We start from the raw sequence: 72,089 nt of genomic DNA on the forward strand, positions 1-72,089 counted from the left end.
GGCAGACAGGATTCAGAGAGAGCTGGGCCAGAGCCAAACATGGACATTATTTTCAAACCCCTACCCCTGCTGATCTTTCTCCCATCAGGCCCCACTTCTGTAAGGTTCAAAATAGTACTACCCACTAATGACTGCAGGCATTCAGAACTTGAGCCTGGGCAGGGAGCATTTCAGATTCACACCAAAAAAGTGGTCACTCTAATCAACACACCCATCACCTCACATAGTCACTTAGTTACCCTTGGTAGTGGGAAGATGATTTAAGATCTGCTATTTGTAAATGTCAAGTCGTCATTAATTGAATGCACCATGTGGTCCATCCTTGCTCTAGAATGTAGGCATCCAGCAGGGCTGGACTCAGTACCTCTCAACCATCACTGTTCCTGCCTTTTTATCTCCTGTCCCCGTAGCCATCACTCTCAACTCTGCTTCATTGAGTTTGATTTTTCCAGACTCCACAAAGAGTAAGATCAAACACCAATGTCTAGTTTACTTCACTGAGCAGAAAGTTGAGCTCTGTTCTTGCTCGACTGATGGCTTCCTGTACAACACAGAGTTTCTTCAGCTTGGTGCAGTCTCATTTATGTTTCCTTTGTTGCCTGTGCTTTCGAGGTGAGTCCAAAATATCATTGCCAAGGTTGAGAATTATGTTTTTAATCTGGGAGTAGTTTTACAATGTCTGGTGTTTCACCCAAATCTTAAATGGATTTGGAGTATGATATAAGGTAGGGGTAACGTCATTCTTCTCCAGGCAGAGTCCAGTTTTCCTAACACCATTTAGTGAAGAGACTGTCCTTTTCTCTTTACTTACTCTTAACATATTTGTCCAAGATCATATGACTCTAAACACATGCATTTACTTCTGGTCTCTCTGTTATGCCCCACTGTTCTCTGTCTGCTGTTGACTAATTATTTTCTATGGTTCTGAAGTGTATTGATTTGAGGCCTTCAAATTTGTGATGTCTTGAGGTCCTTCATGGCTGTGTATAAATGCTGTTTTGTATTTCTACAAAAAAAATAGAAATTTAGATTTTGATAGGAATTGTCTTGAATGTGCAGATAACTTCAGGTAGCTAGGACTATTAAAATACTAACTCTGTTCTATGAGCATGGGTGTCTGGCAACTTGTTTTTCTTCTTTCACTAATGTTTTATATTTTTCAATGAAAATATTTTTCACCTCATTGATTATGTTGATTTAAAATAATGCTTTTATTGTTGACATCCTTGTAGACAGGAATTCTCTCTTTAATCCTTTTTCTGATTTTTAGTGCAGAAGCACAACCGATCGCATTACATAAAAAGGCAACTTTGATTTTGTATCTTGCAGATCACTGAACTTATGCTTAACTGTTTTCTGGTGGAATCATTAGGATTTTAAACAGATAAGATCTGCAAATAGGAAATTTGGTATCTTTATCCCAAACAGGACACCTTTTCTTTCTTTCTTTCTTTCTTTCTTTCTTTCTTTCTTTCTTTCTTTCTTTCTTTCTTTCTTTCTTTCTTTTTTTGCCTAATTGCTAAGACAGGGACATCTAGTACTTCATTTAACAGAGGTCTAGTACTTCATTTAATAGAACATTCATCCTCATCTTGTTACTAACCTGAAAGATAACTTTCTTCCATTGACTATGGGGGTCTGTTATGCTCCAGTATCAATAAAGGCCTGTCAAGAGAAAACATTGGTCAAGAGAATAGAATCTCTGGCCTAGGTGGAAAGCTAATATTTCAGTTGGGACAGGTCAATCACCTGATCAGGGAACCACTTCAGGAAGGTGAGTTCACCTCAAGCCTTGCTAAAGAGATAGATAAATAATCCTTTAATGAGATAATCTCCTTTTCCTTCCAGAGTCTCCCCCTAGTCCTGAAGCTCACCAGACAGCAGCCATGCAGTGTTGTAAATTGGCCTACTTTACCGGATTACTCAGAAAAGAGTTAGCATTCCTTTTCTTCTTTCTCACCCTTTCTAAGCATACTTTCCCTAACGCTTTGGGCTTCCCAACCCTTTAGGTTTCCTTACTCTTTCTGTAAGGCTTCCATCCCCACCATAGAGCTGCTAGTCTGCCTTGTAACTGACCTTCCTGCCGGCTTAAACAGCATTTCTTTTTCTTTCTCTCTACCGTTATTCTATTCTGGGCAAGCTGCTGAGATTTACACTCTGCCTACATCCAGGGTTTTTCTTTTGAACTAAAAGAATTGTCATTAAGCTTCCATTTGAGTTCATTCATAAATACTTCTTTTTGAGACAGGATCTCCTTGTAAATCCCAGACTGGTCTGGAACTCACTGGGTAGACCAGTCTGGGCTGGACCTCACAAAGATCTGCCTGCCTCTGCCTCCTGAACACTGAGATTAAAGGCATGTACCACCACGCCTGCCATTCTTAAATTCTTTCATTAATGAGAATAATACCCTGAGACGGGACCTCAGTTCCCACTGTAGCAACAAGCTTATCATATGCGGCCTTAGCATGTTGAGTTACATTCATTCTATATCTAATTCACTGAAAGTTTCATTGGTAAAGCATTTTGAATTTTGTCAAATGCTTTTTTACTTAAAAATATTATTTGTTATTTTCATGTTATGTGTATGAATGTATTACCTGCATGTATGTAAGTGTACTGGTGTCCTGCAGTGCCCACAGAGGTCAGAAGAGAGTGTTGGATACCCCTCAGCTGGAGTTACAAATGGTTGTTAGCCACCATATGGGTGTTGGGAATCAAATCTGGGTTCTTCTACCAGAGCAGCCAGTGCTCTTAACCACTGAACCATCATCTCTCCAGCCCCTCAAATGCCTTTTTGAAGTTTGCACACAGGTGGAACTTGGTGCCTTGGTTTATGGAGCAAGTCTAGAGCTTGGGTCTGCATGGGAAATTTGAGTGCCTGGGTTTAAAGAGTTTGGCCTGGAGTTCAGGTCATAGTGGTCCAGTCTGACACTATAGTTCTGTGTGTCAAGTCTTGACCCTGAGTCCTCAGGAGCTGACCTGAAGCCTTGGTGTTAAACAGCCTACAAAGCCTTGATTGGCATTAGGCAGGCCTGGTCTATGGGTTTACTAGGTTGGGCCTAAAGTCTGAATGTGCAATACTGAGCCTGGATTGAGAGGCCTCAGACACCATTCCAAATCAAGGTCATAGGTGTCAGCCTGGCATTGTGGTGGGCCTAGACTTAGTTCCACAAATGCTAACCAGGAGCCTGAGATGTCAGGATGGTTCTGATGCCAGGTGTCCCTAGAGTTTGTGTCAGAAGAGCCCGTCCTCTTTCTGGGTTTTATTAGAATGGATCTGATTCTGGAAGCAAACGTAGATTTGTACCCTCTTCATTCTTTCTCTCAGTGAAGGCATCTCTAAGATGCCCTGCATTCCTCCTGCCCTCTCCAATGTATTTATCTTTCTGTGTTCCACCAAGGTTCTGTGATGGCTCACTTGACTTCCTTAGCTCCCTTGGAAGGTGTTTTCATGCCTGAAAGGTTATTTGGATCAGAATTTCTGTGAGGGATGACTGCTGGAAACTCCTGCTCTGCTTTCTTCTAAGGTCGCCCCAGGACACCCTCCTTCAATCTTAAGTCTCCCTGACCTTCATAGCGATTACTAGCGCATGTGTTCAGCAAGGGGTCATCCTTTCACAGCAATTAGGTAGAATAAACATTTCAAGGGAGACAAATGCACTTTGTTTTCAGTCTCCCCTAAGTGCAAAGCTTCCCTCTGCTATTCAAAGATAAGGCTGTGCCCTCATCATGCTGACATCCAGTGAAGAAGCTGACCCACATGCTGAGCCTGCTGCAGCACGGCCATGGGATTATAGAGGAATGGCCTTCAACTCACAGGAAGAGGCAGTGGGAAACAGACCACAGAAGCCCCTGAATGGCTATGCATCTCTCACTTTGTTACTTTGGTATCTTTGTCTTCAAGGTGTCCACTATAAAACAGTTTTAGTTGATATTTATTTGCACTTTTCCAGGGACACCTATAGGAAGCTGCCTGGTACGTAAGACAGCTGCTTTCACAAGTGTGACTAGTCACAAGGACAACAATAATGTATGTCTAAATAGATCTTAGTTTATTGCCCACTTGGGGTAGATTTAGGTGAACAAAAGCAGTTTGGCAAGATGGCAGATCTTTTACCTATAAACGTCTCTCACATTAGAAACTAGAATGTCAATAGTTAAGTGTTTCCTTATTGACCAAGGAATGGAATGCTTAGTTCTGTCTGTTTTGAATTTTGTAGCTCACTAGTCCATGACATTACAGCTCAGGCACGAGACGCCAGTGCTCAGAGCTTCTCTTCAGCTTGGTCAGATTCTATGTTCTCATAACACTTCTAGTGAATAGTAAAAACAGACCCTCTTAGATGCCCAACGAGACATTGACCTAAGTATGGAACAAACGATTTCATCACTACCTTTGTGTAAGCAACAGAAAAGCTTATGAAACATAGCTGATGGATGTTCCTTAGAGGGTACTAACTCTACCTGGCACACCAAATAATTGATGAAAAGTATATATATGGGGAGCGGAGAGGTGGCTCAGTAGATTAAGTGCTTGCAAACATGAGGGCCTGAGTTCATATCACATGGAGAAAGAACTTCTGGAAAAGGCAAATACGGCAGCATGTGCCTGTAACCTGAACATTGGAAAGGCAGAGACAGGAGGGTCCCGGGTCTTGCTGAATCAGTGAACCCCAGTTTCAATGAGAGACCCTGTCTCAAAAGATAAGGTGAGGAGCAAAGAAGGAAGCCATCCAGCATTGATCTCTGGCCTCCACTTTCATGCACATACCCATGCACAGACAAACATGTACACAGACAAAAAGTTTTAAGGAAAACTGTGTCTAGGCAGATCTCCCGGGAATAGGGACGAATTCTTCCCATTCTCTGCATTTACATTTTTTTAAGGTTTCACAAAGTATTGCTGAACAATTCACACTTAAGAAGTCATTCGAAGTCGTTGCCAGGTTCAGCAGCCACTTTTGACCTCCCATCTATATTTTGAAACCATTTCCTCTAAGTGAATATGAGGGGATTCAAATGTCCATGTACAATGTGAATCAATGAAGAAGAGGAACAATGTCAGGATTCTGCTTATGTCTTTTGAAAAGCCCACCATTAAGAGAAAGCAAACATAAAGCTTAAATTGGCTCTTTAGGTAAATATTAAATGAGGGATTACCGTGCAGCTCTTTTTGCCGTGGCACTAAATATTTGGAATCCTGTGGTGATCACTGTGGATAAAGAACAAGATCACCCTGATACTTATATGTCTTAACAGAAAATTCTGTACTTTCTTGAACCCTTTAATTTCAAAAGAAGGTAATCATCTATGACTCAATGAAGAAAGCATTCTCAGTGTCAAACCATAACCAGGATGTCTAGAACCAAGGAATAGATACTAGAGTTTCCCTTTATTTTTCTTTAAAATATTTATTTTTATTTCTCTCTCTCTCTTTCTTTCTCTCTCTCTCTCTCTCTCTCTCTCTCTCTCTCTCTCTCTCTGTGTATGCCAAGAGTGTTCTCTCTCTCTCTCTCTCTCTCTCTCTCTCTCTCTCTCTCTGTGTATGCCAAGTGTGTGGTTGTCTTCAAAGGCCAGAAGAGGGCATCAGACCCCCTGGGGCTGGAGTTACAGGCAGTTGTGACCTGTCCAACATCGGTGCTGGGTGGCAAATTTAGGTAAGTGCTCCTAACTACTGAGCCATCTCTCAGCCAGTTCTAAGATTTGCTTTCATTTAAAAAAAAAAAGTCATTGTAGTGTTTATGACAACACTGTTTTTAATGGCCTGTCACATGAATCCCATGGATCAATCACTGAATTTAAGGATGTAACTGGAAGAGGAAAAACAAACCAATGAAGACTGGCTATGTCAACCCATTGGCATAGCCAATTCTTTCTGTCTAATTTACTTCATTACTTGAATTGATCTGAGTTGAAGAACTTCACAAAGATAAGACTCTGACACTGAAGTATCCAACAATCTCAATTACCAAACCCTTATAAGAAATATACCTGGCTGTCGTGGCTCATATCTGTAAGCCTGAATTCTTCCCAAGGGCGCAGGAAGCAGAAGTAAGGGGATCCGGTGTTCAAGGCTTGCCCTGGCTACATATTATGTTTGAGACCAGCTTGGGCTCTGTGAGATCCTGTTTCAAAAAGGCAAAACAGAAAAAGTTTAAATTTAGCTGTATCTCCATTATCTCACAGGCCGCCAATCCCATAGTGGTGTAGGTGTAGTGGCCGTGCCAATCTTCCTGTCTGTCTTGCTGCCTACAGCCTTCAGGCGCATTATGTAAGTCCTTGAACCCTACAATATTAGTTCCCAATAGAATAATAAGAAAGCTGAAAATAGCACCTCCTTTGAAACTCTAAGATTCAAGTTGACTTACCTTTTGAAATTTTTCTGAACGCTTTGTCCTGCCAAACACCTGATGGACTCTGTCAGCGAGGATCAAATTAGTAACTTGTAAGACATCCTTTAAAGAGAGAACCACGAGACACTTATTCCTTCGCATTACCCTTAAAAACAGTTTGTTCAAATCGACTATGTTTGCAGTGTTTCCTCTTCACTAAGCACACACTGAAATGTATTCCAGACTGTGTTGGAACCCTTCTTACTACTACTTCCTTATGCTCTGTCAATGGTCAGTTCCTTCTTTCCTGTCCACACCACATTGTCTAAAGTTGTCACCAAAGAATCTTCACTCTTTGTACAATTAAGCAGCATCTAGGAAACACATGGTGTTGTCTTCTAAAATCAGTAGTTAATATTGCTATATTCCACAATGCTAACACTAATCAATGTTATGAATCATGAACTTAAACAGAGGTTTCTTGAAAGAAGAAGAAGAGAACAGGCTTGAATAGTTCAGTATTGAAAGGATTTCCCATGCTGGGTTTCAGGTAAAGGTAGAGAACTAGTTCTGCGTATCCCTAATACACTGGGAGACTACCAAAACCCTGAGTAAACGGGAAGAGAAAATAGCCCAGGCTTAGTTTTATCAAACTCTAGCTTACGCTAGACAAATCCCCATCTGGATTAAACTTTTTCTGTGCTCTCTGTGGTGTTAAGAATGTGGAATATCTTCTTCACGGGGACAGCAGTTTATAAGCCCCATTATCCAAAGAGAGAAAATGAGGCATGAAATTCATAATAGACTTGTTGCAGGCCCCTCATTGATTTTACTGACTGTAGAACTTCAGTCATTAAATGCCATCTGATACTCATTCACAACTTGCTTGCTTTCATTTAGAACAAAATCCTGGAATGGCCAAGACTCAACGCCAACCTGGCTATTTAGCAAACTACGACGCCTGCCAGACTCCACCTGTGTAACCTGTTTTCCGGTTGCCTTCTTTTCATTTGTGGTAGCACACCCATCACTGAAGACGGGAAATGAGCCCTTAATGAAGCCCTTGAACCTCAGTGAGCATCAGCTGTCTCCAGGGAAGATTTGAAAGAAGACTATGCATGCTTTAAATTGTTCCTCCAAATTTAATTATTGAAAAACACTTGACAATGGTGGTTTGGGATGCTATGCACTCATCAACACATTTTTATGCCTTCTCAGAAGTTATGCTCAAGAACTGAGTGAAGACATCAAGATAGGCCTATACAGAAAAATCCTGTGATGTTTTATTTGATAAGCATTTATTATAACCCAATAAGTCAAGGAACAGGAGAATGGGGGTTTAAGGTATATTAAACTTTTCATGTCCTTGAAAAATTTTACAGTCAAAGACAAGCACAAAGTCACCATGCCACAATGGGGCACATGTTTTATTAGTTGTTGAAAGGCTCAGTTAAGAACACTCCTATTTTGCCTTCGCCTACAAGAAGTCATTATATTCTTAAGTCAGGTACTAGGGGACTGTATTGTCTGAGGTTAAGTCGCAAAAGTTTTAAGTTGAGGACATTTGAAATGGTCAGATATGAAATGTGAACTTTAAGGAAGTATGAGGACTTGAGTTTGAATCCTCACAGCCTCCACACTAAAAGCTGGGTACTAGCATAAACATCTGTAATTCCAGCACTTCCATGGGGAGATGGGGTAGAAACAGGAGAATTCCAGTGAACCTGAGGGCCATCTAGCCTGGTGCACACAGCTGGAAAACAGCAGAGAGATGCCGTCTCCCGAAAGGCAGAAGGCAAGGACCAACACATGTTTTCTTCTGACCTCCACACATGTACCATACCATGTACATATACCCATTCACACAGGAATGTGTGTGCACTCACACGCACACATGCACACACACATCACTCACACACGTTTAAAAAAAGATTAAATACAATTAGAAGAAATAAAAACAAGACAGTTCTTGCACTTGATATTTGGAGCTGTAAATATATTATGCTCATAGATAACTTGTGGGTAACAACAAAAAAGCAATCACAAGGAATATGGAGATCTCAGAGAGAAGGCAGGATGGTTACACAATGGCCCCATGCATGTAACCTCTGCATTATGTCCTAAAGCAGTCAGTTGTTCTCTGACTCCAAGGGCATTAGCAACAACATCCTTTTCAATCTTGAATCATAGCTCATACAAGGTTGGCTAGTTATTTAACTAGTACCTTCATGCGAGAAAAATTCACACTTTTCTCTGGATAAAAATAAAAAGAGTATCTTGTGCTGGATGGAAAAATTCAATTTCTTGTCATGGGAGATTGGAACAGATGATCATATAGATCCTGCTGAGCTCAAAGGTAGAGGACAGTTTTGTGGAAATTACATTGGATGAGCAATTTCTCCAGCAACGCTTACGACATTGCACAGTCCACGCTAGCAAACTTATATTTAGTTTCCACACCTGCTTATGGAAATTCCCCAACAACAGGCATGTAGGAGAAGGACTTAAGACAACCTCTTATTTATCAGCAACCTATTTGTGCCTCTTCACAGATATGTTGGCCATGTTCTCATTCTATGACTTGTTCCTGTCTGCTTTGACTTCTTTATTTTCCACTGTCTTGCTTCATCAGATATGTTGAGGTCTGAATGTGAAATCTCTCCCATAAGCTCATGTGATTGAACACTTGGTCCTTAACTGGTGGCAGTTTGGAATGTTGTGGAACCTTGAGAAGCTGTTGTCTTTCTTGAGGAAGTGAGTCACTGGAGTTGGCTTTGAGCTTTTATAACCTTCTGCTCTCTCTCTCCTTCCTGCATGCAGATGAAATATGATGTTCCCACCACCGTGCCACCCCACCATGATAGACTGCATGCCTCCTGGAATCATCTCTCTGTGGGGACTGGAGAGATGGCTCAGTGGTTAAGAACACTGGTGCTCTTGCAGATGATCTGGGCTGTCCCTAACTCCAATTCAAGGGGCTCTGAAACTGTCTTCTGGCTTCTGTTGGCATTGCACACACATAGTGCATGTATAGCTGTGCAAGCAAAGCACTCATACAGATAAAATACAAATAAATAAAAATTTAAGAAAGAATAGCCCCTTTCTCCCCATGGTGTTTTTTGTCAGGATATTTTTATCACAGCAACAGAAAAGTAACTAATACAAGGAATATGTCTTTATATTTTCTTTCTAACTTTTCTTATCTGTCTTCTTATGGAAAGTCTTCTCTGAAACAGCCAGAGATCTTTTTTTTTCCAGCAATATAAACAAACTCAGTTTTGATACATTTAAATAAAATAAAGACCTTGGGAGGACATCAGGAGTTTACTGAAGTAATGAAAGATTAGTCAGGCAATGCAGAATCCAAGGTGCCTGAGGAGTAAGAAGCAGAATTGAGGTCTCAAGGGGTGAGATGCACATGGGGACCGTGTAGACTCCAGACAGTTCAATCTTTTTGTTCTTCTGAATTTCAAATCCCAGGGAGAAAATCCCCAGTTGACCTAATGTGGGTCACCCTTTTGCTAGAGCAAAGTCTCTGCAGTGATTGACTTTCAATCGGTTCTAATGGAGTTATTTCTTCAAAATGAAGTCAGAGTGCTGTTTGGAAAGAGGAATTATGATGGCTCTGGAAGAGAGAGAGTTATGAGTAGCTCATATCTTCCTGGTCCTAATCTTTGCCAACTGCCAGCCCTCCCACGCTGTGCATTCATCCCTAGTCCTACGGTCCACATGCCTGCTCAGCTGACTCTCTTCCCATTCCTCAGACATGTCACCTTCTCTGAACTCAGATTACTCATATCACTCTCTACACTATGTATCACAACATTGTTGTATCAACAATCTGAGAAAATCCAGAAAGGACATAACAAAATGTGTCTTGAGCTCTGAAAATGCAAAATCAACAATATATACCATTTGAAGCCAATCAACTCAAATATAATATTTTCTTAGGTGCCTTTAGGATCTAATTTGTGAAAAGTGATCCCTGAGGGCTCATGAACAAGAAGTTCATAGGGTTGGTGCACTTTTCCTTTTAGAAGTCTTGGGGTTAGGTCCACCTTTAGGTTCTGCTTTGCCAGACACCAGCACAAGAATCTGTCCTTGGGATAAAAGACTTGTCACTGAGTCACATCAAGGAGAAACTTCCCTTGGGATCTAGAAAGCTGCAAAGGAGTGGGATTATTCAGAAACGAAGAAGAGTAGGGTTTTCAAAGTTTGATGCATGAGGTAGGTCTTGAGAGGAATGGTAACTACCTGGAACTGGTCACACCACTTAGTTACTCTCACATCCTCTCACCATCTCCATTCAGGGGGAGCACAATGTTCAGCTTTGGCTTCATTGTGGGTTAGGGTGAACCATGAGCTCCTCCACTATCTATTCCTAAGCAGTAAGTAGCTAAGTAAGGCACCCCTGCCAGGTTACCTCAGCACCATCCTTAGTCTTGGTCACAAATGAAATAGTGTCCTGTGTTCCACAGTAACATCTGGAAGCCACCATGGATGAGATATCTGCATCAGCACCAAAGAAGCTGACGTCATGGGAAGGCTCTCAAGGGTGGTCCAGGGTCTACCATTGCTCATTCTTGTCAATGAAAAAACTTTGTCAGTATGAAGAGGAGGTACAGACACCAAGCAATAAGCAGAAAACACCAGAAAATACTCAGGAACTTTTAATACATTCAATATGACCATGCTCCTTCTCTCTTCTCCTGCCACTTCTCTTTAAGACAAAGATAGCTTACTGAAAGCTGGTACAGTCACTACGGAAATCAGCGAGGAAAGAGATTCCTCAAAAAGCCTGAAATTGATCTACCATATGACCAGCCATACCACCCTTGGACATAAACCCAAGATAGTCTACACCATACTGCAGAAAGACCTATTCATTCATGCTCATTGTTTCCCTTTTTATAATGGTCAGAAATTGGGAACAACTGGGGCTGGAGAGATGGTTCAGCAGTTAAGAGCACTGACTGCTCTTGCAGAAGATCCAGGTTCAATTCCCAGCACCCACATGGTGGCTAACAACTATCTGTAAGTCAAGTTCCAGGACACCCGGCACCTTCTTCTGACATCCTTGGGCATTGCATAACACAGGTGCACTTACACACATGCAGGCAATACACTCATACGTGTAAAATAAAAATTAAAAAAGGAAATTGGAAACAAGGCAGATGGCTATCAGCTGATGAATCAGTAATGAAGGTGCAGGACACACACACAATGGAATATTATTTTAAAAAACCCAAATTATGAAATTGGCGGGGGAATGGATGGAATTGAAACAAGCAATCATGCTGAGTGAGGCAACCCAGACCCAGAAGAACAAGTGTCACGTGTTCTCCTTCATAGCTGCATGCTAGCTAGCTTTGAAGTCTTAGACATGCGTGTTTCAATTTAAAAATCCAGAAAGGTCAAGAAACTAATAAATAGCCATGGGTGGGGGCAGGCTTCCTGGGAAGGATGGTGGATTGCAGTGATATGAAGGGAAAGGGGAACATTCGAGTAGGAAAGGTAGAGGGAACGGGAGGGCAGTGTAGAGGAGAAAGTATGGGGAGGGCCATGGAACGCGAAAGGCCTTTAGAAAAAGCCATATGGGACCCTACCACCAGAGGAGCTTCCTAAACGAACTCTGGACTCTGAGTTCCCCAGTGAGTAAGTGTGTTCCACCAACAGACATCACCTAAGCTTTTACTCACCGCAGTCCAAGAGTCCCAGACTTTCTCTGGAGTTTGCCTTTGCTGGGATTTGTGGATTATGGCCATGAAGTCATGCTGTAGTAGAATCACAAACAAATCAAACTGGTTAGTATTAGGCAGCAGGTTACTTCGGAAGAACTTTTGGATTAGAGCCTTCCCTTGCCCAAGGCCCTTACGGACTGTATTTTGCTCACCCTTCAGCATTTCTCCACTCCTGGGAACTAGTACAATCTTATTTGTTATACTGTAATTAAATCTTTACTTCACCAGCTCTGTTTCTTACCATGCCTTGAAACCAATATTGTCACTGCCAAATGTCACACCTTTGATTTTGCTCTAGGGAGAAATGACAACACTCTCTTGGGGACAGGACAATGAAATAACATTCCCTGTCCCCCTCCAAGTCATCATCTGCTACTCCTAGGATGTCTTCAATATATAATTCTTTAGTCCTATGTCAGCAGAAGGAGATGAAGTTTAGGCAAAATAATGGACTGGTCCCTGTCAACCCCTTAGACCATGAAAAAAAACAATAAAGAGATCTGACATCAGGAGTCCTCTCATTTAATGGAAACTAATTTTTCCTCTGGATTATCCACCAGCAAGCAGTTTTAGATAACCATTTCTGTGAGTCCTGACATGTACCTGTTCTCACACGCTCTCTGTGTCCTACATCTTCCCCTTGTGAGTGAGAATTCCTGGAAAGCTGTGCCTGCAAAGGCTGACTGATTAGAATTTGAGTGATATGGAGATGTTGGAATGTTTCTTGTCCAGAGTCTAATTACAGTTTATCTTGAGCCATCTTTAGCCCCCTAAGTAGCCATTCCTTGCCCATCTCTGTATCTGGCCTAACATCCTGTGACTAACAGATGAGGATATTTTGGGATATATTAACTTAGCAGACCACTAGCTGTCACCAACCAAAGCTACAAGCTCATCAGATAACATCTGAGAGAGACCTGTAGCAGAAATCTCTAGGCTTTGCTGTAACCACCTCTGTGATGTCTCTGCCAATGTATTTGAAAAGCATCTTGATTTATAACCTTCTTTTTTCTATGACTCTAAAAAATCTCATTAAACTGATACCATGTTGGAACATGAAGTTTGAGGGGACCTAAATTTGTGTTCCTGAGCCACGGTCACTCATATTTGGCTCCAGAATAAACTATGTCTTATCTCTTTGAAGTGTGTTTTTGCCTCAACACCTGGAAATGTATGGCTAGCATTTCCCAAATTGACTTTGTCCAAAAAAAATCATTCAAAAGTAAAATTTTAAATTCAGCATGATGCTATTTGGTTTCTGCCTTTGGAAACACTGATTCTCTAAAATATTTATCTTTTCTAAGGTTTTAGTTGTAGCATACCTTTACAATTTTTAAAACACCTCTCCCAGGGCTCTATTCAGTGTTATAATTCTTACAATCCATATTTAAGGCAGGCAGTAAAAAAACTAAGGCATTATTGTTACAAAAAATAAACTGAAGAGGCTTGCCCCCACCCACAGCCAAACCCACTCTGTTCTCTGAGTTATTTCTCATGTGCTTGGCATGCTGCCTCCACGTCCCTCCTGGGGGCCTTTTAAATAGGCATTCGCACACACACCATACACTGTGTGGTTTAAAAGTCCTAATTTTGCTATTTTTGTATCCCTAGGATCACTCCTTAGAGATGTTCTGCTTTTGGAGGGAGTTGTTTTTGTTTTCCTGGTTTTTTGTCCATTTCATTCTTTGCAGAGCTTTTCCTCCTGCCTCCCAGAAAGAAGCCTGCTAACCCCCACTCCTCCCAGAAAGAAGCCTGCTAACCCCTACTCCTCCTCCCAGAAAGAAGCCTGCTAACCCCCACTCCTCCTCCCAGAAAGAAGCCTGCTAACCCCCACTCCTCCTCCCAAAGAAGCCTGCTAACCCCTACTCCTCCTCCCAAAGAAGCCTGCTAACCCCCACTCCTCCTCCCAGAAAGAAGCCTGCTAACCCCCACTCCTCCTCCCAAAGAAGCCTGCTAACCCCCACTCCTCCTCCCTGCCAATGTGAACTTTAGAACCATAATGATGGCTATGGTTTTGTTGCTTTTATCGTCCCAATCTTTTTCCCAGCTCCTTAGCAGGACTTGCTTCCCCATCCATGCCCCCCTCTCCCAGAATCTCTTCCCCAGCCATTATCCCTCTCTGGCCACCCTGCTCTTAGGCAAGGGTTTCTTCCCCTCCCTGTTCATTATTACTGAAGTTCTTTCCCCCAGGCTCAACGCATTCTGATCAAAGGCTCCCAGCTCTAAACCACTTCCTTGTGGAGCACCCTGCTTCCCCTCCTTCTCCTCCTCTTGTGTGATTTTGTTTCTTGCCAGATGTGGTTGGTTCTACTTTTTGACTTTGCTTTCCTCTTTGTTGTTACTCTTTCCTGTTATAGTGTGAAGCCCTGAGGCAAGTGAATGTTTTTTTTTTTTTTTTTTAGTATTTTATTTATTTTATGTGTATGCGAGTATTGCCTACATGTAGGTAAGGGCATCCGTGTCGTGCAATGCTCGTGGAGGACAGAAGAGGCAGTCAGATCCACTGGTACTGGAGTTATGGACAGTTGTTAGCTGCCATGTGGGTGCTGGGATTTGAACCTGGGTCTTCTGCAAGAACGACCAGTGTTCTTAACCTCTGAGCCATCTCTAGCCCTTGGACATTGTTTGTATTGTCCATTCTCATGTCTCTAAAAGCTGTCACAATGTTTGCATGTTCATGGGTAATGGATGGCCGGAATGATTCAGTCTCTATATTTAAAACTGTTGCATAGTATTCTACTGAATAACTATTTCTTCTTTCTTATTTCCCCTTCTTAGCCTATGGGTTTATTTATTCATTTTTATGCTATTGCAGATAATACTATATGTGAACTTAAAAGAACAGTTACATTTGGAGGGACGTAGGGCAGGATGAGTCTTTTTATTTTATGCGTATGAGTGTTTTGCCTGCATGCATAAAGAATACCTCCTGTGTTATGTAATACCCATAGAGGTCAGCAGAGGGTATTGGATTCTGTGGAGCTGAAGTTATGGACAGTTGTTAGCCACCGTGTGGATGCTGGGAACAGAGCCCAAGTCTGCAAGAGCAGCCAGTGCTCTTAACTGCTGAGTATCTCTCCAGGCCTGACATCTAGCTAATATAGGTAAAAGGCTATTAGGTCACTTAATTGGCTCCAGCGCTAACCTCAGACTGATATCTTGGAAGGATTTAGCCCAGGACTCTCTGGCCTCAGTTTACCTACCTACTAGAGTTAAATTGCTGCCACCATACATTTGTAGGAACCATTTATTGGGGTTGTAACTCTATTGGAATATTTACCTAGAATGCTTGAGGGCCTGTGTTCTGTTGCCAGCAACATATAAGGCAAGCATGATGGTATATACTTGGAATCTAGCGTTTGGGAGATGGAGGCAGGAAGAAGAGGAGCTTGAAGTCATCCTTAGCTACCTAGGGGATTCAAGGTCAGCCTGAACTGTGTAAAAATCTATCTCAAAACAAAGAAAGAAAGAGTCATTTACCAAGTAAATGATTTTTCTGTATGAATAAGTCTGAAAGTCAAGAAACCTGGAAACTCCAGAGTTACTTGTTTATTATGAGCAAGAAAAGCAACTCATAAAATGTAAGGGTTTCAGCTATTCATATTTCTAATAAAACAATTCAAGCAACACCAGCAGGGTGTCCATATTTCTTCTTCCTTGATCAAACTTTCAATAACTTAAAGTTTTCTAGTCACTGATTCAATTCTACCCATATTTATTTATTACAACTCATTCTGCAAAATGCACTGATGGTTTCTTCTTCATTTATTTATTTTCTCTTTACAAGTGTTATGCATGGGACTTAGAATTCTTGCTAGTCTAAAACAGTGCATCCAAGAAAACTAGTGGCAATGTAGACTAGGCTGGTCTCTAACTCACAGAGATCTGCCTGCCTCTGCCTCTCAAGTGTTCAGATTAAAGAAATGCACCACCATACTGGGCTGGAGTCATGAGTGTAATGCTGAACACCAAGCCAGCCAGGGCTACACAGTGAGTCCCTGTCCCAAAACCCAGCAAAACACAGTCAAACCTCATGAACTCATAGCAGCTGTAGCTGCCTACACGAGACCTACACAAGATCAAGCCAGTCAATGCGGTCCCCATTCCAGCACAGATCAGGGAGGGGATCCCAAGATTTCATCTTCAACTGAGGAGTTATCAGCTACTGGGGCAAGGAGAGTCAGTTCTCTTCAGTGGTGTGGTCCCTGGTAGTTTGCATCCATGCTCCAGTGGATGACTCTATACCCATGTGTGTGTGTGGGAAGCACTAATGGAACTCTAGGTGAGAAAAAAAGATAAAAATCATGAAGTTGAAGTTGGGAGGATGATATGAAGGGTCTTGGAGGAGTTGGGGGTGGAGAGTAAGGAGTAACTATGATCAAAATATACTGTACGTTTATACAGAGTTCTTAAAGAGTTAATACAAAAAGAGAAAGAATAAAAAGAAGGAAATGTAGATGAACTAAAAGCACAAATGCATCAGAGACTTTCTATTTGAGCATGTAGGTATATTTAGGTATATGCTTAAAGTTAAACAGCACTGTAGCACCTTTTCCATGACAGTAAATCTCATTATCTTTTAAGTCAAACTAAAAGTTCTAAATCTTAGAGAGAAAAATACCTTTGATGCAGAGGGAAATACTGAACCACAAAAGGACGAATCTGCACTTGGACATACTTCAATAAAACTCATTAGCAGAATGCTTTCTGTTTAGGTCATGAATATGATGTGATAATTTTAAAAGAAAAATGTAGTAATACTTCTGGAGTGAGAAATTTTATGTTCATTCAAAGTGAGTCACTTGTATACTAGGCTTCCAACTATCTTTAGAATTTATAAATGTAGATGTACTCTGTATATGGCATTTAAGACACGATTCTAAAACATGCATTTGTAATTCAATGAAGGTTAAAGGAGAATTAAAAAAAAACCTGTTGACATGGACTAATATTTCTATCTGTTTCCATTTCATTGGAATGTTTCCAGCATAGCAAAAGCACACTAATGCAAAACAGACTAGTACCCTACTTTTAGAGGGGAAGATTTAGTCTGTTGTTAAGGAGAGAACTAAAGCTACTGGAACCAACCACTTCTTTCCAGTGTTTTTAAGTGGTTAGAAAATATAATTGTCCCCCTTGATGTTATTGTTATTTATTGATTTATAGCTTTATCCTTCACAAGATTGAAAGAACTCAGAATCTCTGGGAACTCATTTCCCCTCCTATGAGTTGCTTATTCCTTTGCCTGCAGTAGCTGGTCACAAAGGTTAAGTAGGTATAGCTTTGGGTTGTCTTTGATGTGAGAATCAATCTGCTATCACACATTGAGCTGGGCTTAGAGGAAGAGAAATTCAAAATCCAGGTATATGCTCTCCAAAGTGAAGCACTTCCCCAAGTCTTCATTCCTGTGATGGGTACTCTGCTAGGATTTCAATTAAGACAAGACTGACTGTATGGCTAGCGTCAGTGATGCTTGTAACAGAAAATAGCTTTCCTCTTGAAGCAAATCCATTGTGGTTGCATATTATAGACCTGTTGTATCTTTTCTTAGACTGTGAACCCTCAAGGACAAGGCTGAGGACTTATTCACATCTGAATTTCCTTCTTGGTGTTCACAATATGTGTTATAAAGGCCTTGTGAATTGACTGCTCATGTGTTCATTCTTGATCTGGAATCATGTTCATGATGAGTTCACATACTCGGTTTCATTCATTCATTCATGTTTTCATTCTTTTTTTAAAAAAATCCTGTTCTCCTTCTAGCCTTGGGCACAGGTCTGTTTTTGCTCTTAGTACCCCAGGTCTCTGGACCACCCTCTCAGCCCAGACCTACCCACTACATCCTGAACCCCTGTAGCCAGACCAGCTCAGTCCTTCAGTCTAGTTTCTTAGAGCCTTCACAGGCTGACCCTACCCCCAACTTGCCTTTGCATACCTGAGACCAGCCTTCCACCCTGGCTACCCTTGTCCACAACTTGCCAGGGATTCTGGAGACCAGCCTTCTTCCCTGGTAAGGCACTCCCCCACAACCCAGAGCAAATCCAATCTGCTTGACCCCACATCCTTCTAGGCTTGGGCACAGGCGGATTTTGCTCTTAGCACCCCAGATCTCTGGACTATCTTCTTAGTCCAGACCTGCCCACTACATCCTGATTCCCTGCACTCAGACCAGCTCAGTTTTTCAGGCTAGTTTCTTAGAATTTTCATGGGCTGTCCCCACCCCCAACTAACCTTTGCACTCCTGAGACAAGCCTTCTACCCTCCCTGTTTGTAACCCCAATTTGCCTTGAATTGCCTAGACCAGCCTTCTTCACTGGTAAGTCTGATTCTGCCCATGGTGCCTTGACTACCCTTACAACCTAAGAAACTCCAATCTCCGACCCATACTCGGCTCTCCTTCTAGCCTTGGGCACAGGCCCACTTTTGCTCTTAGCACTCTAGATCGCTGCATAACCTCTTAACTCCACATGCCATGGGGTTGAACTTTTCAAATCCCACTGTGTCAATGCCCTTACAGTCCCTCCCACTGCTGTAGGGTTAGGCTTTCCTGCTGTTTCGTAGGAGCCCAGCTTTTTGCAGACTGCCTGAGATCATCTAAATCCAGCTTCTACCTAGCAGGCTTCCCAAATTGTGCTGTGTTTGCTGACTAGGGTGGCCCAGACCTTTGGAGGAAAACTAAGAGCATCTGATTCTCACCTGACTTGGGCCTCTGAGGGAACTCCTGAGCAGCTGGACTAGAGTCATCTGGTCCCTCCAATATAAAATCAAGAGAGAACCTGAAGCCTAGACCAACCAGCTTTTAATACCCAATAAGAAAACAACCAAGGCACATCAAGTATACATACAGAAACAAACTTCAACTCAACAAAGGAAGACTTGAGTCTCACACCTGAATCACAAACAACAAAAGAAATTAACATGGCAAAATCACAACAAAAAATAATAATATGAAAAACCCAAATAATGGATTGCCACCAAATACCAACAGTCCTATAGAGTAGTTCTACAATGAGAATCCCCTAGAGATGACCCAGGACACACAATTTAAATGGCTCAGTGGTTAAGAACACTGATTGTTCTTGCAGAAGACCTGGGTTCAAATCCTAGTACCCACATGGCTGCTAATAACTGTCCATAACTCCAGTCCCAGGGGATCCTACAGCCTCTTCTGACCTCCTCAGGCATTGCACAACACGGGTGCACTTACCTACATGCAGGCAATACAGGCATACACATAAAATTTAAAAAAAAAAAAGAATTTCTTTAAAAAAAAAAGAACAGTCATAAACATGATCAAAATATAATGGCTCCAAATGGAGTCCCCCAAATTGTAATAGCCAAAGTAACTTCATTTTGTATAAAGCTGCCACTTTAAACTTCGAAGGCTAGGAAAATGACAACCTTCAAGGTTAAACTCCTGAACTTGGTTGCTTCCCCTTAGAAGAGTGCTTTCTTTGGAGTAACTGACCTTGGTCACCTCCCAGACACTGCAGCTGGGCTTCTTGCCTAGCCATGAAGTCTAAATAACAATAGTAATCAGAAAGTGCCTTACTGTCAAGGTCTCTATACCTCTTAAGAGAAGGACTAACAAAAGCTTGTTTTGGCTTCTGTAGTTTGCCTATCTGCTAACTTGGGCTGTCCTGACCCTACTCAGGACCACTGGCATTACTCATGTGTGATGAGATTCCTATGGTATTTATGGTTTTTGCCTTTATAAGTTAGTTTCACCCTCCCCTCTGGACTGTGGGTCCCAAATCTAAGGGACCATGGACAGCTATAACCCTAATAAATTTAACCATTAACCAATTAAAATTTGAATTGGGTTTGGTGGTCTTTTCCCAGTGGTTCCAAACTCTGTAACAAGAGAATTCAATGAATTTAAACAAACAAATCAAAGAAATAAAAGAAGATAGGGATAAACTTCTGACTGAATTTACAAAAGAGAAACATTGAAGAAAAACATTGAAGAAGTGAAACACTCAATAAGCAATTAGAAATGGCAGGAGCAAGTATCACCACTAGACTGAGTGAAATGGGAAACAGAATACCAAGACTGGATGATAAAGCTGACAAATTGGATCACTCAAGAAAAGATTATGAAAAGTTTAAGAAAACACAGAAATTGAATATGCAGGAAATGTGGGACACCATGAAGAGACCAAATTTATGCATCATAGGCATAGAAGAAGGAGAAGAATCTAATTGGAAAAGAAGAGGCCAAATTATCCTTTTTTGCAGATGATATGATATTATACCTGAGATGCCAAAAATTCCACCAGAAAACTCCTAGAAATGATTAACACTTTCAGTAAGGTGGCAGATTATAAAATTAATCTACAAAAATCAGTAGCCTTTGTATATACCAATAACAAGCAACTGGAGAAAGATTACACAGAAACCCCTCCATTCACAATAACTTCAAAAAAATAAAATAAAATGTCTCAGAATAAACCTGACCAAAGGCATTAAAGATTTCTACAATAAAATTTTTTAATTTTTAAAGAAAGAAATTAAGGAAGATACAAGAAGATGACCTAGGTTCATGGACCTAAGTTCATGGATGGGAAGAATTAATATTGTGAAAATGGTCATTCTACCAAAAGCCATTTATATATTCAATGAAATGCCAATCAAAATCCCCATGACATTCTTCACACAATTAGAAAAAAAAATCCTAAAATTCTTATGGAAGTATAAAAGACCCCAGCTACCCAAAGCAACCCTGAGCACAAAGAGGGGGAGGGGATTACAATATCAAATTTCAAACTATATTACATATCCTTAGTCATAAAAGAAGCATGTTACTGGTACAGAAATAGACCTGTAGATCAATGGAGCATAATTGAAGACCCAAACATGAGTACATGTAATTTCAGCCACCTGATATTTGACAAAGAGGCCAAGAACATTCACTGGAGGAAAGACAGCATGTTCAGCAAATGGTGCTGACAAAACCGGATCTCCACCTGTAGAAGAATGAAACTAGACCCCTATCTTTCACCTTGCATAAAAGTCAACTCCAAATAGATGAAAGACTTCAATATGAAACCTGAAATTCTAGAACTGTTAGAAGAAAATATTGGCAGTAACCTACAAGATATAGGTGTAGGAAAGGCCTTTCTAAATCAGACACCTATTGCTCAGGAATTAAGGTCAAGAATCAACAAGTAGGACCTCATTAAACTAAAAGTTTCTGTATGGCAAAAGAAACAACCAAGGAAGTGAACAAAAAACCCACAGAGAGGGAGAAAATCTTCACCAGCGACGTATCTGGAAGAGGTTTAATATCCAGAATATATAAAGAACTCTAAACAAAAAAATCAAGAAAGCAAGTGACCAAATTAAAAGATGGGCTATGGATCTGAACAGAGAGTTCTCAAAAGAAGAAACAAAGATAGCTAAGAAACATCTTAAAAGGTGTTCAACATTGTTAGTAATTAGGGAAATGCAAATTAAAACCACTTTAAGATTTAATCTTAGCCCAGTCAGACTGGCTCAGATCAAGAGAACAAATGATACCAAATGCTGGAGAGGATGTGGGGAAAGGGAAACACTTCTCCTCTGCTGGTGGGATTGCAAACTCATGCAACCCCTATGTAGAGCAGTGTGGAGAACTCTCAAAACACTAAAAATGAACCTAATATATGTGGTGCATTTACACAATGGAGTTCTACTCAGTGGTAAAGAAAAATGAAATCATAAAATTTGCGTATAACTGGATAGAATGAGAAACTTATAGTAAGCAAAGTAACACAGACTCAAGAGAACAAAGGAAGTATGTTCTCTGTCATATGTGGATCCTAGCACCAAATCCTTATAAGTGAGTGTGTATCCAGATATAACTGAGGGAACCAGGATAATGAAAACGAACCCAGGAGGTAAAGGAAAAGAAAGAACCTGAAAGAGAAGACCAGTAGGAGACAGGTGTTACTAGGAGAGAAATGGATAAAATTGGGAGTATTTAAATGGGAAGGGGGAAGGAAGGTTATAAAGGAATCTTGGGGACAGAGGGAAAGAAGGAGCTCAAGAGAGGTGGGGCCATAGGAGACTGGTATTATCAAGGGAGAAATGGGGAAAATAGAGATGTTTTAAGTGGGGAAGTCATGGTGGAAGGGTTAGACACAGGGAGAGGGAGGAGTGATAAATAATGCCTAGTTAGTTAAAAAAAAAACAGAGGAAATCATATTAGTCCAACAACCTAAGCACAAATTATACATACAATATCTCTATATGAGTCCAAGAGCATAAAGTCTACATAACAAGAAACAGTGCCAGACAGGAGAATCCCTCCTTTGAGCCAAGAGTCTCCCCAAATTACACAAGCTATTGCCACAGCCATTGATTGTCTCACAGAACTTGAGGGTAAGACCCTACTGATGAAGACAGAACATACTTTGGACACAGGATTTGGAGCAATGTACCTGGAACTGACCTGGAAGTCACTTCCCCTGAAGGCTAGCTCTCATAGCTTTGGAGAGCACTGTGAAGGTGCCAAGGGAAAACATGAATTGATAGTCCAACACCAGTTTCAAGACCAAATAACCACATCAATGGCTGGCACAATATACAACATTGGTTGTTTTATCTAGGGGGCAATGAACAGCTATCTAATTGGCCTAAAAGCCCGTTCAATGGGAGGAAACTCAAGTGTGGTACTGTAAACATAACCAAATACACATGGCTGGAGAGATCATAGATCTTAGAGAAAACCCCAAGACTGTCATGTCCCTAGACTAAAGTAACTTCTTACTATGTGCAAAATATGTTTCTTATATTTACAGATAAATAACCTAATCACTTGATAATAGTCACCAGATGGAGTCTATTACCAAGTGGATTATTACCAAGTACCACAACTTGTTATACACAGAGGTTAGCTATATCCCACACAGGCCTAAGTGACACATCTACAGTGCAACCTCTACACTTAAGGCTCCCAGAACATAAAACAGGAGTAAGAGGTCACTGATGAATCTCTCAATTCTAATTAACAAAGCTCTCTCATGTAACAGAGGACCAGGAACACAAAAGGTCACAAATAGCCAAAGCATAGAGATTAAGAGTCTTAAAAATACTGATTCTTGGACAGAACTCGTATATTAAACTTCACCCACCCAGGGCTCAGGAAGCATTGTGGAAGATGAGGCGGAAAGATTGTAAGAGCCAGGTAGAGGGTGCATGACCATATGGAAATAGAGTCCTACAAGCTCCTGGGACCCTGCTCATATGAACGTATAGCAATAGTGTCAGGATACACAAATCCTACACAAACTCAAGCAGACAAAGACCTAGCAAAGAACTAGGGAAATGGACAGCAGACCCCAATATTAGCTGAAGAAATATTTGCAACTGATTCCTGCTAGGTGAGTAAGAGCTGATCTTCCTAAAGTGAGGGACTCTAGATAAGCTAACTAGACTTCAGTAGATGAGCTTGCACTGAGAAACAACCAGAGACACCAACTTGACACAATAGACCTTAACAAAATGACAGAATGTATGATTTCTAGTGGGGGGGTATGGGAGGGTGCCAGTGGGGAAAGGGGTCTAAAGATGATTAAGACTGATTGAGATGGTCTGTGTGAAATTCACAAAAATTCAATAAAATTAAAAAAAAAAGAAAAAGAAAAAGTCAGGAACTCAGACAAAAATACTTAGAGAAAAGAAGCAAATTCTTGAGGTCTGATGCTTTTCCACAAGTAAAATTTCATTTTTCTTTAATCCTGTAAAATAAATCATGTACATTTTAGAGGCCTTTTAGGGGCCCTTTGTGTGCACAGTGCTTCCCTCCTGCCCTTTCTCCCATCTCTCTTCATTTCATTTGTTTTTATTTTACAACTGCATTGTGTTATGTAGTCAAAGCTTTCTGAAACCCTGTGTCTCCGTAGGCCCCTCTGGCATTCAATTTTCAGCCCTCGTGTCTCAGCTTTACGAGTGCTGATATTATATGCATGTGCCTCATACCTGGCTAGTGCACATTTTTAACTTATTACTTTACTAATCATCCCAAAAATCAACATAAAACCCTAAGAATCCCATTTCCCTATTTTTCAGTAATATTTGTCTTTCTATCTACCCATAGATTAGATGTAAATCAGCCCATAAAGTAGTAGAATGAATCCATTCAGATATAATAGTCCTGGATAATTGGTTACATATTACGTATTGTCTTACTTATATTTTAGTTTATAATCAGAAATTAAACAACGTCTTTACATTATATGCCATAGTTTTCTTACAACTAAAAGAAATATCTGGTAGGGCTGGAGAGATGGCTCAGTGGGTAGAGTACCTGTTGTATAAGCATGAAGATGTCAGTTCCCATCCTAGCACCCATGTAAAAGCCAGGCACAGTGACCTATGTCTGTAGCGCCAGTGCTAGGGGTTCAGGAAACAGAGAAAGGTGGATCCCTGGAGCTCATTGGCCAGTCAGCCTAGCCAATCAGTGAGTTCCAGGTACACTATCTCAAAAAATAATCTCAACCTCTGACCTCCATATGTACATCACATGTGCAGACACACACACAAACGTGTACAAACCCCCCGCCCCCCGCCACCAGTTATCTTCTATATTGCTGTTGGTCTTGGTTTCTTTTCCTGTTGTGATAAATACTCTGACAAAAGAGAGAAATGGTATATTTTTGTTTATAATTCAAATACAGCCAATCACAGAGGGGAAGTCAAGGCAATAGGAGCTTGAAGCAGCTGGTGACATTAGCCCACAGTTAAAAGAAAAGAGCAATGCATGCATGTGTTCAGCTCCTTTCTCCACTACGTACAACCCAGGGTTCCCTGCTCAGGGAATGGCCCTGTGCACAGTTAAGCTGGGTCTTCCCATAGCAAAGTTGTCTAGATAATCCGTCACAGGCATGCTCAGAAGCTCATCTCTCAGGAGATTAAAAATTCTGTCTTGTTGATAACACTATCACGAAGCTTGACATTTCTTACACAAAATGTAAGATAAAATATTAGCATTCTTCAATAATTGTAATACTTATACCCTGTGTCTGTACCTAGGTCTGTTTCAAAGTTTTCTTAAGATATAATTGCAAATGAAGGTTTGCGTCACTGTGGTAAATACAAAGAATGTGTGTGCCATCATTTCAGTTTCAGAGTTTGCTATTCGCACTCTGAGTTGATCACTGGTGGCAATCTATTTAATCTTGCTGGCTCTCACATTGCTTAGCTGCAAAGTGATTATGCTGTCTGAAGATTTTTGAAGTCCGTTCCAATTTACGATATTGTGTTATAATAAAAGGAGAGAATGGCAAAAATTATTTTATTTATTATTTTTATTTTAAGTGTATGAGTGTATTGCCTGCATATATGTAAGAGCATCTGTGTCATGCAATGCCCCCTGGAGGTAAGAAGAGGGCATCAAATACACTAGAACTAGTTATAGATGTTTGTTAGCCGCCATGTGGGTGCTAGGAACCAAACCTGGGTCCTCTGCAAGGGCAGTCAGTGCTCTTAACTGTTGAGCTGTCTCTCCAGGCCCTGTATTTTTAAAAAATTATTATTTTACTTATTTATTTTGTATGTATATATGTGTGGTCACATACTTTGCATACTTGATATATGTTAAATACTGTATTTAAATTGAAAATATATCCTAGTGCTAAGGTTGAGGGACATAAAGAGATAATCACAAGAAAATAGCTTAAGATAGAAAATACTCAAACTGAAATTGCTGTCATAAATTTGAAGGATATTGTTAGAAAAGGGGAAATATTTTTAACAGCCGTGGCTGTTAAACATCATGGACACATAGCTTGTGGTTCTGCGTGAACTCTCTGTGAAAATGAGCTTCCAGATGGAATGAGGGGTAGAGGAGGGGGCTGGCAATGAGGTCTGGAGGACAGGTGCATGGAGATGCCATGTGAAGGTATGACATCGACAAATGAGAAGAGCAAAGTCCTGGTATAACTGGGGCCCAGCAGAACAGGGACAACTTACAGGGACTGAAGATGGGCAGCCCCAAGAGCCCTGGACCAAGGTACTAAGAAATAGACTCAGCTCCCAGATCTAGAAACTGGGGCCCACAGCTAAATCTTCATTCATTTCCTGGCCTTTGTTTCATCTTTTTCATGAAAGGTGACACATCTATGGGCAGGGTGAAGACAGACTAAGAACTTCTCTTACATAGATGTTGCCTAAATTGTTGAAAAATTCTTTTTTTCCATTTTTGTATATATTATGCCATTTTTATGTCAGTGTTGGCAAGCTTTGAGGGACCAGGGCTTTGACAACATGGACTCCTAAGAGATCAAGAAGATTCAGACAGGGAACTTTAAGGGACAGGTAAGAGTTTAGGACAAGGAGAGCAAAGAGAGAAGGTCCTGCTAAGCCAGGACAGAGTTGCATGAAACCTGGGATGTGTGGAGAGATGTCTGTGGAGCTGGAGGTCAGTGGAAGGTGACTAACCTCAGCATCTGCAGATAGCTGGGGACAAGAACACAGTTCATAAAGCCCTACAGCACATGTCAACCTGGTCTTCCTCTACTTCTTCGAAAGATAAAGCATTAGAATTCTTAGACAATTTTATAGATATTATTTATAAATAATTGACACTTAAGTGATAAAGGGTATTGGGGTGTGATTTGTGTTCTTTAAATTTATTAAGTCAGTTTTCATATTAAAGTGCTCTAGTCAGTTAAAATTTAAGTTTTAAAACTGACTGTTATTGTTGTGTCTGTGTATATGATATTGGATGTGGCTGTGTACATGCCACAGTACATATGTGGAATTCAAAAGGGAACTTTGTGGAACTGGTATGTTCCTTATGTTTCCATGGATTCTGGGGATCGGACTGGGTAGTCACGTTTGCATAGTGAGCACCCACTGAATCATTTTCTCTGCCACCAAATTTACTTTTTAATCTTACAGTTGTTGGTTTCCTTTACTATAGGATAAGTTCTCTGAGGAAAGGAATTAACCATTCATTACTGGAGTATTGTATTGTATTGTATTGTATTGTATTGTATTGTATTGTACTGTACTGTACTGTACTGTACTGCACTGCACTGCACTGCACTGCATTGCATTGCATTGCATTATATTGTATTGAACTGCATTGTTTTGTTTTGCTTTTGAGATAGGTTCTTGTGATATAATTCTGGTATAATGGTTAATCTTGATTGTCAACTTAATGATATTTATACTCTCCATGAAAATAAACCTCTCTGGGCATGTCTGTAAGAGTTAAATGAGTTAGGAAGATACACACTACATGTGGACAAAAGCATTCCGTAGACTTGGGTCCTGGACTAAATAAAAACTTAACAGAAAGCTGAACACCTTTTCCTGACCATGCACACAATGCGATCAGCTCCCCCAAGATGCTGCATCCATGACTTCCCTGCCAGGATGGACTGCATGCTGGAACTATGAGCCAAAATGAAACCTTTTATCCTTAAGGCACTTTGGTCAGGGAATTTTGTTCCAGCAATAAAGAAACTAATACACCTGGCTGGTACTTGCAATGTAGGCCAGGTTGGCCTCAAACCCACAGAGATCTTCCTGCCTCAGTCTCCAGAATGCTGGGATTATAAGTATGAGCCACACCACACCTACCTCCACTTGTGGTTCCTGATGCAGTGTGCCTGCAGGGTCTGCTATGATACTCAACAGAGTGGACAGTGTAACTGATGCATTCTATTTCTGATTGCTATTTTTTTCATTATTTAGAGAATACTTTATTAGTTTCTGTAATCAAACCCATGTAGATAAGAACTTACATAGTTAATACAGTGTGCTACCCCTGTACAAATGAAAAAAATTAAGTTTAACATTTCTAGACCAATATGGCTGTTAATTTCTGTGCAATGCCAACTCAACACAGTAAGCTGGGATACTTTTTTCCAAAGTTGACAGCACAGCTAAAGTTTTCAAAAAATTCAAATTATATATGTATATATCTTCATATTTGTATAAAAGACCAATAACAGCAGTATGTGTTGCATCAATAGCAGCAACAGGTTTTCCAGGTTCTGCAGTCATTTGAACAAAATTGTGGAGACATCCAGCATACTCCATTAAATAAAGTAAAAAACAAAATCCCAGAAAACAGCACAGTTCTGTTACTGTTGTGGTACCTGACACCAATTTTTTTATTAGCTTTTCAATCACCATCTGGAAAGAAAACATCCTGAGTAACATCATTAAAAACAACTCCGATAAAGCACAGTCACTACGACGCATAAAGCAGGTACAAGGTATTTTACATTCACAGAGGTATGATGCAGTATGGTCCTACATGTGTTTTAACCTATGCAAAGTATACCTACTTAAAAGTTATCTACTACAAGGGATGGAGAGATGGCTCAGGGGCTAAGAGCACTGGAGCCAGCATAAGAGCCTGAGTTCAGATCCCAGTGTCTTCCTAAGAGAGCTGGGCTTGCCTGCTTGTGCACCTGTATCCCTGTAGTATGAGGGGTAGAGGCAAGGGGGTCACTGGGGCTTTCTGGATGACAGCCTAGCTGCAGGCTCAGTGAGTGATAGAGACAGACAGTGGACATTCTCCTGTGGCCTTTGCCTGCATATACAGGCATGTGCACCCATGTACACGTGTGCATGCGCCACAAACACACATACACACCCACAAAAAGTTATCTACTAGAAGTCCGTTATTCTTCAATTCTAATTATAATTATTTCATAGATAAATGGATTATGACTTCAAGGAGGTCCAAAAAATGATACCTGTATGCCATATTTTGCAAGTGTCACACATCTAAGGATGACTTTATGCTGCTCTTCCCAGTGCAGGAGCTCTGCAATGGAATCCAAGGAAGCAGTGCATCCTTAGAGTGCAGGCCAAAGGCTGGTGAAGAGGCTCAGTTGGTGGAGTCCTTGCCTAGCAGTCAGGAAGCTCTGGGTTTGTTCCTCAGCCTCATATAAGCTGGGCATAGTAGTATATGTCTGTAATCTTAGTATTAGGAAGTGGGAGCAGGAAGATCAGAAGTTCAAGGTCACCCTCAGCTACATAGGGAGTTTGAGACCAGACAAGTAAACAAAAGATCCTGTTCAGAAAGAAAGAAAGAAAGAAAGAAAGAAAGAAAGAAAGAAAGAAAGAAAGAAAGAAAGAAAGAAAGAGAGAGAGAAAGAAGGGAGGGAGAGAGGGAGGAAGGAAGGAAGGAAGGAAAGAGGAAAGGAGGAAGGAAGAAAGAAGGAAGAAGGAAGAAAGGAAGGAAGGAAGGAAGGGAGGGAGGAAGGAGGGGAGGAAGGAGGAAGGAAGGAGGAAGGAAGGAAAAAGAAAGGACTTGTTACAAGAAGAGAGATCAGTACAGCAATAAAATTTTGTTTTAAAAGTGACATAGAATGTTTTACTAGGTAAAAATAAGAAACCCTAGATAAAGCCTTCTCAGATCAAAGGCTTAATTTAAGTAGTGCTTAAGAAATGTGGACAAGTGGGGTACTAAGGAAGTACCACCCAGTAAACCATCCCAGAGGTAGAAAGCAGGAAGAGGAAGTGCAGGTCTGCAGCAATGGTGCCATCCGAGGCAGAGCGCCATGAACGAGAACAAAGGCTTTTCCATGGGGAAATCCAGTCCTTCTTGATCACGATAGTAAGACCAACCTCCTGAAGTGGACAACTCTCCTGCTGTCACAGGAGCCCTGCTTATCCAGCCAGCAGGTGGTGAGTGCTCTTTACAAAGAACTGGTAGTTCTTGTGAGAGGTTGGAGGAGAAGCTATGTGTGGACAGGAGGCCCATGGCTCCAGATCCTGCACAGACAGGAAGAAAAGAGCTGAACAGTCACACACAGTTTGATTTCAGGCTCCTCCCTCATGCCACTTGTGTAAATCAGTAGTTCATTAACACTTCCCAGTGCAGAGATGACCTAGGCATCATATTGTTAAAAGTGCCTGCTCTAGTTTTCTGGCTAAAAATTGACACTGATGCAGGATGATTGCCATGAGTCCAAGACCAGCCTCAGCCGAGGTGTGAAATATCTCCTACCTCAAACAAAACAAATCACAAATCAAAACCACAAAATGAATACAAATGTACACGTAAAAAATTTTGTGTGTATATGTGTGCACATGTATGTGCTTGTGTGTTTCTATTTCCTGATTAACAGGGCGAAATGAACATACAATATCTGATAGATAAAAAGGTGGCGGAGAATGAGCGAATGGAGGAGGAGGCACCAGGATACAGATAAAACTCCATCAAAATAGGGTTTATTAGCAAAGGAACACCTGGGACAGAGTCCCTTCCGGGCAGGGAAAATGTCTGTCCAGGTCTTGAGCTGGGGTCCTTTTGAAAAGGGAGGCTTCTGCTTCCTGCAGAAGGTGGGAAGATTTACTTTTTTTTAAGTTGAGTAGGGGGAAGTGGGAGAGTAGGACTGTTAAAACCTGTCCCCTTTAGAGATCAAAGAGGAAGCCTGCTGTGTTGGCCAAACAGTGGAGAAAAGTCTGCTTCTCTTGACTTCAAAGACCAAGGTGCTTATCAGCTCAGTTCCCGTTTTCAGGCTTGAGAACTCCAAAATCTGTGGGACCCTGTTGGGGAGGGGGGAGGCTGCTGCTGTTTGAAACCCTAATAATATCCATCTCTATTTCCTCTCTCAAATGAGAAGGAAATAGGGACAATATAACCAAATATAGCAAGAATGGGAGGGAGACCCCATGGGCACCAGGACAGAAGGGAAAGCAAAGGAGGTCAGGTTGCGGGCTAGAGTGGAAGGCACATGGAAGTGATGTGTACATGGAGGGGACGTCAGTCAGGGGAGCAGAGTCAGAACAGTCTGTGGACCCAGGGAAAAGCTGGCCACTCAACAGGAAGACTTTGGGAGGTAGGGCTGAGGCACACACAAAGGGACCACCAGGGAGCTCACCATAGTGGTTCCTCCTTTAAAGTTAACTATTCCTCGCCCATTCACCAGGGGTTGGAGGATTCCTCAGCAGACACAGAGCCATAGAAAATCTCCGGCCACCCAGAATGGAGTCACCTGAGGCTCCTTGTGAAAGGCAGTTGTGCTGGAGGCTGTAAAATGGAGAATCTGCCTTATTACGGAAATCAGAGGTGTGGGTAATGGGTTTTCAGAAATTCAGAGAAGACTTTCTGAACCCTTCTCTAAATAGATAAGCCTGTCTGTGTATGCATAAGCTTGTTGCTCTCATGACTCAAAACAGATAAGCTAGCTCACATTGCTGGCTATTTAGGTTATTCATAGGGTCTCAGGTTACTAACGTGGTAACTGTATTGGGTTATAATACAAGTTCCTTTCCTCGTTTACTGTGGTAGACAGCCTTCATCCTATTGTTACGATAAATTTTTGGATCTAGAATGAACATTTTAAAGGAAATTTACATTATTCTATATTTTAATAAGTCCCCCAAATTGCCCTTTAAAAACACTCAACTTAAATCCTATTATGCAAAGTTGCTTACTGTTTAGATAGATTCATTATTAGAGGCTTTGAATATGATCTATCAAGATGGTACCCATCCTACTGCAGAGATACTTGCACAACCATGTTTGTTGTTGCTCTTTTCACACTAGCTAAGGAATGGCAACAACTTAAGTGCCCCTCAACCGATGGAAGAATAATGAAAATGTGGTACATTTACACAATGGAGTTCTACTTAGAGGTAAAGAAAAATGAAATTTGAAAATAAATGGATGGAACTAGAAACTATAATACTGAGTAAAGTAACACACACTCAGAAAACAAGAGACATATGTTCTCTCTCATTTGTGGATCTTAGCAACAAATCCTTAGATGTGAGTATATATCCTTATGTAACTGCAGGAGCCAGGAAAATGGAAAGGTAGAAGGCACTCCAGAGGGGAATAGTAGGAGACAGCTGTTATCAAGGGAGAAATGAGGAAAAAGGAATTGTTTTACTGGGGAAGGAATAGGGAAGGTAATAGAGGCAGGGAGTAAGAAACGAGGTAAATAATCCTGAGTGTCTGTGAAAAGCTGAGGGAACTATATCAGCTCAAAAGCCCACTGAAAAATACACATACAATATATACAAGTACATATGTGTAAAGGTAGAGCAAAAATCACAGGACCAGACAGGAGAAACCTTCCTTCAGTTTGTTGGTGAAGGTAGTCCAAGAGACTCCCAAAATGACCCAGGCTGTCACCACAGTCCTCTATTGCCTCCTGGAAGTTGAAGGTAAGACTCTGTTGCTGAAGACAGGCCATATTTCAGACATAGGACTGGAATAGTGGAGTTGGAACTGACCTGGAAGTCTTCTCCCTGAAGACTAACTCTCATGTAATCAGAGAATCCTATACAAGCTACCAAGGGAGAAAAAAACAATAAATGTTCCTACCCAGCTGTAAAATGTAATAAACAGTGACTGGCCCAGTAATCTATTGCTATTTGTGCAGTAATGGCATTTTTATCTGTGGAGTAATCGAAAGCTGTCCAAATGGAATTAAGACCAGCTCAGTGGGAGGGAACTTATGTGTAGTATTGTAAACATAGCCAAATACACATGGCTGGATTAGTCATAGAATCTAGAGAAAAACCTACTTTTGCCACATCCATAAACCAATATAATTTCTTACTGTCTTCTAAATATGCATCTTTATATTTATAGACAAGTGTACCTCACTGCTCATCAAAGAAGCTTCTTTTTGCAACAGATTGAGACTAACCCAGGTCTCTACAATCAGTCAAACTCAAGAACAGTTGCCTATGAGATCCTTAGCCTTAAGTGACACATTTTCAATGCAACCTCTACGCATAAGATGAATGCATCTTTCAACACTTACCAGAGAAATTTCCTTTTGCAGCAATTGGTCAATGTGCAGAGAACAAGTTGCTACAGAATGCTCATCCCTGAATAGGACACGTATTTCCAGCTTCTGCCTCTGAAGGCTCAGGGATCACTGTGAAAGACGGGGATGAAAGATTGTAAGAGCCAGAGGTGATGGATGACTACAGGCAAACAGGGTTTTCCAGACATAGGAGCTCACAGCAATGGTGATAGAATGCAAAAGTCCCATGCAAGCTCAAACCAGATGAAAATTCCAGCAAAACATGGGAAAGTGGGTAAGAAGTCCCAACCCAACCTAAGGAATTTTTGGCAACTGATGGCTGCTGGGAGGGGGAAAGGCAGTATCTTACAGTGATGGGACTCTTGGTAAATTGACCAGGCTCCAGTGGTTTAACCTGTGCTGAGGGATATGTTGGGAACAAATCAGACTCTATAGGCCATATTGTATATATAGTGGAGTACACTGAACTTGGCAGGGGGTAATAGGGGGAGATGCAAGTGGGGAGTGGATCTAAATACCTTCAAATGATAGTGTATGAAAATTGCAAGTATTTAATGAAAAAAATTTGCAAAACAAAAATAAAAGGTACCGCCTGTCAACAGTGAAAATGTTATAGTCTCTTGGTTCCTGAGTTCTTGAAGCAAAGAGTTCAGTCTAGAGAGAGGTCATTTTATTTTGGTTGTTTATTTGACCCAATTAATAATCAATATTTGTGTACAGATGTGAGATGTGTGTGTATAATGTGTATATGCAGGCATGCACATGCCAAGACACATATGTGGAGGTCAGAAGGAACTTTGAGAGTCAGTTCTCTCCTTCCAAGTTTCTGTGGGTTCTCACAATCAAACTTAGACCATCATGCTTACACACTAAGTGCTTTTACCTGTTGAGCCATCTCATTAGCCCAAAACAGAAGTTTATTTAGCAAAGCAAAGCAAACACTTCAAAGACAGCTTGGATTGAACCTCCCCTGAGGCAGAGAGCAGTTCTGGGTTTCTGCACTGCCGATTTTAAAGGTTTTATGAGTATTTATGAGGTGGGCAGTATATTCATGGAATAAAGTGACACTTTTTCCTCTCTCAAATCGTGGTGGACCAGATTTCCCCTCTTAGGGTATATTTTCCTATGATCCTTTAGAAAAGCCCAGTGGAGGGGTGGGAGTGTCAAAGTCACAATGCAAATACAGAATCCAGGGTAGTTTGAGGATGCAGACCCTTCCTTAGTGCACATTAGTGTTCTTTTTGGGTTGGTAATTGGGAAAGCACCCTGTACCTTAGTTTCTGATACAGCAAGTACAGTCTGACTTCAGCTTCAAGGATGCTTAGCCACACAAGAGCATTCTGACCAGAGGAGACACAAAAGCTAAGATTCAGCTGCAGTTTTTCCTTCGTTCCCTCATATCTAACACCTTCTCTGCTGGTGTCCAAAACAGAACACTTTCCAGCTTCGTATTTTCACAGTTATTTCTTTGACCTGTTTTGGGTGTTTTATCCAGTTTCTTGCTGTGGGTTCTGGTTTTTTGTTTTGTTTTTTAAGCTCAATGTTTCTATGATTTTAACACCTCTGATTAACACCTGCTTTGTGTACATGTTAAACATTTTTCTTGGCTTGTTATTTATGTTATATTTCATAAAACTATCGTTTGTCATACAGAAAATTAAATTCTATTTATCAAGTTATGTGGTTATATCCTAAAAAGGAAAAACAAAGTACCAGCGTCTGAAACAGAAAAATTACAGTGCTATCTGGCCCTTCTTCCCTCCCATGCTTACAATTTCTTTCAATAGTTTAGCAATTAGTTCAAGGATTTCCATGTTTCTATACAGACTCTTGTGATAATATCTGATGATGATAATTATTACATATGATCTAATGACATTGATGTCAAGACTGATTTTATTATGTCTTCCCGAAATTCTGCCTATATTCTCTCTCTTCTTTCCCATAAAATCAAAGATTTTTATCAAGACAATAATGAGCATTTGTAATATTTTGACTATGAATTGTTTTACTAGTAAGTCACACAATGCAGTAGAATAAAATGTATTTTCTTGTAAACTCATGTTTGCTAAAAGTAAAAATTGCTTTGATTTTCTGTTAGTGGGTCACATGACAGGAGATGTCATTAACTTGGTCCAAATTCTTTCTGAGATGATGGAAACTTTAGTTTCCATTTCCTATTGCTCCTATTTCCACCCAGAGAGATGTTTCTGGTCCTGTGTGTGCATCACTGCAGACTGAGCGTGCTTTGCTGTCCTTGGACAGTTTTGTCTGACAACTCATTGTGTTGGTATTATTTGTATTTGGTTGGCTGTGTTGTTGGTGAAGTCCATTTTCTAGATAATGACAGCTGGGGCTGCAGAGATAGCTCGGTAGTTAAGAGCACTCACTGTTCTTGCAGAGGACAGAGGTTCAATTCCTAGCACCCACATGGCAGCTAGCAACTGTCCCAAATCCAGTTCCAGGGGATTCGATGCCAGAGCATCTGTTTTTCCCTTTGTCAGTTGCTTTCTTAGTTTTAATGTTCATTTATTATTGCCTTATTTAAATAAATTAGCTTGGGAAATTATTTTAAAATTTACCTATTGAGAATTTAAAAATCTGACTTATTGTCTTTTAATCTCTGTTCTTTTATTACAGTGTAATTCAGAGTATGTGCACCATTCTAAACATCCTTTGTATTCTATCACATTCCCCTCATCTCTAACCCCTTCTATACACATTATTTTCCATTTTCCAAACTGTCATGAATTTGGAACTGTACAATATGTAGAGTCTGAAGACTGGATTCTTTCACACAGTAATACACATGTAAGATTTCTCCCTGCCTTTTAATGGCTTTACAGCTCATTTCCTTTTAGACCCGAGTAATACTCCATTGTCTTTATATACTACACCCACTGGAAAATATCTTGTTTGCTTCCAAGTTTGAACAGAGAGGCAACAGGTATCTTTCTGAGAGTTTTGAGTAGACACAGGTCTTTCTATTCTGTGTAAGTGCCCAGGAACACCACTGTCAAAATAGGAGGAAGGAGAAAACTGAAGTGGAGAGGAAAACACCAAGCTGTCTCCCAAAGTGACTAAGCCATTAGCACTTCTGGAGCGATGAACAGATGTGGCCTTCCTTTCCCTGCCTTCTTCCCTCACCACCGTTGGGGTTTTCAGTGGTGTGAATTCTGGCCATTCTAATAAGTTGCTCTATCCTTTTCCTGTTTGAACTTGCATTTCCTAGAGATCATATGGAATGGATTTTTTCATATACTTGTCATTCATATATATATATATATATATATATATATATATATGTAAAATTCCATGAGAATTCTGTTAAAGCCTTTGATCCATTTTTAATGTATTATTTTAAATTTACTCTTGGAGAATTTCATACATGTATACAGTACATGTATTTTGATAATAGCTACTCCACTCCCTCCCTCCAACTCTCTCCCCATGTCCTCTCCTAACTTCATGTGTTTTTCCTTCCCCCTTCCACTTTTAGTTTTGAAACAGGGTCTCACTATGTAATTCTGGTTGGCCTGAAACTGTATGTAGACCAAGCTGGTCTTGAACTCATAAAGATCTACCTGCTTCTGCCTCCCAAGTGTGATGTAATTAAAGGCTTGTGCCACCTTGTCCAGCATATTTTTCTTTTTAAATTTTCATGTCAATAACCCACTGAGTCCAATTAGAGCTGCCCATTTGCTTATTACTGGCCACACCTCCAAAGAAAAATGGCTTCCTGTCTCCTAGCTGCAATCAGCTGCCATTAGCTCCTCATCTAGAGGTGGAGCCTCATGAGTCTTTCTCCATCTATGATGGCATTTTGATTGGTTGGATCTTGGGCAGGTAACCGCAGTTGCTATGAACTCATTAGCACAATGCCATGTCATTTCCAGAAAACAGCATTCCACAGCATGTCTACATCCACTCTGGCTCTTATATTCTTTCCAGCTCCTTTTCCATGATGCTTCCTAAGCCTGGTATGAGGTGACATAGATGGCCCAGTCAGGGTTGAACACTCAGAGTCACTTATCTCAGCTGAGTCTTTGGATTAACTTCTACTCAATGCAAAAAGAAGCTTCAAAGTTGAGAGCAGCACAGATATATGGCTGTAAACATAAATACAAGGCAGTTTGACAACGTAACCATTTAAAAAAACAACAGTAGGTTCTGCCGTAGGATCTATGACCTTCCTAGCCATAGACTTTTGAATAGGTTTATAGTATAAGACACAAGACATGGATTTCTTCCCGTGGAGAAAGCCTCAAAGCCAATCACAAAGCAATTGGCCACCCCATAACAGTCATGCCACTATTATAACATTGGGCATACCTTGCCTGGCTGATCAGTACTGTAGCCTGCAGGATGCAGTGCTAGGTAAGACCACTGATGTCTTTTCTCTCTCAGTGACTTGCATAGCACCTACTGGCATTATGAAAAACATTGTCGTATTTCTAATTGAGTTATTGTCAGAGTCACCTTTAACTGTCAATTGACACAACCCAAAATTACCTGGGAAGAGGGAGCCTCAGCTGAGGAATTTCCTAGGTCAGATTCGCATATGGCCATGTTTATGAAGCATTTTATTAATTGCTAATTGATGTAGGAGGGCCCAGCACACTGTGGGTGGATTAATCTCTTGGACAGCAATGAAAGTTGACTTCTGGCCTCCACATGCACATGCATATACAGGAACATAATACAGACACACAGACACACAGCTACACAAAGAGAGAAAGAAAGAGAGAGAGAGAGAGGACAAAGAGAGGGAGAGAGAGAGAGAGAGGGAGAGAAATACCTAGTATGTCTAATGTATATTTTTCCAAACCTCAGTCTACCTAGGACTGTGGTAAAAAGATGGCTAAAATAACAAGAACTTCTGTGCCACAGCTGTACTTTACATAAGGAGTACGTCATACAGACAGTGAGTAAGCTGGACAGCTTTAGTGTCAACCTGTCACACCTGGGAAGAGGGAACCTCAATTGAGGAATTTCTTCAATTGAACTGGCCTATGGCCATGTCTGTGGGCTATTTTCTTGATTGTTGAGTGATGTGGGAGGGCCCAGCCCACTGTGGGTGGTGCCACCCCTAGGCAGGATGTCCTATATTGTATAAGAAAGCAGGCTGAGCATGGGCCAGGGGAACAAGCCAGTAAGCATCATTCCTCCATGACCTGTGCTCTAGGTACCTGCCCCAAGTTCCTTCTTTGGCTTATCTTGCTGATGGCTGTGAGTTGTAACCAGAATAAACCCCTTCTTTTCCAAGTTGGTTTTGGTCAGTGTTTTTATATCAGCAACAGAAAGTAACTACTACAGATGTTTGTATATATTTTTTACCCAAAGACATTTTACAGATTTGTGTCTAGTTTCTTCCTCCTGATATATTTTCTAGTTGAGTGACTGCTTCAAAGGGTTTTTTGTATTGTGGAAATGGACTTGGGTGGTGTTTATTTGTGCTACAAATAAGTATTTTCTTTCAAGTAGGAAAGAAGTGGGAGCCCATTTACGTGTCCAAAAGCAATCCAATTTCCTTCTTGACTGTCAAACAAGCCAGGGATGAAATTGATCAATTTCAGAAAAGTAATGAAAAGAATTGTCTGGGGGATTCAAACTGGCCATTTTTAGGAGAAAATCACTAAGTAGATATACTTCAAGTTAATAAAATTATGGCCGATCTGAGAAGTTGCAATCTTTTGATACCAACATCATCATCTGCAAAATATTTATTGGGTTTCCTAAAATGTACCAGAATAGGCCTAGGTACCATTCTTTGTGATCTTCCTATTTCAAGGCCTTCTTGTAATGCTTCTTCCATTGCTAAGTTTTATGCTGGGTAAACACAAAGTGAATTTCTTGTGGCTGCATCATAAGGAGAAGAAAGTGCTAGGAACAGAAAGAGAGACAGTCATCTACAAGGGGGTATGGAAAATAGAGAAAAGGCTTTGCTAGGTAGAAATCATGACACTTACTTAAAGGCAAAAAGCTGGTGAATACATTACATACTGGATCTGAGTAGGAGTTTCATTTTCCTAAGAGGTAGTTTGAGATCATGGAAAGTCTTGAAATGCAGTTTAATGAGTTATATTTATTTTGGAAATATTTATGTTATCAATTATTCTTAAACCAGAGATGGAGAATATAATAGCAGCGCATCAGGAACATATTCCCAAAGTTAGAAACAGGACAGATCAGAGCTGTGATCATTGAGAGCTAAAGAATCCAGTTTACCAAGGGCTTTCCCACTTCAGCGTAAAAAGACAGGACACGGTGGTTCAGAGACTGCAAAGAAAAGAGCAAAACAAGGACAAGTCAGATGGAATCATGAATATGCTAGAAGAAAGGCAGGAGAAGGCAGCTCACTCTTGGTGGAGATTTCCTTTGACATCCAGAGGCTGGGTTCCTAAGACTCAGAAAATCTTATTTCCTCTCCAGGAGTAGCATTCACTAGCTGTGTGTTTGAAATCAGTAGTTCAAACGCAAAAAGTTTGGGCCCTCAACTCAATAAGAGGGAGGCAATTTAAACCTGAGTGTGCCATTTCTGGTACTACTGACCTTACTGTAGAGCTCAGGACGAACAAAGCCCACAGCCCTTATCAATTCGGCACTCTACATAATTGATACCAACTGAAGGAATTTTTCATTCTTTGTGGTAACAGTTTCCAATGGAGAAACTAAGAGTTTTGTATCTAGTTGAGCTGTCATCTGATTTCACACTTTTGAGTTCGTGCAAATAGAAGAACAGAATTTTTGATGGAAATACAAGGACTGAGGGAAAAAAGATGCAGGGGACTTAGGACACTGGACATCAACGTCTGTACATTTGTGTTGGAAGGCACAAGACCGAAGCAAACTCCATCAGACAAAAACCAGCACAGAACTGAGGAAATGGGCGAGAGTTCCCAACCTTAGTTGAGGATCTCTTGGCATCTGATCACTCCTGGGTGAGGGAGAGTCCATCTTTTTTAAGGGAGTCATGCTACACAGGCTGGCCAAGCTCTAGTGATGAACACTGAGGGACTTCTGAGTACACAAACTTGACTTGGTAGGTCTTAGAATAAATATATGACAGAATGCATGAAATCCTGTGGGCAGGCTCTGGGAGGGTACAGAGAGGGGAGGAATCTAAACATGATTCAGATGGATGAAATGCACACAAAATGTAAATAGACTTCATTACCTCAGATACTCCAGTTAAGGAGAGGAATGCTGACCAGAGTGAGGATCAGGCAAATATCCAAGAAAGACAATCCACAGGGAAACCCATGGAATGTAATATTGACGCACACAGGACCCTGAGTGAAAATTCTTTTCTCTTGTGAGGAAAAGGGATGCACAGGGTCTTTTACACTCAGAACAGCAACTGTAGAACCATTGGGCACTGCCATTGTGAGGTGTAGGTGTTGCATGAGACCAAGTGGCTAAAAATCAAGGCCATTTAGTCCTAAATACTGGACAGTGGTCTAAACTGTTCCATGATTATGTAAAATATATAAAAATTCTTAATTAGCTGGGGTGATAAAACGCTTGTCACGTAAACATGAGAACCAGAGATCAGGTCCCCAGCATCGATGTAGAAGCTGGGCAGGTGTGACAGCTTCTTGTATTCCTAGGGCTTGGGAGGCAGAGATAAAGGATATTATAGGAAGCTGGCTAGGTATACTAGCTGGAACTGGTGAGCTCTGCATTTCATGGAAGACCCTGTTCCAGTAAATACAGTGGATACCAATCAAGGAAGACGTTCAGCATCACCTTTGGGCTTCCACATGCACATACATGCATGCATACTTGTATGTACAGAATCTTCCACACGCATGTAGACATGCATGCATAATGCATGCATGCCATGCACATATGCAAATATGAAGTAAAATGCATTACATTTTTGATTATGAGTAAAGTAACTATAACAGCATTCTATTAAGCTTATTTTCTAGTCATGATACCAAGGATACTAACTTTTAAATGGTGACATCATCATTTAATGTCTGGTTGTAAAACTTATGGCTTAAGGGGCTAGAGAGATGGTTCAGCAGTTAAGAACACTGGCTGTACGTGCAGAAGACCCGGGTTTGAATCCCAGCACCTACATGGCATCTAACAACTGTCTGTAACTCCAGTTCTAGGGGATCTGATGGCCTCTTCTGTTCTCTGTGGGCATTGCATGACACGGGTGAACTTACCTACATGCAGGCAATACACTCATGAACATAAAAATAAAAATAACAAATAAAATATTTTTTAAAAAACTTATGACTTGAGTTACTTCCTTACAGTGTTTGAATACTTGGTTATTGCATTTCCAGGTATATCCAGCCCCTACGTTCTGCAAGAGCTTAGCATGCAAACACACACACACACACACACACACACACACACATGTGCATGTACATGCACACACCACCATGACCACCACCATTTATTTTTAATTGCCTGAATTTTTTATAGTGAGGAAAACTTGTCAATAAGATTTTAATTTGTAGTATGCAAACTACTGTCTATGATATAGTATATAATTATTGCAATAAGCTATTTCCATGGAGGGCTTTATAAGCTTTCCTGAGTATAAACGAAGGTGATATACAAGTGGAATTAACTGAGTCTTCTGATCTTGGGGAGACAGAGTCTAGGCAAGCAAATCCCATCTCACATTGTCTTCATTAATAAACCCCTTCCCTATTCCATTTTTTAATAAAGGAAGAACTTCAATAAAAGTTTTATTAACTTCTATGTAAATGCTCATTGAACAGAGTAATAAGTCAGATTTGCATGATTATATGAAATATATCAATTTTCTTAATTATGAGCAAAATACATAACAATAGGACTATTATGCTTGGTTTCTAGTTATGATGCTAAATATTAACTTTTGTGTGTTTGGTGTGCATATGCACATGTATGTATATTCACAGGTGTATGGCATATGTGTGTATGGGTGCACATGCACATGTGCAAGCATGCATGTGGATACCAGAGACTGATATCTTTCTCAAGTGCTCTCCACCTTATATTTTGATGCAAAATGCCTCACTTGAACCCAGAGCTCACTGATAATAGGTAGTCTAGCAAGCTAGCTGTCTGTTTGGGGATCTGAATTTCAGTCCTCATGCTTGTGTGGTAGTGGTAAATGTTTACTTACCTGGCCATCTTCTCAACCCAATATTAGCTTTTAAAATTATTTATTTATTTGTTTATTTATTTACTGTCAACATGGGGTCAACTTTGGTAGAATAATGAAAAGTTTCCATTAGATCTGTTTTTTTTTTTTTAATTGAAAATTCCTAGTTTATTGGGCTTGTTAACAGAACATAGGGTAGGGGTTTATTTACATAAGATTTGTCACACACACACTTCATTTACGGGGCTAGAAAGTCCACACTCAAATATAGATACTGTGGCTTCCCAATAGCCACACAAAATGGTGAGAGAAGTGCCTTATGGCATTCACAGTTTGTATATCCTTAGGCCCTCTCCTACACACAGAAAAGGCCAACTGATTAGGTGGGAGTGGTAACAGACTCCTCCCTCAGTGCCTGGATGAGTGTGGGAAGGAGTTGTGGCAATAGCTTGCCAGCATAGTGTTCAGAGGACACTTCCAGGTAACACACCACCCCTAACTCAGGCTCTTACAGTCTTTCTGCCAACACCTTTCCACCAAAGTCCCTGAGATTTGGAGCAGGTTATAGGTGTGAAATGATCATCCTTTCACTGTGGCAAGGCACTGAACTTTCAGGTCTCTGCATCATGTTTTCCATGGGCCATTGGCCCATTTCAGTGGGAATTCCACTTATTATAAGGATTTAGTGCTATGATCCACAATTGAGGGAGAGCATATATCTTCTGTTTTTCTGAGTCTGTGTTACTTCACTTAGTTTAACAGTTTCTAGATCCATCCATTTACCTGCAAATTTCATTATTTCATTTTTCTTTACTGCTGACTAGAACTCCATTGTGTAAATATACCACATTTTTGTTAACCACTTGTCAGTTGAGGGGCACTTAGGTTGCTTCACATCTCTTAGCTATTGTGAAAAGAGCAGCAACAAACATGGATGTACAAGTGTCTGTACAATAGGATGAATCCTTTGGGTAAATGCCAAGGAGTGGTATAACCAGGTCATATGGTAGGTTCATTTATAGTTTTGTAAGCGTTCTCCACACTGTTTTCCATAGAGGCTGCATGAGTTTGCAATCCCACCAGCAGTGCATGAGCGTTCCCCTTTCTTCACATCCTTGCCAGCATTTGGTATCATTTGTTCTCTTAATCCTAACCAGTCTGACACAAGTAAGGTGAAACCTTAAGGTGGGTTTGATTTGCATTTCCCTAATTATTAATGATGTTGAACACTTTTAAGATCTTTCTAAGCCATCTTTATTTCTTCCTTTGAGAACTCTCTGTTTAGATCTTTAGCCCATCTTTTAATTGGGTCATTTGCTTTCTTGCTTATTTGATTTTTGAGTTCTTTATATAGTCTGGATGTTAAACCTCTGTCAGATGTCACTGGTGAAGATTTTTCCCACTCTGTGGGTTTTCTCTTCACTTTCTTGATTGTTTCATTTGCTGTACAGAAGTTTTTTAGTTTAATGAGGCCCCACTTTTGATTGCTGACCTTAATTCCTGAGCAACTGCTCTCTGATTTAGAAAATCCTTTCCTATACCTATATATTATAGGTTACTGCCAATTTTTTCTTCTAAGAGTTTCACAGTTTCTACTTTCACACTGAGGTCTTTGATGCGTTTGGAATTGACTATTGTGCAAGGTAAAAGATAAGGATCTAGTTTAATTCTTCTACAGGTGGAAATCCAGTTTTGCCAGCACCATTTGTTGAAGATGTTGCTATTCTTCCATTGTGTGTTCTTGGCACCTCTGTCGAATATCAGGGGGCTGAAATTACGTATACTCAGGTTTGGGTCTTCAATGTTGCTCCATTGACCTATGTGGCTCTTTTGTGCCATTACCATGTTTTTTTTTTATGACTATAGTTCTATAGTATACTTTGAGACCTGGCATAGTAATCCTTTCAGCATTGCTCTTTTTGCTCACTGTTGCTTTGTTTATCCTGGGTCTTTTGTGCTTCCATATGAATTTAAGGATTCTTTTTCCTAATTCTGTCATGGGGATTTTGACTGGGATTGCATTGAATATAAATATTACTTTTGGTAGGATGGTCATTTTCACAATATTAATTCTTCCAATCCATGAGCATGGGAGGTCCTTCCATCTTCTGGTGTCTTCCTCAATCTCTTTCTGTAAAGACTTAAAATTTTCACTGTAGAGATCTTTGATGTCTCTGGTCAGGTTTATTCCAAGATATTTTAATTTATTTTTTTTGCAGCTATTGTGAATTGGGGGAGTGTTTCCCTGTACTCTTTCTCCAATTGCTTATTATTGGTATATAGAAAGGTTACTGATTTTTGTAGATTAATTTTGTAACCTGCTGCTATACTGAAAGTGTTGACCAGTTCTACAAATTTTCTTATGGAATTTTTGAGATCTCTTAGATATAGTACATCATCTGCCAAAAGGGATAATTTTTCCTCTTCTTTTCTAATTAGTACCCCTTTAATTTCCTTCTCCTGTCTTCTTACTCTAGCAAGAGTTCCACACACTATATTGAAAAGGAGTGGAGATAGTGGACAGCCCTGTCGGGTTCCTGATTTTAATGGGAATGCTTCCAGTTTTGTGTTTTGTTTTTTTTTTTCCATTTAGAATGATGTTGGCTGTGGGTTTGTTGTACATAGCTTTAATTATGTTGAAATATGTTCCCTCCAGTCCAATTCCCTTTAAAACTTTTATCATGAATGTATGCTGAATTTCATCAAAAGCCTTTTCTGCATCTACTGGTGATGATGTGGGTTTCGTCTTTGAGTACATTTATATGATTTTTGACGTTTATTCTTGTGTATATCGAACCATCCCTGTATCTCTGGAATAAAGCCTTTTTGATCATGGTGAATGATCTTTTTGTTGTACATCTGTATGCGGTTTGCAAGTATTTTGTTGAGAATTTTTACATCTATGTTCATTAAGGATATAGGTCTATAGTTTTCCTGTTTGGTATTATCCTTACCTGGTTTAGGTATTAGAGTGATACTGGCATCATAGACGAATTTGGGGGTTCTCCCTCTGTGCTATTGTGCCGGATAACTATAGTATCAACTTGACACACCTGGGGTGAGGAAACTTCTATTGGGGGGATTGCCTCGATTTGACTGGCCTGTGGCCATTCCTGTGGGGCATCTTCTTGATGAGTGATGTGGGAAAGCCCAGCCTACTGTGGGTCATGCCACTCCTGGGCAGGTTGGCCTGTGTTGCATAAGAAAGCAGGCCAAGCAGGGCCCAGGGAACAAGCCAGTAAGAAGTATTCCTCCATGGCCTGTGCTCCAGCTCCTGCTTCCAGGTTCCTGCCCTGAGTTCTTACCTTGGGCTCCCTGATGAACTGTGACCCAGGAGATGTAAGGTAAATAAACCCTTTCCTCTCCAAGTTGGTAGTGGTGAGAGTGTTTTGTCACAGCAATGAAGAAACAAACTAGGACAGAAATTGGTACCAGGAGTGGGGTATTGCTGCGACAGACCTTGGTGTTATGGGGAGGATTGTGGAAGTGTTCAGAACTTGGGGCAGTAAAGCCATTGAGTGCTTAAAGTTTGTTCTGTGGAACTTGGAACAGTTATACTGAAAGAGTTGTGAACAATGGAGGCCTGGCTTGTGAAGCTTCAAAGGGAAGAAGAGACTGTCAGTGCTGTTTGTGTGATATTTTGAATTGAGAATATATGGGTTCTGATCAGCTGGGACTGAAGAATCAGCTATGATTAAGAAGTGATGAGAACCTGAAGTAAAAAGTTTGCTTTACTAGGACAATTGATGCTGGTTAGCTGGGGCTGAAAAATTAGCTGTAGGTAACAAGAGACCAGCATCACTGTGGTGAAGTCTTCTGGAAGGTATTTCCTCAGAGTCAGCACACAGAGGGGACCTGAGTCTCCATCTCTAGCTGGAAGCAGGACTTGGTAATGTGTAAGAGTCTACTGCATGGTTCTGGTGTTGAAAGCATGAAGGGGTCACAGACAGCAGCTGAGGCTTGGCACTCTGAGAGGCCAGGAAAGGCCATAGGTGAAAGTTGCAATTACAGTGAAAATCCCAGGATTGAAGGGGTCAAGGAGAGAATCTGAGGCTTTGCACCCCAAGAGGCAAGAAGAGGCCATTGGTGAAGGTGCAGCCTCAGTTTCAGTGAAGACCCCAGCTTTTTGGAGATGCTGGGACAATGGGATGACCACCAAGAACAGCAGTAAGTGTGGAATGGAGCTGTCCTGGGTCTGTGAAATGAGTTGTGTGTGCTGTGGATGGCTGAGTCAGAGAAGTGGAGCTGCCAGACCCTTTGGGTCCCAGAAGATCATGAGTGAATCCCAGATGTCCAGCCTTGAGCTACTTTGCTGGACTTTGGTTTTGTTTAGGTGTGCCTGAGTCTTCCCTTTGAAATAAGACACTACTTATTTTGGATTTTACCAAAGCTCACAGTTAAGAGACTTTTAAAAGAGACTGGGGACGTTTAAGTGTTTGGATTTTTTTAAGGACTGTGGGGCTTTTAAGGTTATACTGTCTTATGTTGTGATATTAACATCATATCTTGGGAACAAGAATTGGAAGGGTTGTGGTTTAATAGTGATCTGTGTGTCAAGTTGTCAAGGGGTGAATTGTGCTGAATATCTTTAGTATCAACTTGACACACTTGGGTTGAGGGAACCTCTATTGGGGAAACTTCCTCTATTGGACTGGCCTGTGGCTGTGTCTGTGAGGCACCTTCTTGATGAGTGATGTGGGAGGGCCCAGCCCACTATGGGTGGTTCCACCCCTGGGCAGGTGGGCCTGTGTTGCATAAGAAAGCAGGCTGAACAGGGGCAGGGAGCAAGCCAATAAGCAGTGTTCCTCCATGGCCTGTGCTCCAGCTCCTGCTTCCAGGTTCCTGCCCTGAGTTCCTACCTTGGGCTCCCTGATGAACTGTGACCTGGGAGATGTAAGACAAATAAACCCTTTCCTCCCCAAGTTGATAGTGGTGAGAGTGTTTTGTCACAGCAGTGAAGAAACAAACTAGGACACCTATCATTTTGAATAATTTAAGTAGTATTGGTCAGAGGTCTTCTTTAAATGTCTGGTGGAATTCTGCTGGGCCTGGACTTTTCTTAATCGGGAGGCTTTGCATTAGTGTTTTGATTTCCTTTATGTTATGGGTCTGTTTAAACTGTTGATCTCTTCTTGGTTTAACTTTGGTGGTTCATAGGATTTTAGATATCCATTCATTTTTTTAGGTTTTTCAAATTTAGTAGAGTATAGGTTTTTAAAGTATTCCCTTATAATGTTCTGTATCTTTTGGGTGACTGCTGTGATGTTTCCTGTTTCATCTCTGATTTTGTTGATCTGGATTTGCTCTGTCTTTCTTTTAGTTAACTGGGCTAAGTGTCTGTTGATCTTGTTTAGCTTTTCAAAGAACCAGCTCTTAGATTCATTGATTCTTTGTATTGGTTTCTTTGTTTCTATTTCATTAATTTCTGCTTTGCTTTTTGTTTTTTCTTCTCTTCTTCTGGGTTTGGGTTTCATTTGTTTGTGCCTTTCCAGCATCTTGAGTTGCAATGTTAAGGCATTTATTTATGCTCTTTCTGATTTTTTAATGTAGGCATTTAGATCTATAAACTTCCCTCTTAGGATTACTTTTAAAGAGTCCCAGAGGTTTTGTTGTGTTGTATTGTCTTTTTCATTGAATTCCAGGCATTATTTTATTTCTTTCGTAATTTCTCCTTTGACCCACTCATCATTTAGGAGTGTGTTATTCAATTGCCATGAGTTCCTATCGTAACTAGGGTTTCTTCCAGTGTTGATTTTGCACTTTATTGTATTGTGGTCTGATAGAATCCATGGAAATATTCCTTTTTTTTTGTATTTGTTCAAATTTGTTTTGTGGCCCAGTATGTGGTCAATTTTTGAGAAAGTTCTATGGGTTGGGGTGCTGAATAGAAAATGTATTCTTTGGTGTTTGGGTGGAAGATGTCTGTTAGGTCCATTTGATGCATGGTATCACTTAATTCAGATGTCTCTCTGTTTATTCATTGTCTGGTTGACCTGTCTAATGAAGACATGGGCTTTGAAGTCCCCTACTATTACTGAGTTGGGGTTAATTCAGGTCTTAATATCCTGTAGTGTTGTTTTTATGAAGATGGGTGCACCAGAATTTGGTGCATATATGTTCAGGATTCAGTGTCTTCTTGGTAAATTATTCCTTTGATCAGGATGAAGTGACCCTCTTCAGCGCTTCTGATTAGTTTTAATCTGGAGTCTATTTTGTCAGATATGAGAACTGCAACCCCTGCTTGTTTCTTAGTGTCATTTTCTTGGAATATTCTTTTCCATCCATTCACCTTAAGGTAGTGTCTGCCCTTGAAGGTGAGATGTACTTCTTGGAGACAACAGAAGGATAGATTTTATTTCTTAATTCATTCAACTGATCTGTGGCTTTTGACTGGGGATTTCAGTCCATTGATGTTTAAAGTTATTATTTTGTTGAATTTTTCTCCCTTCTCCATCTTCTTTGTCTGTGATGACACTGACAGTTGTCAGCACTGTTTCGAGGCTGGCACATAATCCACAGGCATTCACAGTTTTTCTCCTTTCTCTCTTCCACATTAGTAGACCCTTGCCTTCTGTACTAATAACCTCTGACCAGACTCTTAGCTCATCTCACTAAAAAATTCTTCACACAGTTGTCTGGTCACGCATTGTTATAACCTACAATTATCACATCCTTCTCTTTCTTTGCATTTCTATAGACTCACAGACCAAGCTTTCTAGTCCTTTTAACAGTGAATACATTATTCCCAAATTCATTGCACACACACTCAATTTAGTATACACACTCAATTAGTATACACACACACACTCAATTTATCTCTGAAACATATGCCATATGATGTGACTTTCTTAACTGTTTTGTCATTGTTATTATTGTTTTCCTTCTTGTTATTATTATTATTTGTGGTGGTAGTTATTTTAAGAACAGGGTCTCACCACGAAGCCCAGGCTGATTTCAAACTCACAGTTTTCCTGTGTCAACTTTTGAAAATTATGGCATTATAGTCTGGTGGCATCATACTTATCTCAATCCTATAGCTATAAGTGATGTAGTTTGCTAATTAGATCCATGCGATATTTTCTTTCATTTGGACCTAAGAATATCATTTCTCCTCTAAAACCCTCTTGCTTGATGAGAAAAAGAAAGAGCTAGAAACATTGAAAGGATACCCAAAGAACTAAAACAAACAGACAAATATTAAAAAAAAATAATAGTAAGTGTGGAGACAGAGGTTCCCATAAGGCTAATAAGGTACTTGGAAGGAACTGACTTTTCAGTGGACTAGCCAATAGGAGAAGGGATAGCAGTGCTGACAACCAATAGGAAATCTGATGCTTCTACATCTGATGGGGAGGAGCAGAACTCAGCACCAGGTTTCTAAAGACCAGTATAGCCACCTAAACTCACAATTTTAACGTGATCTGGGCCCTTTGAACATCTTCTACACTGAGATTGCAATTTTATAGCTGTTCAGAGGTACTTGGATAAAGACGATCACAGAAGGCTGAATGCTCTGGAGTCTATCCTACCAAGCTACATGCTGACATTTTCCAATGCTGGATTGCTACATTTTGGTTTCCCCTCAATCTATTCTTTGAGAATTTCATACAATGTATTTTGCTCATTTTCACCCCTAGTTCTCCCAGATCCAGTTTGCCTCCCTACCCTCTCCCCCAACTTTGTGTCCTTGTTTTCCTTTGCTTTTTAAATAAGCTATCAATTCCTATTTATGCTGCCCATTTACTCCTGGGTGTGCAGCCATTCACTGGAGTGTGATAGCCCTGACAGAGGTCACATCCTTAAAGAAAACTGGCTCTCCCTCCCTCAGAGGCCATCAGCTGTCTATAGCTCCTCAGTTAGGGGTGGAGCCTCAAGACCACCTTCCCACTGGGTATTAGACGACTGACTATCTTGATCTTATGCACATGTTATACGGGCAACCACAAGTGCTGGGAATTCGTGAGTGCAGCTGTCCTGTCACATCCTGAGGACATGTTTCCCTTTGGTCCTCCGTGACCCTCAGCTCTTACAATCTTTCAATCCTTCCTCTTCTATGGACCCTGAGTCTTGGTCTGGGGAGGTCCGTGATATTGATGTTCTATTTGTGGCAGAAAATTCCAGAGTCACTTTATGCTCTGCACTGGTTGTGAGTTTCTGTGTTAACCACTGAGAAGGACAATTCTTTATAGAACCTTAATATCATTGTCAAATGATATAAAATTCACAATTCTTTATCGTAACCTAATGCCTAGTACACATTCAAATATTCTTTGTTGTCTCAAAAAATCCTTTAATTGGCTTAATTAAATATGAACAGACTTTTAAGTAGTGAAGTATTTGCCTAGGAAAATGTGTCTAATTACTTTATATGCATTTATAGATTAATAAGATTTAGTGAATTTCCTCCTCATCCTTTGCTATTTGAACTCCATATTTCTAGTGTACTGAAGTTCATGGATTTTGACATTTTGAATCCTCTGAGTAGCTTTGGCTCCTTATGATCTGTATAATTACTTCTCTAAAATGTATTTTTACCTGCAATTTTATAAATATGAAAATATTCTTGTATGGAATCTGCTTGACATCAGTCTTCTTTTTTATTTTATTTATTAGTTTTATTTTATGTGTATGAGTATATTGCTTGCATGTAGGTAGGTGCACCTAGTCGTCCAATATCCACAGAAGTCAGAAGAGGGCATCAGATCCACTGGAACTGAAGTTAAGGATGGTTGTTAGCCACCACATAGGTGCTGGGAATCAAGCCCAGGTCCTCTACAAAAGCAGTCAGTGCCCTTAACCACTAAGCCATCTGTCTAACCCAACATCAGTCTTCTTACAAAACTTTTACTTATTATAAACATATTAAATATTTATCTCAAATTAATGTATTTTTCTGGAATTCACATCATAGTTAGAAACATAGTCCTCTTAAGGAAGATGCAAATAGGTTATACATACTTGCTTTAAGTATTTAATTATATTTAATATTTTCAATAATATTAAATTAACATTTCATTTTTACTCATATGTGTGTGTTTCTCTATGTGTGGATTGTGCACAGGAATGCAGTGTGTGTGTGTACACCAGAAGAGGGCACCTGAACATCTAGTGCTGACGTAACAGGAGGTTGTGAGCCTTCTGATGTGGGTGCTAGAAACCAAATTCAGGTCTTTTGCAAGAACATCAGGTGTTCTTAACCACTGAGCCATCTTTCAAGACTAATATTTGCTATTGCTCTTTTAATATAATATTGTTTCAGTTTAAAGAGTCAAATGGGTACAGTGTCCTTTTTATTCTTTTTCTCCACAAAAACAGCTATATCCCTTGTTGGAAATAGTGTCCTTATCAAGCATTTATTCTAATGTTTATTTGATGTTGTGTCTGATGATTTAAAGTTACTTCATTAATATTTTATGCCTCTTGAAATGCTAAGTTGGACTAATCAAGCTTTGTAAGGCCTATCTGCTAGTGAACTTCTTCATGCCTGACACATTCATATCAGTTTTCTATACACTTTCCAAGGCTGTTTCTCATGTTGCTTCCTCCTAGTCTCTCACTTCTCTCCTAATCTCTAGTCTTATTCTCTCTCTCTCTGTCTCTCTCCATCTCTCTCTCTGTCTCTGTCATCTCTGTCTCTCTCTCCTCATACATATACTAATATAATAAACTTCTTACCAACTCACTTAAAGGTATAGGAATCACTACAGCTAGTACTTGTGTCTTGGTAATTCTGAGTCTTTTTTTTCAAGATCAGGTTAAGTGTTCTGCTTTGTTCAAAACTTGCCTTACTCCCTGAGCAGGGATGTAACTCCTTCTAAGCTAGTGTCTTCCTCCACAATCTCACACAAAGGCATGCAATCTATACAGCCAGTGTGAAAGAAACTTCTATTCTTTACATTGTGCATCTTATTGTTCCTATAAATGACATATTTTAAGTTTACATGCTATATTTGTAATGAGCTTTATGGTGAGGCTTCATATTCAATTTTTATTTTTCTTCTTTAGTTCCTCCATGTGATGTTGAGGTAGGAGTACTCAGTATTTTCAAATAACCAAATAATGCTAATTTTATTTATTCTAATCTAATAAATATACACCCCTTGATTTATACACTTAAGAAACCGTATTAGTCTAACACAGTACTACCAATTTGTAGTGATAGACATGAGTATTTTATTTTACTTTACTGTGGCAAAAAGTCAGTATATGGTAATGGAGTGGTTAAAAGCACTAGCTGCTCTTGCAGAGGGGCCCAGGTTTGATTCCCAGCACCCACATGATGGCTAACAGCATCCATGACTCCAGTTCCGGGCGATCCGATGCCCTCTTCTGACCTCAGTGGGCATTGCATGACACAGGTGCATTTGCATATATGCAGGCAGTGCACTCATGTACATAAAATAATAACAAATAAAATACATTTTAAAAAGTCAGTATATATCCCAGTTTGGCCTTGTATTAATGATCCTTCTGAATCAGCCTTCTGAGTGCTGGGATTATAAGCCTGTACTTCCATTTAAAAAATGTTTCCAGGAACTGTGTGCATGTGTTCATGAATAAGTGACTCTGTGTGTGAGAGACAGACAGTGACAAAGAGATATGGAGAGATACAATATGACCATATAAATTATCTTTCTATTTTGTTAAGGGATTTATATTCAGAAATGACTGCTAAATCATTTCATAACATTTTAGCAATTTATGGCATAGTTACATTGATTTCTATTTTTAAAAAATTTATACCCAGATTTTATAACTCTGCACATGGTTGCTAGGATATTTTGATCCCTATTTCTATGATTCTCTTCCTTATTAATTTGTAATCGTTTTCTCTTTTATATCTGTCTCAATAATCTAGTTGTTATTAGATTAAAAATTATTGGCACTTACGTTTATGTATCCCATCTATTATAATTACTTACTGTCTCCTAATTCATTCTTTTACATGTGTTCTTTTTATTATTAATTTTCTTCTGCTTTCTTGTATTCTTTTATGTTTTAAAAAAATCAATGTTTTTCTCTTTCTATCTTAATAATGAAAGAACAGAATACTCTGAAATATGTCATGTGCAGTTTAAATACTTGGTATCATATTTAGAGATAAACAAAGCTAGTTCACAGTATATAATTATTTGATTCAAAAGTTGCTCCTCTCCAGTACACAAATTTTTCTTGATGACCAATTTTGTTACAACCATTTATCAGGTTCATTAAATTCTGGTCTTGATCTCTACTTATAACAACAACAAAGACACAATGTGGCTAGCTCTAACTAGATCACTAGATCACTCTTGCAGAGAACATTTGAGAGATTTTCTTGACTAATTTCACAGCCCCTGCATACTTTGTGTAAAGAACCTCTGTGAGTCTCATCTTGATGGCTCTGGTTTTTCTAGGTCATTTATTTATTTATTTATTTATTTATTTATTTATTTATTTATTTTTGGTCTTTTTGAGACAGGGTCTCCCTGTAGCCCCAGCTCACTATAAAAAAACATCCCCGGCTCTCTAGTTTTTAAATTTGTATTTATTCTTTCATATTTTCTACATTCCCTCCTTTATCTTGTTTTGTCTTCTTCCCCCTCACGTCAAATCTCTTCTCCTTTCCATGGCCCCGTCGTGTGTGTGTGTGTGTGTGTGTGTGTGTGTGTGTGTGTGTGTGGAGAGAGAGAGAGAGAGAGAGAGAGAGAGCGCCATTGCATTTTATTAAGGTTGCCTGAATGAGCCCAGGTAAGGGATTCTTTACACCACTGAGAGTGACTGCATCACTGACCGCTCTTTCCCAACATTTAACTGTGGATCGCTCCTTAGGAAGGGTGGCTCCTTATAGGCCCCTCCCTCATCACTGGTGGGATGTTAAGGAAGGAGCCCAGACTTGTAGAGGTCTTGTGCAGGTAGCCACTGCTTCTATGAATTCATTGGTTTTGGTACTGCTAAGAACAGCAGAGAATGTCTACAAAGGAACCGTTCTGGACATACTCCAGGGTCTTGACTACAGACTGCTTTGTCATCCTAAGAACCGAGGTTTTACTTTGTATTGAGACAGGGTCTCACCCTGTAGTCCAGGTTGGTCTCAAACTTGTGGCAGTCTTTCTGCCTCACTCTCTCAAGTGGTTTAGATTTCAGTCACGCATCTCCCCTGCTTGGCTGGGGGAGAAGCTTCCGAAAGGAGTTTTCTGTGTTTGAATCTGTGATTGGTTTAGAGAGAGCTTGCTCAATGCTCACGCTTACAATTCTTCTCAGCAGTGCTACATCAACAGCGAATGAAAGAACTCTTCCCTTTCCTTAAATCACGCATCACTTCCAGTGGTCGGTGTGCTCTTCCTCTTTATCTAAAGGAACTTTCTGTTTCTTTGCATTCGAGACATAATCTCCATTCCTTCCACCCATGCATGTATTCTTTTGGAGGCTACAGTGAGGTGTTTCCATTCTGTTTTGCTGTTGAGCATTAATCTTCTTTTCTCAATGATTCTAAGGGTGAAATTTTTATCATAAGAGGCTTTATACAAACACATACACACACACACACACACACACACACACACACACATATGGATATATGTGTGTAGGTGTCTCATGTCAGGTTTTGGAGTCCCAAGGTATCAACTTGCTCCTGAGCCTTTATTCCTTCCATATCAAATGCTTCCCTTTTCTATTATCTTGTTCTTGGTCATTTAAGGATGACAAAGACTAATCAGGCAAGCTATAATTTTCATCATGGAAACAAACACCCTTTGATCCTTAAGCCCATCACAAATTTCCCCTTCTACCCCAGGAACCCTCCGACACAGGGAAGTTAGCGCAGCAACATTTTTCAAATCATTGTTGTCCTTTCTCATAGAAAAACTATCCACCTTATCAGGCCACAGTTGGAGGGAAGATTATGTTAAATGTATAATAAGTTAACTCAGCCACAAAGATTAACTGAGTTCTTCAATGAGATGAGGCAAAAGAAATGATGAGCAAGGGCTGGGGAGATGGCTGGGCAGCTAGAGTCCATCCCAAGAAAGTATGAGGAGCCTTGGGATCCTCAGAGATATTCGTGTAATTGCCGAGTGGCTACAGTAGTCAAACTGTATTTCTAATTGAGGAAGGCAGAGCAAGCTGGTTAGCAAGACCAGCCATATTGGCCAGCTCTTGGTTTGAGAGACCCTGCCTCAGTTCACAAGGTGGAAGAGCCATCAAAGACAGTTGCTGACATCAACCTCAGGCCTCCACATATGCACATACACATGCACACTCACACACAGGTGTATGTACACGCCCCCACATGCACCCACACACATGCAAAACCATACATATACACAGATACATCACCCTTTCACACACATGAAAAATGGGAATAAAAAGAATAATGATAAGCAAAATAGATAGCACCTCTTGTGGCTTAAAAATTCACTAAGCCAGACTGAAAGTAACCATAAACTCACAGACTGTAGACAAGTACAGTTATGTTAACGCTGGTGAAAAGCGGCCCATGGAGCTTTGAAATGCTTTAATGTTTGGATTCAGGCTCATTTGGAAAATCAGGAAGGCTCTATGAAGCAAGTGAAAATTAATCTGGGATCTAATGAAGTAGAATTATTAGCTAAGGCAAGAGAGGGAAGGGAAGGGAAAGAACTGGGGAAGAACATAGTGTGTTGAGGAACTATGGAATGTGCCAGAGAAACTAACCTGAAAGACCTAGGCTGTGGAGGGGAACATATTTCATGACACTATAGAACATTTTAGAAAGTTTGGACTTGAGGCTGGAGAGATGGCTCAGCGACAAGTGTCGAGGATCCCGATGCCTTCTTCTAACCTCTACAGGCATTGCATGATATGGGTGCACTTATATACAAACAGACAAAACACTCATCACATAAAATAAAAATATAGAATTTTTTTATAAAAAGAAAGTTTAGACGTCATCTTAAAGCAATGGAAAGACAAAATCTAATACAAAAGAAATGGAGAGTTTTTAAAAGTATATAACTGCAGCTGATGGACGAATGCAGCTGAGGAGATGGAGGATAAATTTTCTTCTATAGGAAGCTGCTTACGGCCCGTATGTTCTCGTAAAGACGTGCATTTTATGATCACTGACATTGGCATGTCTGTTTTTGTTAATCTAGGCTTCCATAAAACATTGATGAGTGAGTCTTCATGCCAAACCAAGATCACAATTCCTTCTATTAATTAGAGTCAAACTGTAAGAGTCCTCAGATAGAATGCTTAAAACTACCGCTGAGCCAGGCATGTTGGCGCAGACCTTTAATCCCAGCACTCAGGAGGCAGAAGCAGGCGGATCTCTGTGAGTTCAAGGCCAGCCTGGTCTATATAGTGAGTTCCAGGACAACTGGGTCCACAGGGAGACCCTGTCTCAAAAACAAACAAACAACAAACAACTACAGCTGAGCCTGATGGCCCATACTTAAAAATCTCAGCACTTGGGAGGCTGAGCCAGTAGTATCAGAACCAGGCTGGACTCCTTAGCAATTTCCAGCTTGTCTTAGTTTCTTCCTCTTTTGCTGTGACAAGATACCTGAATAAAAGCAACTCAAGGGAGAAAGAATTTACTTTGGCTCACAGGTCCAGAGTGGTACAGTCCGTCATGATGGAGATGACACAGGCAGGCAGGTCAGGCATGGCAGTAGGAACATCCACATTCAAGAAGCAAAGAGTGAACAGGAAAGAGTCCAAGGTTGTAAAACCTCAAGACCCACTCCCAGGGACCCTTTTTCTTCAGCCAGGCTTCTCCTTTAAAGGGTATCTCAACTTTTCCAAACCATGCCACCAGCATGGACATTTCACACTCAAATCACAACACAGACCATCCTGGGCTATATAGAGAGAGAGTCAGATCTTGCCTCAGAAACCAAAAACAAGATGCTTGGAGATGGTCCAGTAGATAAAATACTTGCTGCATAAGTGTGAGGACTGGAGTCCATCCCCAGCAGCCATGGAAAAACTGAAAGCAGTGGTATGCTGGAGTCCCAGCACCAAGGAGGTGAAGACAGGAGGATCTTGAGAGTCAGTGGCCAGACAGTCTAGTTGAACCAATGAGTTCAAAGTCTAGTGAACTCTAAATACTAAATAGATAATAAATAAATAAATAAATAAATAAATAAATAATGAATGAATGAATGAATGAATGAGGTGGAGAGCAATTGCAGAAGACAGCAGATATTGACCTCTGGCCTCTACACACATGTGCACATGCATGCACATCCACATAACGTGTACACACACATCAGGAAGGAAATGTTGCCTGAGATTCCACTGTTATTCTTAAGGTGGACACCCTGACCCTCCTCACTTTAGATAGAAATCACCTTAACCATTATCCAGTGTAACCTAGTACTCTTTCTTTGAGAACAACTTGGTTTTGAGTAAAATAAGAATCCTTCATTAAATTAACATTAGAAGTACATCAAAGCTTTTTGTCATTTAGCATCAGTAAGCCCAAGACAATTTAAATGGGAGGAAAAAAGCTAGGTTAATTGGAAGGTATCTACATTTTAACAGTAGGTATTAGCCATTTCAAGATGGAATAACCCATCTTTTGGCTTAGCTTTAGCTAACTCTCATTATGTGTAATGAGATTGCTGTTTAACATGGAAATTTGACTAATCAGTGCATCCAGTATTTCAAAATCTAAAACACAGTGGTTAGGTACAGTGAGGGCTTAGGTGATCTTTTTTGAATGAACGTAGCTATTTCTGAATCTTTTGCTAGAGTTCCAAGAAGCAGTCTAAATTAATGAGCTCTAGTTGTTTGAAGTAAATTAACTTTGTCCTAAGGATAATGAAATATATATGAACAGTCACTTGCCCTGAAAAATTCATTCTATAGATGTATAATAATAAAATCCCATATCAATATACAAGGAAATTTGTCAGTCCAGTAGGCCCCAACTGAAGTTAATTTCGTTCAATGGACATATGAATTCATTCTTTTAGTGTTATATTGTATCAATAGATTTCAAATCTGTTTGAGATATATCTCCAGAGCCCTGATTTTTCAACTTGGTTGGGTTTTTCTGCTATCAAAATATTAGTACATAAATTACTTATTTATTAGAAAACACCATTCTTTTCAAAGACCCTATTGACGTTACCCAATTACAATGACACTCACTGTCTGCTATACAGGATATGCGCAGCCGGCTATGATCAGCACCCTGTAAGACAGCTGCACTACCTGAAGAAGAATTCATAGAATTAGCTCTATTACAGGACAAATAAAAGATAAAAAGGAAAAGAAGAGAAAAAAGGCAAGTAAGAGAGTTATAATCTCTTTGTTGCTATAAAATATTCTAAATGCATAAATACATGTGTGGTTGACGGACTCCTAGAATTTTTTGATGTTGTTAAGTCAAGATCATATGTATCCCATGCTAGCCTCAAACTCGCTATGTAGCTGAAGATGATCTTGAACTTCTGGGCCTCCCGCATTCACTTCCTGAGTCTTGACATTACAGATGTGTATTACCATGCCTAGGTTTTTGAGGTGCTGAGAATCAAACACAGAGCTTCATGCATGCTAAATAAGCACTCTCCAAACTGAGTTGCATTGCTAGCCTCCTCCTAGATGAGGCTGCTTTGTGAAGTTCTGGCCTCCTGACTGTGGACAAGACCATGAATTGCTTCTAATCAACAGAATTTGATAGAGTGGATTCACCATCACTGTCGCGTTAGTGTTACTAACAATGAAATCAAGTTGCTAGGAGATTCTGCCTCAGTCTTTGTGGAAGGCTGTGGTTATGTTAAGGTGGTTCAATGACAAGAAAAATCTTTGCTTCTAGTTGACCCTATGATAGGAAGACTCTCAGTCTAAAAGTGACTGAATGGATGCCAATGATGTTATGACCAGAGATGCAAATCTTTTCCCAGTTCAGCTTCAAGACAGTCTAGTGCACGGACTAGTTTCATGAACCCCTGTTGCTGAAAGCCTTCTACACTTCACCAAGAACCACCACAGATTATGAAGCAATAACAATAACAGATCTTCTTCATTACAATCCATAAGTTCGTAAGGTAATATTACACAGAAATACCGATATAATGAAATGCTAAATATATTTATGTAGACTGATATTTTCAATAGAAAATCTACTTGGTTTGTGGTAGACATCATAACAGGTATAATTTCAATTACATGTAAATTAGAAAATGACAAAAACTATATTATTCATATTAAAGGGAGGCTTACAGCTCACCAACACATATTTAGAGTATTTTCTAATATTACATTCCTTTTATATTTCTGAGATAAAAACCAACTTGGTGAGACAACAATACATTTAGAAGATTAAATATGTTTGGTACAATGTAAGATTTGACTTTATAATATGCTGTTTAAGAATTTTACCATTATAGAGATAAGATGATTTCACTTGAATTATAAAAGCCAGAGAAAGATGTAGTAGAAAAGGAAAAGGCAGGAGAATTTTGTCACTTTGATTTACTGGAAAATGTCTTTCTTCTGTATCTTTCCATTAATAATCGTGAGGCTGGTTGATGGCAATGTCCTTGTAATTTATCAGTACTGTTTTCTTTTTAGCCATTACTTTTTGCTGCTAGGAAATACAGACTATTATTTCTGTAAGCTGATTTATTTACTTCCTGTCTTTAACGTTTTCGTTGTCTTTTGTGTTCTCTGCTTTTCCCACCAAGGTGGATTCTGCTAGATTGACTGTATTTGAGATCTCTTATGCTTTACAGATCTCAGAGTCTCTGCTTTCCTCGATTCTTATACTCTTTCCCCATTCATGTGCTCTTTTCATACCGCTGTGCATTTTCTTGTCAGGAAACTCTCATTGGATGAATGTTATTTTTTTATTATTATTATTCTGTGTTTTTCTCCACATCTCTTAAAGTCTTTCATTCTAAAATAATCTTGATGTATTTCTTTCTGACCAATTACCTTGAATTTGTCTCCATTATCATTGATGATTTTATGGTTTTATAAATTATATGAAATGTATGCAAGTACTTAAATATATGTAGATGTGTTCACAGACGTGTGTAAATGTATACATAGCTAATTATGGGAAATTATGTTCTTTTTTTCTACTCTTCATGATATTGTTCATAGTATTTTTATATTAATAAGGTATAGTAATCTTTTCATTATCCCTTAACAGACTGATTAGTATCAAAATCACATGAATACCGTTGATTCTGTCTCCTGCTCTATATATCTTAACTCGGTCATTTGTCTTACAATTATAGTTTAGATCCTGAACTCAGGTTTGCAAAGGCTTCTTTCACAAAGATCCTGTATATGTTAACTTACATCCCTTTGCAAAGGAAAGTGAAGTTGTTCTGGCAAGTTCCTCAGGAGAATAATCATTTGGAAGTTCTTGTTTACAATTTCCAGAACAATGTAAATTAATACAGCTCCTAGGGAAAGTCCTTCATCCAAAAACTAAAATTAGAACTTGCACGTAATTCAGCAACACTGCTCCTGTGAAGATCTCCAAAGGGATTTAAGTCAGCATTCCACAGAAATAACAGCACATCTGTGTTATTGTACCTCTGTCTCTAGAGTAGGCAAGCTACAGACTCAGTGTAGGTCTCCATCAACCGATGACAAGATCAAGAAGATCATCGCATGTGGGGACCTAAAAGCCCCACCTTGCATAGGTCCGAAAGGAAGTTACTGGGGGTGCAGCCTGGCTTGCTTTGAAAGTCTGAAGAACACTTCCGCACTGCTGAGGAGTGCATGATCAGCGCATGACCATCCTTAGGATACACCCTCAGGGGGGGAGGGGGGAGTTCCAGGTGCCTTTATCAGCTTTGGAACACTTGCAATAAATGACTCTCTGCCTAACTAAGACTCCCTGTTGCATCTGAGTGTCCCTGGGTAATGGGGGCGGCGTGGGCTGGCGAACAGCATGCTTGCTCATTCCCAATCCTCACCTCGCTGGGGGTCACAGGTTCGAACCCCTGGCAATCGTGTACTTTATACATATATATTATATATATGTCTTGGTATATATGTACATATTATATATACTTATATATGCTATATATATTTATATACTTTATTATATATGTATTTACATGGTTTATATAAAATGAAGTTTTATCCAGCCATAAAGGAAAATGAAATTCCAGCAGGAAAATGGGTGGAGTTGAGATCATTATGTTAAGTGAAGCAAGCCAGACTCAGAGAAGCAAGTATCACATGTTTTCTTCCATAGATGGAATCTCTGGTAGGGGAAAGACACGCCAATAAAAGAGAAAGTGGGAAAGTGCTTAAGGGAGGATAAGCATGATGAATGTGATCAAAATACGTTATATGTATCTATGAAAACGGCACAATGAAACATTTTACCTTGTGAAATGAATACATACTAGTAAAAAATAAGTCCAGACTGGAGAGATGGCTCAGTGGTTAAGAACACTGACTGTTCTTACAGAGGACTTGGGTTCGATTCCCAACATCCACATGGTGACTAACAACCATCTATGACTCCATTTCCAGGGGATCTGCTGCCTTCTTCTGATCTCTAAAGGCATTGCACAACATGGGTGTACTTACACATATGCAGGCAATACACCCATACTCATAAAATAAAAATAAAATAATAACAATAACAACAACAATAATAATAACAATAAAATAACAAGTAACTAAGGCTGGAGTTATAAGTTAAGAGTACTAGTTGCTCTTGCAGAGGACCCTGGTTCAGTTGCCAGCACCCACATGGCAGTTCACTGCCTATATCTCCAGCTCTAGTGGATTTGACACTTCTGGTCTCTGCAGGCACTGCACACATGTGGTACACTTACATACATGTAGGCAAAGCACTCATACACATCTAAGAATAAACAGAATTTTAAAAAAGGAATTCTCAGTGGTGAAGGGGCACAGGGGTCATTTCTTGAGTGCTTCATGAATTTTGGGTCCCACATTCCATGATGTTTACATAGACTTTTAGTAAAGCATCATCAAGCTGTATACTTAAAGCTATTGTACTTCACGTCCCTTGTGTTGTTCGTGTGTGGCTCAATTTAAGTAGATGATGAACAAGCTGTCCTACATACACAAAACTCAGAAATTTCAGAGTTATTAAGGTGAGTCTTAAATTTTTAAGGTTTGAAAAATGTCAATAATTGCTTTCAAATCTAAGTCCCAACATTATATAGATTAATGACCTCTTCCAGAAGTTTAAGATTGCAGATTCATGTTGAATATATGCAACGTGGCTAGCATGGCTGCTGTTATCCAGTGGCTCAGACCATGAGGATGGCTCCACTCCATTAGGAATGTCAGGACTAGATATTTCTAAGGACAGAGTGGTTTTGTGTTATGTATCTGAGACGCTCTGCCCACCCTACTAGAAAACTGGAGACAACTGAACATCTACTGTTTACATTTCCTTTTACTAAATGAGCTTTGATGTTCACATATCTGTAGTGATCTGTTAATTGTGGAACCTCATGTGAATTTTCTCCTAATACCTGGCATACTCCTGGTTTTACTGTCAATTCAGTCATTTCCTGGATGTGGATTACACTGAGTTCATCAGTTCCAGTAAACTGCAGGTTACAGAGAAAATAAAATGCTAGTAAACAAAACCATTGCTTTACAATTTTGAATAATCTCAGGACACTGTGATCCTGGCCGAGGTTTAATTTCTTCAGTATGAGTTGCATCTCTTAAAATAGCTGTCCTAACCTGACACTGCATCTAGAGGGAGCATCACGGGTCTTTAATATTGACATAGCCAGGGTGACAACATCATAAAGAAGAGTGGCAGAAGTATGTAGTCAACAAGAACTTCTATTTTTTTTTCCTGTGCGTGGTCTATGATATCAAATAAGTTGGAAGTTTTGACATGAGTTATTTGATCAGATTTCTTTTCAAAACAAAAAGAAGAGGCAAAATTCAAAATTCATTGACTTTATAGTTCTTTCTTTCCAAAGACGTCCAAAATTCACAATTTAAAATTATTCATATTCTGAAGCCTTGCCAGCCCCTTCTCATAGCAGTTGGTCTTAAGAGCAACTCTCCCTTACCTAGCAGTGATCAGTTGCCAATAGTTCCTCAGCTAAGGTTGGAACTTTTTATCCTTTTCTTCAACTCTATGCTGGATTTTTGTTAGGCTTGAGTTTGCATGGGTCTTGTACAACCCTTACCATTGTAGTAAGTTCTTATGAGGAAGCTCCTAGTTGCCCGGAAATCCCTGTTTCCTTGTGGTCATCCACCACCCCCTGGCTCTTACTGTCTTTCTGTCTCCTCTTCCACAATGGGCCCTGAGCTGTAGGTGGCAGAGGTTTAATATAGAGTGTCCTATCCAGGGACATACACTCTGCAGTCTCTTATTCTCTACATTTTGGCAAGTTGTGGCCTTCTGTGTTAATTACCCACTGCTGCATGAGGGAGTTTCCTGTTAAAAGTTGAGAAATGCATTAACATTCTTTCTACTACCTCCCATTTCACTATTTTCCATGAACCTTTGGTGTAAAGCTTCCATTGTAGATGCGTCACTTAGGCCTGGATATCTCACAGACATTTATTTTCTGTGTTTGATCAGCTGTGGAACTTTGTAATAGTCTCCATCTGCTGCAAAAAGAAACTTCTTTGATGAATGCTGACAGGTATAATTGTCTGTTAATATAAGGACACGTAGTTAGCACACAGTAAGAAATTATGTTTGTCTAAGGAGGTAACAGATGCAGGGTTTCCTCTAGGCTCTGTGATCTCTTCAGCCATGTGTATTTGGCTGTGTTTACAGTACCACACATGAGTTCCCTCCTATTGAATTGGTTTTATACTCAATTATAGAGCTGATGATGACCCCCAAGATAAAGTGCCACTACTGCACCAATATAACTTGCTGTGCCTGTCATTGTTGTGGTTATTAGGCATGACAGCTGGGGTTTAAACATTGATTGATTTTTTTTCCCTTAAGAGCTTGCATAGTATCTTCTAATATTATGAGAGCTAGTCTTCAGGGAAGAGGCTTCCAGCTCGATTGCTCCAAGGCCTGTGTCCAAAGTATGCCCTGTCTTCAGCAATAGGGTCTTACCTTCAATCAAGGGAGGCAATCAAGAACTGTGGCAATAGCCTGTGTAATTCTGGCAGTCTCTCAGACTACACTGAAAAATAACTCAAAGGAATGTTTCCCTTGCCTGGTTTTGTGTTTCTTGTTATATAGCCTTTAGCTATATACTTGCACTCACATATATATATTGTATGTGTAATTTTTTCAGTAGGCTTTTGGACTAATAATTTTCCCTCTGGTTTTTCACACCACCTAAGCATTATTTATCTCTCTCCCCTCTCTCCTTGTCTAACCTTCCCTCCTCCCTTCTCATTTAAATATTCCCTCCCATTTCCCCATTGTCCTCCTTGATAACACCTGTTTCCTACTAGCTCCCTCTACTAAGCTCTAGCTCCTCTTTCCCTTTACTTCCAAGGTTATTTTCCATTTTCCTGGTTCCTGTGATTACATCTAGACATATACCCACATATAAGGCTTTGGGGCTAAGTTTCACAAATGAGAGAGAAGATATGTCACTTATTTTTCTGAGTTTGTATTATTTCACATAGTATAATAGTTTTTAGTTCCACCTATTTTCCTGCAAATTTCATTCTTCTTTATTGCTAAGTAGTACTCCACTATGTAAATATACCACATTTTCCTTAATCATCAACAGTTGAGAGATATTTTAGGTTTTTTTCCATTTCTTAGCTACTGTGAAAAGAGCAGCAACAAACATGGCTGCACAAGTATCTCTTTGAGTCCTTTGAGCATAGCATATCTGGTAATATAACCAGATCATAGGGTAGATTCATTTTTAGTTTATGAGTTTTTCACACTGCTTTCTAGAGTGTTTTCAATCCCACCAGTAGTGAATGAATGTCCCCTTTAATCACATCCTCTCTGGCATTTGGTGTCATTTGTTCTCTTGATCTTAACTATTCTGACTGGCATAAGATGAAATCTTAAAGTGGTTTTGATTTGCATTTCCACAATTATTAAGGATTTTGAACACTTTTAAAAATATTTTTATTTATTATTTTTATTTTATGTATATAGTGGTATGTCTGCATGTATGTCAGTGCACCCATGTCCTGTAATGCCCACAGAGGTCAAAAGAGTGCATCGGATCCCCTGGAACTGGAGTGATGAACAGCTAGTTGTTAGTCACCCTTATGTAGGTGCTGGGATTTGAACCCAGGTCTTCTGCAAGAACTGTCAGTGCTCTTAACTGATGAGCCATCTCTCTAGGCTGATGTTGAACATTTTTAAGCTATTTCTTCTTGTAAGAGAGCTCTAATTTGATCTCTGATTTTTATTGTGTCATTCATTTTCTTGATTCTTTGTTTTATGATTTCTTTGTATATTCTGGACATTAATCCTCTGTCAGATCTGTATCTGGTGAAGATTTTTTCTGTACAGCAAAGGAAACAACCAATCAAGTGAAGGGGAACACCAACTAGTGGGAAAAATAGTCTTAACATATATGGCAGAATGCATGAAATCTGGTGTGTGGGGCTATAGAGTTGGTGCAGATAGGGGAGGGGTTCTAAATGTCATTAAGATGTATTTTATGAAATGCATAGAAATTCAACCAACTATACTGTAAAAATTATTAGTCTTTAAAGAAATGGCCACTGACATATATTCTTGTATTTCTGCCTTTGGTTACATCATATTTTGAAAAAAATAATGTTCGTCAGAAAACTCCACATTTAAATATTTTCTTTCTTATCTAAAAATACTTTTTTTAATTTGTATGTATCTGTGTGAGTCTGCGGGTCTGCTATGTGTGTATATTTGACCACAGAGGCCAGGAGAAGGGCATCAGATCTCCTAGAGCTAGAGTTATAAGCAGCTGTGAGCTGCCTGATGTGGGTGCTGGGAACTGAACACAAGGCCTCTGGAAGAGCAGCATGTACTCTTAACTATGGAGTCATCTCTCCAGTACCTTTTCCAATTTTTCTAAACCATAGAAAATTGCTTCTATTTGTGACTTCCTTGAAGATATAACTTGATAAAAGGATTTGTGTATCAGAAGTTCACCCCGAAACTTTCTAAGCAGGAATGAATGAAGAAACTGAGAAAGAAAAAGAAGGAAAGTCAAATAACAGATTAGAATGGCACAGAGTCTCTGCCCTGAAAACAGGCAGAATATCTTCTAGCATCACCACGTAAAGATGGAGAGCCAGCCTGGGCATTGGCTCAACACTGGCTTACTTGCCCATACTACAAGTATGAGGTTTTTACTGTGAATCATTCCTTACTTCTTAAGCGAACATGTAAGCAAGCATGAGCCTTGTGAACACAGAAGCAGAGGAGGGTTAAGGGCTTGATGGAGTGTAGAAAGGACTTGCTGGGTGCTCTTACTTGTTGGCAGTGTAGCAAAAAAGCTTCCCCTTGCAGCAGCATTGAGAGCAGAGGTGGGCAAAGGGGGTATGCATTTGATACCCATGCACAGCCAAAGTGGCACCTGCTGTCACTATTAGTAATAGTCTAGAAAAACAACAAATCAGTTTGGTAAATTAGGAAACACATGTTGCTGTTCACGTATCTCAATTATCACTTGCTATATCATTTTTGGCTCACGAAAGACCTCCAAGGAATCTTGATTTCTGCTTTCCAAAGCTGTGTGGTAGGGTTTGAATTTGTCCATTTTGTTAATGTCCCTATTGCTTCTGATAGGACCTAATAAAGTAGAATCATTGATGGGTAGGTAGCCTTTGTTGATTTGGACTTTAGCTTTCAGGGATTCATATCAATACTTCAAGAATTTTATTTTAATTTTTGAAGTATGTGTGTGTGTGTGTGTGTGTGGTGTGTGTGTGTGTGGTGTGTATGGGCACACATGCATGTGGAGGCTGGAGATGAACTCTGAGGCCATCGTCAGGGAATACTATCCACTCCTTTGAGACAGGGTCTCTCATTGGCCTGGAGCTCATAATTAGGCTAGACTGGATGGCCAGTGAGCCCCATGGATCCTCCTGTCTCTGCCTTCTAAGTGCTGAGACTGCAAGTTTGTACCACCAGACCCAATGTTTTCACATGGATTCTGGAGCCAGAACTCTGGTCCTCATGCTTGCAAGGCAAGCACTTTATCAACTGAGCCATCCTCCAGCCTTCTAGGGGCCTTTTACACCTTCTAACTCATGGAGTACTAGCTGGGTTCTTCTTGGGCTGAAGAACAAGAAAATTAAAAAAAAAAAAAAAACACTATGTAAATTCCATAGGTGACCTAGTCATTTGTCCCAATTTTCTATTCTGCTGGGTAAAATGGCTAAAATTATGCAACCAGGGTCAATTCTTGCTGTATATGTTTGGATGTACAAGGAACACAGCCTAACATGTATGTACGTACAGGTATAAGGAAAAAAAATATACCTTTCTATGTTGTAATAAGCAATGGTCTTTCCACTGAATTCGCTGCATATGGTCCCTGAACCAGACACGTCAGCTTCCTAGATGAGAACTCCTTGCATGAGCTAATTCCGGAGCCCAATCTTAGATGCACTGTATCAGGAATTCTGGAGGTGTTATTTAATAATCTGTGTTTTACAGGCCCTGCAGGCAAATTTTATACTCACTAACATTTTCAGGTTTCTGTAATACATTGTGAAAACCTGGAAATAGTCTGAGCTCTTATATCTTAGGTACCTTAGAGGATTAGAATACTGTGGCTACAGGATGTGAGTAGGCTGGTTTCTTAGATTTTTATAAATCTTCTCAAACATCTTAGAGGGCCAGTCTTGTATGAACCTTCCCAGAAGAGACATGAACAAAAGTCTATTCACCTCAGGAAAAGAACCAATGACAGACCAAAGTAACAATGCCACTAAAGTCCAACTTGGCAAACCAAAGACTTTATTTAGTGGAGTTCTTATAGGAGTAGAGATGAGGGGTTGCTTCAGGAATATGAACAGCTCATAGGCAGTTGCAACACTGAAAAGCCTACTCCAGCTTAAATGCCAGCTCAGAGAAGTATCCTTAGAGCACACTGTATAACTTGCAGATAGCTCAGTCTGGTTAAAGTTTCCCCTTTAGATATCTGGGCTGATTGGAGAGTCTCCTCCCCCAGAAGCTGTTTGGTGCTTTCATAACCTTGGGAAGCAACCTTGTGAATTTTGTTGGTTTCAGGAACTTTTGGAGACCTGTGAGTTGTTTATATCCTTAGTCTTATGAGCCTCTCTCTTCCCTCAAGGATGGAATGCTTCATTTGGGGTGGAAAGCTGTACACATCAGCTGGAGGGATGGTTCAGCCAGGAAAGGGCTTGCCACCTAAGCAGGAGGACTTGAGTTCAGGTTCCCAGAACCCACATAAAGCTGGCAATGGTAGCACACATCCATCATCTCAATACTCCTATGACATTGTGCAGAACAGTTCTCCAAACCAGACAGACACCATCTTTCTGAGCTCAGCTGTTCCCATTTGCAAAACACCATCACAGCTGGGCTTGTTGAATGGTTAGAGGTCCTTTAATAGAAGGGCAGAAGGGTCACCAAAACCCTTTGTAGGCAACTGGGTCTAAATTGCCTGTGGCCGTCAGGAAAGGGTTAGAATTAAAAGGCTAGAGAGGACCAAAAGAGGGAGGCCCCACCTATGCAGCTTCAGGGGAGCCAAAGTCCATGAGGGGTGGAGATTTTCTGGTTCAGTCTTTATGGGCAGGTCTGTGAGACATTTTCCTTAATTGTTATAGGAAGACCCACTGTCAGCAATACCGTCCCATAATACCAGGCAGATGGCCCTGGGCTGTATAAGAAGAGCAGGTGAGCAAGCTAGGGGAAGAAAGCCGGTAAACAATATTCCTCCATGGTGTCTGCTTTAGCTTCTGCCTCCAGGTTTCTCCTTGGAGTTCGTGCCTGGCTTCCCTCAATGATGGACTGTAACGTATAAGATGAAACAAATATTTTCTTCCCCATGTTGGTTTTGGTTAGTGTTTTATTACAGAAAAATAAACCAAACTAGAACATAAATTGGTACTTGAACCATGACAATTTCTGTGAAATACTGAACCTTGTTTGGGGGAGGATTGAGGAAGTATTTGGAAATATACACTGGAAAATATTTTTTAGAGCTTAGTGAGCTATTCTGTGGCATCTTGGAAGATAAGAATTTTGAGGGAAATGAATAGAGGCCTGATGTAAAGTTTCAGAGGGAAGTCTGAGAGTCCCTCAAAGACTCTATCAGGGCCATTTGTGGGATATGTTTGAATTACGAATCTGTGAAAGTGAAACCTTTCTTGCTCTACTGGGACAATGGATGCTAGCTAGCTAGGTCTGAAAAAACAGCTATGATTTATGAGAAACCACGATCAAGGTGGAATCTTTTGGGAATTTTTCACCAAGGTCAGTACACAGATGTGGGCAATGCTGCATCTCAAGGTGGAAACCAAACACGGCAATGTTTCAAGAGTCTCTCACATGGTACTGGTTTTGATGACACAGAGGGGTCCTAGAGAACTACTCAGGCTTGGCACTGCATGGGGCCCAAAGAGGCCATCTGTGATGGTGCCAGCCTTAGTTGCAGTAGAGACCTCAGAATATTGGAGATGCCAGGACCATGGAATGACCATCAAGACAGTGGAAGTTGTGGAGTTGACCTGAGCCTACCTACCAGACAAGCTCTGTATACTCAGGATGGAAGGTGGGCCTACATAGGAAGGGTAATTGGTAATTGAGCAACTCAGGAAGAAAGTCAATAAGCAACACTCCTTCATGGTCTCTGCTTCTGCTCCTGCCTTCAGGTTCCTATCATGGTTTCCTTCAAAAACGCTGAACTGTATGATGTAAGATGAAACAAACCCTTGGTTCCTTAAGTTTTCATCAGCATTTTATTACAGGCAAAAAAAAAAAAAAAAAAAAAAAAAAAAAAAAAAAAAAAAAAAAAAACAAAAAAACAAGAACAGTAGGACACCCCCAGTGGGCAGACCTGAGAGAATGCCCAGCAACTGCTTGTAGTCTGACTCCAGTCTTCCAGTAGCCCATTTTCATTGCTTTTCTAATTGCTAACAAGACAAATACCTAACAAAACACCACGTGTTTCAGGGCTGGAGAGATGGCTCAGTGGTTAAGAACACTGACTGTTCTTGCAGAAGACCTGGGCTTAAATCCCAGCACCAACATGGCAGCTAACAACTGTCTGTAACTCCAGTTCCAGGGAATCTGACAGTCTCTTCTGTTCTCCACGAGCATTGCATGTTACCTACATGCAGGCAATACATGCATACACATAAAATAAAAACAATAAACAATTTTTTTTTAAGAAAAAAGAAGTAAGTGTTTCCTTTGGCTCATAGTTTGAGAGGAGATAGTCCATCACGGCAGGAAAGCATGGCTGTGGGAGCCTGAGGTGGCTGGTCACTTTGTGTGTCGGCAGTCAGGAAACAGAAGGATGAAAGCTAGTGCTCAGCTCACTTTCTCCTTTTTATTCAGTCTCTGACCGTACTGCCTAGAATGGTGCTGCTCACATTTAAGGTGAGTCTTTCATCATAGCTTAAGTCTCTCTGGAAATACCCTAACACACACACACACACACACACACACACACACACACACAAATATGTCTCCTAGGTATTTCTAAATCTGGTCCAGTTAACCATGAAGACCAGTCATCACGCTTCCAAACTCATCGCTGTCATTGAGGTGTTTCAGTTCTTCCTTGCTGCATGTGGGTAGAATGTCCTTAATAACCTCATTCTGAGGAAGGCCTGTGTTTCTCCAGATCTTCTGGCTGCTTTCATGTTCCCAGAACCAGTTTATACCTTATCAAACTTTTCAAGACTTGCCATACCTAAACTACAGTGGACTGGTGAGGTCTTATTTGGCCTGAATCTGTGTACCCAAGATTCTTTACACTGTTGTCCCCAACAAGCTATGTCAAATCATCTAGGAAGATTTCTTTTTTAATCTTTTGGTGGTTATTTTATGGTTTATTTGGCAATTAAGTGAATGAATATTTGGAGAGACCAACAACACTGGTATATTGCCCTCTGTGTCTTATCTAGTTACATGGCTAGCCTATATCCCAGCCATGCCCTGGAGGCTTCAGGAAGAACTATGAACTGCAGGCTTTCCCATCCAAGCCTCTTTTTCCCTAAAACTTCTCATGATTCAAATCAGGAATTTCAGCTATGTATTAAAACCAAGCAATTAAACTAAATCAGGGGGACACTTTAATATCCTAGGGGCAGTTAACTTTTAAAAGACTATAGCAATTAACAAGGTAAATCTGTAAAGAGATCAAAAAAAGTGAATCTGAGCCATGCATGGTGACATAAACATGTAGGCCCAGCACTTGGAGGATCAAGAGTTTAAGGCCATTCTGTACTACACGGCCTAGGCTATATGAGACTTTAGATCACAAAACCCACAACAGGACTGGTGAGCCTGCTCAGTTGGTAAAGTGATTGCTGTGTTAGGCTGATGACCTGGAACACATGTAAAGGAAGGAGAAGAAAGTCTACTCCACAAAGTTATCTTCTGACCCTCACAAGCTAGTCGTGGCACACACCTGTCCACACAAATAATAATTAAAAAACAAAAAAATTAAAAGTATTTTAAAAACAAAACAATAGCAACAAAAATGAGTTAGGAATATATAGATAACACTTGAAGTTGAACACATTTCTAGCCCCCCCTTTTTTTTCCTGTGTTTCACATGAGTGTGTTTTTGTTTATTAGGTATGATTCACTGAAAACTAGTGTGGGTCTGTGTGATTTTCTTTTTTCTTTTTTCAAACGGGGTCTCCCAGTTGCCTCAACTCATCTGGAACTCCCATTGTAGTCAAGCTCACCTCCATCTCATGGAGATTCATGTGATTCTACCTCCCAAGTGGGGATTAAAGCTGTGCATCACTATGCCTGGCATGAGTGATTTTTTTAATTCAAAATAATTCTTGGTAGATAAGTGGTCTTCAAAGTTTATATGGTCTAACATATAAAGTAGTATCTAAATAGATTCTGTTTCTCACATTCCATAAAATTTCAATTTCCATTAAAGTGTTAGTGGCATAATATGATTAACTGTAAAACATTTCTTTCAGAACAACATGGTGCTATCTTTCTGCCTCTGTCTCTCTCACATACATGCAATACAGATGTGTATATTCTTTGTACACTGGTTTATTACTCATATACATAATCATTGTAATAAACTTGTCACTCAAAATATATCAAACTTTAAGTGTA

This window comes from Nannospalax galili, unplaced genomic scaffold (assembly GCF_000622305.1).
Source record: "Nannospalax galili isolate Female #2095 unplaced genomic scaffold, S.galili_v1.0 scaffold603, whole genome shotgun sequence".
NCBI lineage: Eukaryota > Metazoa > Chordata > Mammalia > Rodentia > Spalacidae > Nannospalax > Nannospalax galili.